Source organism: Lithobates pipiens, unplaced genomic scaffold (genome assembly GCF_037356315.1).
Source record: "Lithobates pipiens isolate NorthernLeopardFrog02 unplaced genomic scaffold, aLitPip1_a1.2 Scaffold_19, whole genome shotgun sequence".
NCBI lineage: Eukaryota > Metazoa > Chordata > Amphibia > Anura > Ranidae > Lithobates > Lithobates pipiens.
In genome coordinates, this window is record NW_027507764.1 from 579,511,207 (window position 1) to 579,583,295 (window position 72,089).

Genomic DNA, 72,089 nt, shown 5'->3' on the forward strand with positions numbered 1-72,089 from the left:
ATATTTTTTTTGAAATGGTGTTTCCTATATATATATATATATATATATATATATATATATATATATATATATATATATATATATATTTTTTATGTGTAGTATTTATCTACTAATATTTTAGTGTCGTTGTGAGCAATTTATTTATGTTAAGTTAATAAAGTTTTGAAAATGTTTACGTCTTCCATACTGTGAAGTATCTTTGATTATTCTATATCACCATTGCAATAAGTGGACTGTTCTTGATGATTGCTCCACTTTTAACTGTAATTTGTTATATATATATATTATAAAAAACAAATTAATAGATGGATACAAATCGAACTGGAATGTAGGCCACAGCGATACACTTGAGCAGGGCAATAGAAAATATGTAAGAAAATACATATATTTTCTATGACGCCATATACATACATACATACATCTCCAAACACACATATATATATATATATATATATTTATTACAGTCTGATTTATATGGATAGAAATAGATACATATAAAAATAGACATTGTTGTCCAGAGAGATTAGCTGGACTGGCACTTAGAGAGGAAAAAAAAACATATATATATATATATATATATATATATATATATATATATAATAAATGATCAATTTCACTATCCACATACACACAAAATATATATATATATATATATATATATATATATATATATATATATATATATATATATATATATATATATATATACATACATACATACATACATACATACATACATACATACACACAGTGGTGTGAAAAAGTGTTTGTAACACTTAAGTGTTTCGGAACATCAAACCAATTTAAACAATAGTCAAGGACAACACAAGTAAACACAAAATGCAATTTGTAAATGAAGGTGTTTATTATTAAAGGTGAAAAAAATTCCAAACCATCATGGCCCTGTGTGAAAAAGTGATTGCTAATAACTGGTTGGGCCACCCTTAGCAGCAACAACTGCAACCAAGCGTTTGCGATAACGTGCAATGAGGCTTTTACAGCGTCCTGGAGGAATTTTGGCCCACTCATCTTTGCAGAATTGTCCTAATTCAGTTACATTAGAGGGTTTTCGAGCATGAACGGCCTTTTTAAGGTCATACCACAACATCTCAATAGGATTCAGGTCAGGACTTTGGCTAGGCCACTCCAAAGTCTTCATTTTGTTTTTCTTCAGCCATTCGGTGGTGGACTTGCTGGTGTGTTTAGGATCATTGTCCTGCTGCAGAACCCAAGTTCGTTTCAGCTTGAGTACACGAACAGATGGTCGGACATTCTCCTTCAGGATCTCTTGGTAGACAGCAGAATTCATAGTTCCTTTTATCACGGCAAGTCTTCCAGGTCCTGAAGCAGCAAAACAGCCCCAGACCATCACACTACCACCACCATATTTTACTGTTGGTATAATGTTCTTTTTATGAAATGCAGTGTTCCTTCTACGCCAGATATACTTGGACACACACCTTCCAAAGAGTTCCACTTTTGTCTCATCGGTCCACAGAATGTTGTCCCAAAAGTCTTGGGGATCATCAAGATGTGTTGTGGAGAAATTGAGACGAGCTTTGATAGTTCTTTTTGCTCAGCAGTGGTTTTCTCCTTGGAACTCTGCCATGCAGGCCATTTTTGCCCAGTCTTTTGCTGATGGTGGAGGCATGAACGCTGACCTTAACTGAGGCAAGTGAGGCCTGCAGTTCCTTGGACGTTGTTGTGGGGTCTTTTGTGACCTCTTGGATGAGTCGTCGCTGCGCTCTTGGGGTAATTTTGGGCGGCCGGCCACTCCTGGGAAGGTTCACCACTGTTCCATGTCTTTGCCATTTGTGGATAATGGCTCTCACTGTGGTTCGCTGGATTCCCAAAGCTTTGAAAATGGCTTTATAACCCTTTCCAGACTGATAGATCTCAATTACTTTCTTTCTCAATTGTTCCTGAATTTCTTTGGGTCTCGGAATGATGTGTAGCTTTTAAGGATCTTCTGGTGGACCTTACTGTGCCAAGCAGCTCCTATTTAAGTGATGCCTTGATTGTGAACAGGTGTGGCAATAATCAGGCCTGGGTGTGGCTAGAGAAATTGAACTCAGGTGTGGACAACCACAGTTATAGTATGTTTTAACAAGGGGGGCAATCACTTTTTCACCTTTAATAATAAACACCTTCATTTACAAATTGCATTTTGTGTTTACTTGTGTTGTCCTTGACTATTGTTTAAATTGGTTTGATGTTCCGAAACACTTAAGTGTGACAAACATGCAAAGGAACAGGAAATGAGGAAGGGGGCAAACACTTTTTCACACCACTGTAGCTCTGCATGTGCTTATACAGTAGAATAAAGTTGGTGCTTCTTTATTTTGGAATATTCTGTGTAGAATCATTTGGAGGTGTGCAGCTTACAGAGGGGATATCCGTTCTTTGTGTGCAGTATTGGGGTTTTCAAATTAAATTTATCTCTAAATTTGGCAGAAGATACATATATAATTACATCATTGTTGAGGTTTAAATAAAGACACCAGTCCATCCAGTTCAACCTGTGTCAATAATAATTCCCATATCCCTGTATATTGCATTCACTAAGATACCCATCTAATATTTTTTTTTAAACTATCGACTCTCCTCAATGACACCACTGATTGTGAAAGGGAATTCCACATTGTTACCGCTCTGACAGTAAAGAATCCCTTATGCAGTTTCAGATTAAACCTCTTCTCCTCCAATTTCAATGAGTGCCTACATGTCTTCTTAACCTTCCTTAAACTCAATACTAGAAGGAGCATCAAATGAGGGAAACAGAATAGTTGGGGTTGGAGGGTTAATAAAATTATTTAAAGGAGACACATCGTACAAACACATCGGCAGCATTGTTGAAGCCCAACTTCGAGCTCCACGCTTTCCAAGGCTGTGCCCTCCCTGTAAATCCCCTTGCATGTTTTTTATTATATATTTTTTAACTTATCTTTTCTGAAGTCTTCAGGTCAGTCGAGTGCAGGGTCCTTTTCCTCTCTTCCCTGGGCTTGGTGGTCCTTACTGATGTGGAGAGGAGCACGGATGTGAATGATGACCTGAGCTAGTACATTATGAAATAGGGATACTGTGGTGACCTTCCCTAAGGGATGGGCCCATGGCGTCCATGTTCCTCCTTAGCCTCGGCATCATTCAATATGGAAGACTGAGAGCATCCTGTGGTAAAGAAGAGGTTATGAGAGAGGGCAGCCCCTGATTAAGGGTAAGTATTGCAGACAGATCTACTTTTTTTTTTTTAAACAGGATGGGGGACATTTTTCATAAATAAAAATATAGCTCAGAGATGTACTTTCATTTGAACAAATGTGTTTACCTGACATTTTTACTTTGTAGAAAATCGCAAAGTCTTCAAAAATGTAAAAGAAGAATAAAGCAGTATTTATTTAACTTTTTTCTTCACACCAAATAATATCCTTTGAAAATTGTAGGTTCCCTCTAACCCTTTTGCTGCCAGAGCGGTTTTGCATTATTTGGGCTTTGGGGAACCTGAAAAAATGGCGGGGGTGCGCACATAATCACGGGAGTGTGTGGAAGTGATCTGGTGGCTGCACAGCCAACAGTCAGTATGTCAGATTTACACTCAGAGCTTGTGCAACCCCCCTCCCCGTGCCACCACCAAAGTATAGCATACGGCGTATAGCATAAGGAGGAAAAGCACTGGGCTGTTGCTCAGTGGTCCAAAGTCCTCTTTTCGGATGAAAGTAAATTTTGCATTTCATTTGGAAATCAAGGTCCCAGAGTCTGGAGGATGAGTGGAGAGCCAAAGAATCCAAGTTGCATGACGTCCAGTGTGAAGTTTCCATGGTCAGTGATGATTTGGGGAGCCATGTCATCTGCTGGTGTTGGTCCACTGTGTTTTATCAAGTCCAAAGTCAGTGCAGCCAGGAAATTCTAGAGCACTTCATGCTTCCCTCTGCTGTCCAGCTTTATGGAGATGCTGATTTCATCTTCCAGCAGGACTTGGCACCTGCCCACACTGGCAAAACTACCAATACCTGGTTTATTGATCATGGTATCACTGTGATTGATTGGCCAACAAACTCGCCTAACCTAAACCCCATAGAAGTTAAATTTCAAAGGGAGCATCACCACAGGGTGGTTCTGTGGACGCAAAACAATTGTAATCAGCACCACGTCCTAAATTGGAGATAAGTTGGGGGATGTGAACTCTAGATGCACATTTTAGGCACCACACTATACACAATCTAAAAATATAATTGTTTATTGATACAAAAATATAAAATCAACAGACAAAGTGCATTTTAAAATTGCTAGCAACATAAGCTAAACAAACTACCACATATATACATCCCCACCATTACCCTTAGGCCACGCTGTAACGCAAATTAATAAGTATAATAAGTATAATCACAGGTAGAAAAATATGGGCCTGATTAAGGTTGACGTCAAGGGTAGAAGAGCTCAATGCTCTACATTTTTCAGGGAAAGCTTTCAGGGAAGTGCACCCAGGATTCCAGAGGGAGAGGACAGTGCTGAGGGAACACCATCAGAGAGAGAAGCCCGTTGCCCTGCGCCACCAGAGGGAAAGCCACGCAGCCCAGTGCCATCCCTGGTGAAGAAAAGAATGGAGTCATTGCCAGAATACAGATCTGGGCTCTACCCAGCCGAGTCGCCACAGGCAATTCAGAGTGAGCTGACTCCTGATCAGAGGAACTGTTGTTACGGTATCGCTGGGTCAGGTGAGAGGGCAGATCAGCCATTATCTACTAACGTCCATAGGAACTGTAGTCTCTGACCATCTCTTGTATCATGTCTGCAGTCTCTGACCATCTCTTGTATCATGTCTGCAGTCTCTGACCATCTCCTGTATCATGTCTGCAGTCTCTGACCATCTCCTGTATCATGTCTGCAGTCTCTGACCATCTCCTGTATCATGTCTGCAGTCTCTGACCATCTCCTGTATTATGTCTGCAGTCTCTGCCCATCTTCTGTATTATGTCTGCAGTCTCTGACCATCTCCTGTATTATGTCTGCAGTATTTGACCATCTCCTGTGACCCTAGGATCGGCCTTGACCTCCATGCCACTCCACACTGATGCAGTAATTCATGCAAAAGGAGCCCCGACCAAGTATTAAGTGCATACTATACTGTACATGGACAAACTTTTCAGTTTCAGCTTTTAAGCCAACATTTCTGTATTAAAATCCCTTTTTTTGATTGGTCTTATGTAATATTTTACTTTTTAAGCCCCATACACACTATCAGATTGTCTGCTGAGTTTTTCCTTCAGATTTACCAAAACCATGTAGTAGAAGGGCCTGCCTGATTGCATACACATTGAAACTCCTAAGGTTTGACCTCATATTATATGGTTTTGCTAAATCTGAAGGAAAAACTCAGCAGACAATCTGATAGTGTGTACGGGGCTTTAGAGATACTGAATTTTGGGTTTTTGTTAGCTGAAATGTTTGAAATATATCACTCTGTGTGTAATGAATCTATATTATATGAGTTTCATTTTTTTAATTGAATTACTGAAATAAATTAACTTTTTGATGATATTCTAATTTTTTTAGATGCACTTGTATATGTCTCGGGATAGGTTTCTTTTACCATTGGAAATTATTTTCTCCTAAACACAAAATACAAAAAGCATAAACATGCAAATAGCTATTCACACTACATTATATAACTTTAATTGTGTGTCTTGTCTGCAGAAGCAATTTAAAGCTAAGAATCAGTACAATGTGTATCAACATGTAGGGACATATACCTTCAAAATAAACATTTATTTGTCCACCAACTTCCTCAATATAAAAGCTGCAAGAGCAGCTCAGCCCCACCCTGTGCCGAGAAATGTGAGACGACATTTGGATTTTCAGTCTCAGAGACTTTTTAGTTTCATTTCTCTCTTCTGCTGTCAGCGATGGCGTCTGCTGATGTGAGACAAGAGCTGGACTGTTCCATCTGTCTGAACATTTATACAGATCCTGTAATGCTGAGATGTGGACACAACTTCTGCCGGGTCTGTATTGATGGTGTGTTGGATACACAGGACGGGTCTGGAGGTTATTCCTGTCCTCAGTGCAGAGAAGAGTTCCAGGATCGGCCTGTACTGCAGAGGAACATAACACTACGTAACATAGTGGAGGCTTTCCGGTCTACTCAGCTGGAAGAAGGGAAGACTGGAATCTTCTGTACTTACTGCTATCATGTTCCTGTACCTGCTGTTAAATCCTGCCTACATTGTGAAGCTTCTTTGTGTGATAATCACCTGAGAATCCACAGCACGTCACCAGAACATGTCCTAACTGATCCCACCACTTCCATGGAGAAGAGAAAATGCTCCATCCATAGAGAACTTCTTAAATATTACTGCACTGAGGACTCTGCCTGTATCTGTGTGTCCTGCCGGCTGGATGGAGAACACCGGGGACACAAGGTGGAGACTCTGGATGAGGCCTCCGAGAAGAAGAAACAGGAACTTAGAAATGTTCTGCAGAAACTGATGACAGAGAGAGAGGAGACGGAGAAAAGAGTCCAGAGTCTGCAGGATCGCAGGAGAAAAGTACAAGAAAAATCAGCCGGTCTAACAGAGAGAGTCACTGCCCTGTTCATAGAGCTCAGGAGACATCTGGAGGACCTGGAGAAGAGAGTCCTGAGGAACATCTTGTTAGGTGTGACTACTGCAAGTCACCTATTCATCAAGTTATGTTACCGTTTCCCAATTATTATTAGAGTTCTTATCTAAGCAATGAGACACGGAAAGAAGTTCTCAGTATGTCTGCTCAGAAGGTCGCACCCAACTCTGAGGTCCTTTATTAACACAGCTTTTATACACTAAAAAGACAGGCGTTAGAAATGTTGAAACAAAACAACAACTTCCATAAAAGGCAATTTCTAAGTGTCTTCTGCTTTTAGAGTTGATGTGGCAGATGACCCTTACGACATGGTTTCCTCTTATGTGTACGTGACTGCACCCATCCGGACTTAAGGATGATGTGTCTTTAAGATACTGAGAATAAAACAGACGATATAAGCATTTAGTGAAACATACTGTCAACCATCTTGGTTTCTTATACCTTGATCCTCACAATTTCCCCCTTTGACATCACCCCTCCCTCTTACCCTGGGTCCACCTGAACAAGTTCTAGTCGGCCTATGTCCAAAGTACTCTCCCTGACCGCGAGTTGTCAGAGGGGTATACACCCATCCCCCTGGATAGTACCAACATCTAAAATTCAGGAAGAGTGGCTTTTCTGAAAGATGGGTGATGTCAAGGAACCAAATCCACCTATCTTATCCAACTTATCAACTTACAAAAGTTCCATCTTTTCTACAGCATTTACCTTGGCTTTCTTGCAAAAGCACATGAGCAGTTTAAAGCATGCATAAAGAAGAAATACAAATAAAAGCACCACTATAATTGTCATCGCTGCCTTCTTAAGCCAAGAGAATAACCCTGAGAAGCTAAAAGTTCCACCAAACGGATCCCAGTCACGGCCAATATTACGGGCCTTCTCCTGTAGATCCTTTACTTCCGTGCGGTGTCGTGCAATGATGTCATAATAGTCGGGTATCTCGATGCTGGTGTTATGTATCCAAGTACAACATTCATAGTCTTCTGTAGCCTCACAGAGTCCTGTTAACCACTTAATAACCGGCCTATAGCCGATTAACGGCTATAGGTCGGTTTGCTATCTCTAAGAGGCCGTTAATTAACGGCCTCCCGGAGAATCGTTCGTGCGCGCCCCCCTGGGGCGCGCACGCCGGAACATCCGTGCTCGCCGAGTTCACGGGACCCGGCGCAACACGGATCGCGGTAAAGGACCAATGGCAGCGGTCCTTTACCACGTGATCGCTCCGTCCAATGACGGAGCGATCACAAATGTAAACAATTCGGCTTGCCGGGTCAAGCTAAGGTCATCAGTCTCCTCTCCTCACACCGATGCAGCGTGAGAGGAGAGGAGAACATCCCAGTGAAAATAAAAGATAACCGTGAGTGCCCAGCAGTGCCCAGCAGTGCCCAAATAGTGCCACAACAGTGCCAGAACAGTGCCAGACCAGTGACAGACCAGTGCCATCTATCACCTGTGCCACATCTGTGCCACCTGTGCGACCTGTGCCACCTTTGCCACCTCTGTGCCACCTCTGTGCCAGCAGAGCCACCCCAGTGCCACCCCAGTGCATACCAGTGCATACCAGTGCCACTACAGTGCATACCAGTGCCATACCAGTGCCACACCAGTGCCACACCAGTGCCACCTGTGCCCATCAGTGCCACCTGTGCCCATCAGTGCCACCTGTGCCCATCAGTGCCATCTGTGCCCATCAGTGCTCATCTGCGCCACTGCAGTGCCACATCAGTGCCGTCTGTGCCCACCAGTGCCGCCTGTGCCCACCAGTGCCGCCTGTGCCCACCAGTGCCATCTGTGTGCTAATCAGTGCCACCAGAGCCACACCAGTGCCACCAAAGTCACTATAGTGCCCATCAGTGCCACCTGTGCCCATCAGTGCCACCTGCGCCCATCAGTGCCACCTGCGCCCATCAGTGCCACCTGTGCCACTGCAGTGCCCCATCAGTGCCGCCTGTGTCCATCAGTGCCGCCTGTGTCCATCAGTGGCGCCTGTGTCCATCAGTGCCCACCTGTGCCCATCAGTGCCCACCTGGGTGTTAGCTTTCCAAAATGGGGTCACTTTGTGGGCGTTTCCATTGTCCTGGTGCTCCAGGGCCTTCATAAGTGTAATAGGTGGTTGAGGTATTAGATGTGTAATTTATGCTCCTAGAACGCCTGAAGTTGCTACTTCAATGTTGGACTTGTGTATGTGGCCAGGCTGTGTAAAAGTCTAACACATGTGGTATCACCGTACTCAGGAGGAGCAGCAGAATGTATTTTGGGGTTTCATTTGTGGAATGTATATGCCGTGTGAGAGAAATAGCCTGGTAAAATGACAATTTGGTGTGAAAAAAAATTAAAATAAAAAAAATCTTTATTTTGCAAAGAATTGTGGGAAAAAATTACAACTTCAAAAAACTAACCGTGCCACGTACTAAATACCTTGGAATGTCTACTTTCCAAAAAGGGGTCATTTGGGGGGTTTTTGTACATTACTGGCTTGTTAGGGTCTCCAGAAATTAGATAGACTGTCAGTACATCAGCTGTGATCAAATTGATACATTTTCAGTGATTGGCACCATAGCTTGTAGACCCTATAACTTTCACGCAGAATAAATAATATCCACTAATTTGGGTTATTTTTACTAAAGACATTTAGCAGTATACATTTTTGGCCAAATTTATGAAGAAAAATTACTTATTTGCAAAAAATTTTAATAGAAATGAAGAAAAATGCTTTTTTTTACAAAATTTTCGGTATTTTTTCATTAATAGCACAAAAAATAAAAAACGCAGAGGTGATCAAATACCACCAAAAGAAAGCTCTATTTGTGGGAAAAAAAGGACAAAAATTTCAGATGGGTACAGTGTTGCATGACCGAGTAATTGTCATTCAAATTGTGAGAGCACTGAAAGCTGAAAATTGGTCTGGTTATTAAGGGTGTTTAAGTGCCCAGTGGTCAAGTGGTTAATGCTGCACTCATACTTTCAATTGCTAACTCATGTAATTCTATTTGTTTTGTGATGGCTCTGGTCTCTAGATTTAACTTAGTAATGTCATCAGAGTTTTTCTCCAAAATATCATTAATTATTCCAGTATAGTTATTTAGTCGCTTCATTAAGTCTATACCCCATCCTGTCCAGGACGGGAACCAAGCCCATGCCATGTCCTGCTCTAAGAATATTTCTCTCTTGCTACGATATCTGAGGGGATATCTGGGGTGCATACTAGCTTCTAGTAGGTGATCACCTCGTTTATCACCCACTACTCCCATTACTGGTACCAAACTTGCGAGGTAGCACCATCCCTGAGCCCTTCTAGGTATCCAGGTATAACACTTATCCCCACAACAGATGTATATATTGTTTCCTAGAGCTACTGATCTTGAACTGATATTATTTCTATAACGAGAGGTGTATCCATAGAGGGATAAGTTGGATACTAACCACCTAACATTATCCACAATGTTAGTGAGGAAGTCAGATAATGTCTGGTGTGTGCTGGAATTACTGGGGTAGAAGCTTCCATTTAATACGACAATGGACAAATTAAACTTGCTGTCTTGGCATTCTCTATTTCCTCCCGTTGTGTTCCCTAAGTTGAAACACCAGGCAGGGGGAAAGGCGAGACCATTTGATTTAAACATTACTGTCTTGCTGGTATTTGTTCCAGTTATGTTAATGCTACTGTTAGCAAGGTCAGTATAATTTATAGGAACTGCCATCAGTGGTATGTTTGCTGTACTGGGGTGTAATTTACTGCAAATCCAACATTTCTCATATCCTGACTTCCGAGCATAAGCATATTTAAACTTCAGTAATAACATTTTTTTAGAAAATCCTTCATCCTTGTGAATTTCATTCTGTGAGGTAACCAAACTATTGGTCAGGATTACTGAAACAAAAAGAATAAAAAGATACATGTTGTCATTTGCCAACTGGCTCCTTTTTACAGTGTGAAGCGTGGATCCAGGCTGCTTTACCCTCCAACTTGACCGATGTGGGAGTGGTCAGCAGTACTTGATATGGTCCTTCAAACCGTGGCTCTAAAGCTTTTCTGGTATGTTTCTTTACATAGACCCAATCTCCGGGGCTCAGCGAATGAGTACCTGCTATTGAGTTAGGGTCTGGAAGAGAAGAATACACACTTTTGTGGATCTTAGATGCTGTTGTAATTGTATCACATATGCAGTCAAACTATCACATTGCAATTGCATACTCTGTGGAAAGTATAAACCTAGTCTGGGTGCATTCCCAAAAAGTATTTCATATGGGGATAACCCTGTTTTTCCCGTTGGAGTATACCTTATGGAGAACAAAGCTAAGGGTAGGCATTCAGGCCATGGTTTATTTAACTCCTGCATAGCTTTTTGTATTTTTAACTTTATTGTCCCATTTACTCTTTCTACTGATCCTGAACTCTGTGGGTGGTAAGGGGTGTGGAAACTTTGTTGAACCCCTAACATAGCCATTACATTCTGCATGATTTCTCCTGTAAAGTGTGTTCCCCTATCTGATTCTATGGTTTCAGGAAGACCAAACCTAGGTATTAACTCTGTGATCAGTTTCTTCGCTGTGGCTTTCGCTGTAGCTGATTTCACTGGATAACTTTCTGGCCAGCCTGAAAATAAGCAGATGCACACGAGACAAAATTCAAATGGGCCGCTCTTAGGCATTTGGATATAGTCAATTTGCAGTCTCTGAAAGGGATACTGGGCCCGAACCTGATGTTTACGTGGGGTTTTCACTCTCTGTCCTGGGTTATTTAACAGACAGATTTGGCATGCAGCACAGTAGTTCCTTGCAGTACTACTGAATCCAGGGGCTAGCCATCCTTGGCTTACAATCCTATACATAGAATTGGAGCTGACATGAGTGGGCAAGTGGACAGCCGCTGCCATTGCGGGGTATAGAGAGGCGGGTAGACATATTTTGTCTCCCTCTCTCCATACATTGTCAAGGCCTGGTGCAGCTCCCTCCTTAACCCAACGGTCCTTCTCAGTAGTCCCTGCTTGTTCCTGTAGTTCGATCAGCTGCTGCCATGTGGTTTCGGGCATACTCACCTGTACCGTGGCTAAGGTCTCAGGGCTTACTTCCCCTAGAGCTGCCTTCTTTGCAGCTAAATCTGCAAATGCGTTTCCTTTTGCCTCAGTTGTTTTTGCGCTCGTGTGTGCCGCTATCTTCATAATGGCTACTCTTCTAACTTTTTGAAGATTGTTCAGGACTCTTTTGATTCCTTCACCATGTTTAACAGGTGTGCCTGCTGCTGTAAGGTAACCTCTAGCTTTCCATATGTGGCCATAATCATGTGCCACACCGTAGGCGTATGCAGAATCAGTGTAAATGTTCCCTTCTTGTCCCTCTAAGTGTTCTAAGGCTTTTTCTAAAGCTGTTAGTTCCGCTTCTTGTGCAGACATGTGTGCTGGTAGTGACTTTGCCTCAATTACCTGTGTGTCCGTTACCACAGCATAACCTGTGTGATATTTACCTTTGTGATCGGCAAATCTACTACCATCTATGTACAGTGTGTGTTCTGCATTTGCAATGGGTGTGTCTGTGACATGTGGGAACCCCGTGGTCTCTTGTTCCATAAGTTGAAAACAATCGTGTTCATCAGATATTATGTCATGAAATGAAAGTGTGTCAGAATCCTGAGTTTCTTGTGCTGTGCCTTCACCATTACTCCCCCCTGTCAAATCTGTCTGTAAGGGTAGAAGTTGTGCTAAGTTAAAGGAAGTGCATCGCTGGAAGGTAACATTGGGAGGTAGGAGCAAGGTGCATTGCAGACGCAGCTGCCTCGCCATTGATATGTGCTTTGGCTGAACTTGTGACAAGATGGCGTGTATGTCATGTGTGGTATGTACCACTACAGGATTGTCTAAGACAATTTCTGAGGATTTGTCAATGATAATTGACACTGCTGCGACTGCTCGTACACAGGACGGTGATCCTCTAGAGACAGGATCGAGAGCCGCCGAGAAATATGCTACCGGCCTTTGTTTGATGTGTTGTTGTGTCAACACCCCTGTTGCGTGTCCCGTGATTTCAGCAATGTACAAATGAAATGTTTTGGTATAGTCAGGGATCCCGATCGCAGGTGCCGAAATTAGTAACTTTCTTAAGGTGCTAAAAGACTTATGACCTGCTTCTGTGAGTACATAGGGTACTATTTTCAAGCAATCTTATAATGGCTGCATCAGAGAACTGGCATGTGGTATCCATTGTCTACAATATGATACTATTCCCAGAAACATACGAAGTTGCTTAAAGTTGCGTGGGACATTCATTTGTCTTATGGCCTGGACTCGTTCTTCAGTGAGGTGTCGGGTACCCTGGGATATACAGTGGCCCAAAAAGACAACCTTTTTCTGGCATACCTGTAACTTAGTTCTATTCACTTTGCACCCTTTTTCAGCCAGGAATTGTAACAATGATAGAGTGGCTTTTAAACAAGTATCGTTATCCGGACAACATAACAATAGGTCATCTACATATTGCAACAATACACAAGTGTCAGGTGGTTGCCATTCCCCCAACACTGTCTGTAGGGCTTGCGAGTATAGAGTTGGCGAATGCGCCATCCCTTGCGGTAGGCGTGTCCAGGTCAACTGGCGGTTTTTGAGACGGAACGCAAACCACGGTTGACATTCCTCCGCCAGGGGTACAGAAAAGAAAGCATTAGCCAAGTCTATAACAGTAAATGAGGAGCTATCTGATGGTACTTCTGAAAGTAAAGTATGCGGGTTTGGTACTAGTGGCGTTATTGGGGCCAATATTTTGTTTACCGCCCTTAGGTCTTGTACCATTCTATACTTTACTGGGCCATCCCCCAATGTCTTTTTCTTGACTGGATACAATGGGGTATTGGCTGGTGACTGTATTTCTTTTAATGCTCCACTTTTGAGTAGAGCCTCCACTTGTAGTTCTATAGCTGCTTCCTGGGGCGCACTGAGTGGGTACTGTTTCTGCTGGGGGAGAACTGCTCCTGGAATCCGCTGTAGAGTAACCGGGGGTATGGGCAAAAGCCCAACGTCTGCTGGATGTGTTTCCCATAGCCCTTCCGGAAGGCTAGACAGAATTTGATCTATTTCCGGCGAGGGTGTATTGGACGGTTCTGGCTCTTCTTCCAAACATTGTATTTTATTACAGATTTCTATACCCTCTGGGTCATCTCCTATTGCTAAGGTGACCATACCATCTGGATGATAAGTAATGTTTGCTCCTATTTTCTGAAGAATATCTGCTCCTAATAAATTAGTAGGGGCTCCTCTGGAAATCAAAAAGCGTGACAAAAACATGTGATTCCCTATTTTTACTTTTAAAGGTTTAGTCAGTGGGGCATCGGACAAAAGACCGTCATAACCACTTATGGGTATGGTGTCACGGGATGTCATGTGTGGAGGGACTACTGAATCAGATAATAAGCTGCGTGATGCTCCTGTGTCAACTAAACAAGGAATATGTTTACCTTCCACCTTCATCAACATGTGGAGCATTTTATTCTCTGATTCAGCTAGGACTGGGGCAAGTCATGCGGTCGGATCGTCCCTATCGTTGGTACGCCTCTGTCTGTTGTCCCTCGTGTCTCTGTCCGTGTTTCCTTCCTGTTCGTCTTTTATTCTTTTCCTACAGTCTCTTTTTATATGTCCCACCTTGTTGCAGTAATAACAGGTAAGAGGTTTACGGGAGGAATTCCCTCCTTCATTGACCCGGGCAACAGTGTTAACTCCCGGTGTCCTTCTGGGTTTAGCTTCTGCTAAATCAGCCTCTATGCCTTGTGCTTTCTGCAACAATGTTCCTCTGTCCCGTATGGCTCTCCATTCGGGAGTACATGCCTTCAGTTTGTCACCTATTTGGGGTACTAGTCCTTCCATAAACTGTCGATTGAAAGCCCTAATGGTGACGGGTAAGGCTAAATCTAGACCTTCGTCAGCCATCATGCTTTCCATGTTGAGGTAAAATTCTGTAACAGTCTGACCTGGGGCCTGTTTTATGGGCGCTGTCGAACCCCTTTCCTGCTGTTTCCTTTGGCAAAATTCTCGTAACTGATTAATAAACAGGGGTCTAGAGTCTATATGACGGGGGTGTACTCCTGGTGGATTTGTCGCTGGATCCCCTTGTGGTCTATGTGGAGCAATTTCATTCATAAATTGATTAAACATTGTTAGTGTCATTTTATGTCTACACAAATCTTCCCCATCTTGCCAAGTTGCTTCATGTGTGTCTAGTAATTGTGTCACGAATCTACAGAATGCGGCAGGTTTTGCTACGGGATCAGGAGCATTCTGTATTAATGCCATAAGAGTGTCAGCCGACCAAGGTGCCCATGTCCTCAGAACGACTTGTTGAGTCACTGTAGGTGGCTGTCCTGCTTGACCCGCATTTGGATTATTTACTTGTATTACCCTAGTCCGACTGTGGACTGGAGCTACGGACTCTGGTCTTTGAGCTCCGCAATGTACACATTCCTGTGCCCAGTCTGTATTCTGGGTACCGCATACTCGGCATACCCATCCTCTTCCTCTTAAGGAAGGATAAAGTTTTGGTCTTTCGCTACCTGGTGTGGTAGTGGTATAAGGAGGTGGAGTACCTTCCGTTTTTACTCCATCCTCGGGAGCAGAAGGGAGACTCTTGCGTCGGACCTTCATGTCCCATCCACCCTGTTCATGACAATACTTCCATCCCTCCTCTTTAGCCCTGTTGGAAACCTTAATTAAACATTGTATTTGTGATACCCATCTGTTCTGCAGGACCTCTCCCTGTCTGTCTCTCTTTATATTCTCCCAACCTTCTACACTTAGCCCATTTTCTCCATCCATTCCAAATTTCTTGAGAACCCTATTCGTGCCCTGTGCCTTGTCCTTCCCATACAACATTGTAATTATGTCTTTAACAGCATAACATTTCTGAGATTCCTCCTGGGGTTTACCATGTGTCTGGCCCATTTTGACAGTCCTGCCTAGGTGGCGTTTGGATCACTTACTAAGTGTCTCGTTGCCTTCTCCTCCTAGGGTGCCAAAATACTAAAACTTTGTCTGGGGTACTTATTCTGAAACCGAACTACTTTTACACCCCAACCAGATAAATGCGACTACTAATACAACAGAAACAATAATCACAATCATCACTTGTAGGTGGCCAAACACATATGACTAGATCTCCGGGACTTTGTGGAGACCTTATTCTCTTCCCTTTAACATGGAATTTCTCAGCAATCGTTTCTTATTCCTGCTTTATCGAGGCAGTCAGGACTTATACTTTCAACCCGTTTTTAGGCTCATGAATCAAAAAGCGTATATCAAACTTAAGTGTCGGACCCCCAAGTACTCTTACGAGTTAAGGGCGCATTCCGTTACCCATTGGGATGATATATGTTTCAATTCACACCATACAAACAGGGCTTATCTCAGTCACAACAGACAGATGACAAGGAGACAGACAAGAAACAACGGTAACATAAGTCAAATATTAAATTCAAGACTCGCTTACTACAGAGGTTGGTTTTACCTGAAGAACAATACAGACAGATCGGGTGGGCACAAATCTAAGAAGCACAGAGTTTATAAGAAAATAAAGCTTTTCTTACCTGCGCAGGTTTTGTCTGTGGTTCCTGATGTGCCCGACCTCTTCGTTCCGTCCTTATGTTCGTTCGCCTCTTGTAGTTTCTTTAGCGAAGTCCCTTGTTCGTGCGCCAAAAATGTTAGGTGTGACTACTGCAAGTCACCTATTCATAAGTTATGTTACCGTTTCCCAATTATTATTAGAGTCTTATCTAAGCAAGGAGACACGGAAAGAAGTTCTCAGTATGTCTGCTCAGACGGTCGCACTCACTCTGAGGTCCTTTATTATCACACAGCTCTTTTTATACACTAAAAAAGACAGGCGTTAAAAATGTTGAAACAAAACAACTTCTATAAAAGGCAATTTCTAAGTGTCTTCTGCTTTTAGAGCTGATGTGGCAGATGACCCTTACGACATGGTTTCCTCTTATGTGTACGTGACTGCACCCATCCGGCCTTAAGGATGATGTGTCTTTAAAACAACTGAAAACAGACGAGATAAGCATTTAGTGAAACATGCTGTCAACCATTTTTATTCTTATACCTTGATCCTCACACTATCCTCCATTGCTCATTGCTCCAGACCCTCCAATCTTCATATCCCAGACCACTGTCCCCCTGTCCACCAGACTCTAGAGCCTCCACTCCTATGTCCTCTATACCCCAGACCCCTATCAGTTTGTCCTCCCTATCCCAGGCCCTCTGCTCCTCCTATCCGTGTACCTCTGTTGTCCATACCACAGACCCCAGTCCCTCTGTCCTCCTTTCCCCAGACCCCAGTCCCTCAGACTCTAAAAATCTCAAGCCTCTTGCCTCAGAGCCCTGTGGAGCTGTAGGATTGATATGCTAAGCACAAAGTTCTGTATCATCTTCCCTGGGAAAGGAGGAATATCTGCAGCCTTCAGGAAGCACATGAGATACCAATTTCCCATGACCAGACTGCCCAGCACTCCATAACGGTTCCCAGCGAGCACCGAGAGCATCAGAATTGACAGGATTGCTTCGGCACTGGTGAAACAAGGGGCCATCATTTGGCTTTCTTCAGTCAGGCAGCCGTAGCCCATGGATAGAAGCATCGAGGAGCCCACGACCAGGCTGAACATCAATTGATCTCCATTCAGCCAGAAGAAGGAGAAGACGAAGAAAGGCAGGCCAACAACACTGGCAATCCAAAGGCTGGAGCAGCAGACAGAGTCGGGATCCTCTTTCCATAGAAGGTCACATCCTATGGTGATGGCAGAAGCCATGGCAGGGAGCAAGAATCCAGCTGCCGCCCCTCTGTGCACCTGAAAATACAAAGGAACCTCAGAATGGAGGAATATACCAACAGGAAATGAGCAACCCCCTCCCCCACTATAACTGTTCTGCTGCTCACCTGCAGAGTGTGCAAAGCTGAGTAGAGGCAAACACCACCAAGACACAGATATGAGGCCACCAGACCCAACTCCGGGACCCCCATCACCGGGGAGGAGAGGAGAGCCACTGCCAAACAGAGAGGAGATATCACATAGAGATCGTGTATGAGGGACCCCAAAACATATCCCCTCCAGAACCCACCATTGAACAACACCCCCATATCCTCCTCTCTGCCCCCAACACCCCCCTTTCCGCCCACAACACACAGCCCGTCCCCCTCTCCACCCGCAACACCCAGCCCATCCTCCTCTCTGCCCGCAACACCCAGCCCATCCTCCTCTCCACCCACAACACCCCTCTTAGAGCTGCACAGTTAAAGGGGTTGTAAAGGTTCATTTTTTATTTTCTAAATAGGTTCCTTTAACCACTTGCTTACTGGGCACTTAAACACCTTCCTGCCCAGACCAATTTTCAGCTTTCGGTGCTCTCACACTTTGAATGACAATTACTCAGTCATGCAACACTGTACCCAAATGAATTTTGTGTCCTTTTTTTCCCACAAATAGAGCTTTCTTTTGGTGGTATTTGATCACCTCTGGGGTTTTTATTTTTTGCGCTATAAATGAAAAAAGACCGAAAATTTTGAAAAAAAACGCATATTTCTTTGTTTCTGTGACAGAATTATGCAAATTATTAATTTTTCTTCATAAATTTTGGCCACAATTTATACTGCTACATATCTTTGGTAAAAATAACCCAAATTAGTGGATATTATTTGGTCTTTGTGAAAGTTAGAGAGTCTACAAGCTGTGGTGCGAATCGCACAAAATTGATCACATCTGATGTACTGGTGACCGATCTCATTTCTTGTGACCCGAACAAGTCAGGAAAGTACAAATACCCCCCAAATGACCCCTTTTTGGAAAGTAGACATTCCAAGGTATTTAGTAAGAGGCATGGTGAGCTTTTTGATGTTGTCATTTTTTTCCCACAATTCTTTGCAAAATGAATATTTTTCATTTTTTTTATTTTTCTCCACAAAATTGTCATTGTAATAGGTTATTTCTCGCACGTGGCATGTGTATACCACAAATGACACCCCCCAAAAAATTCTGCTACTCCTGAGTATTACAATACCACATGTGTGAGACTTTTTCACAGCCTGGCCACATAGAGAGGCCCAACATGCAGGGAGCGCCATCACGTGTTCTAGAAGCATAAATTACACATCTAACTTGTTGACTACTTATTACACTTTTGAAATACCAGGACAATGACACGTGACACTGATGACAGATGGCACTGATACGTGGCAATGATGACACTTATACGTGGCACTGATGACACGTGGCACTGATGACAGATGACACTAATACGTGGCACTGATGACACGTGGCACTAATACGTGGCACTGATACGTGGCACTGATGACACGTGGCACTAATACGTGCCACCGGTGACAGATGGCACTAATACGTGGCACCAATGACGCATGACACTGATGACAGATGGCACTGATAAGTGGCATTGATGACACGTGACACTGACAACAGATGGCATGTGACACTGACAGGTGGCACTGATGACAGATGGCACTACGTGGCACTAATAACACGTGGCACTGATGACAGATGCCACTTATACATGGCACTGATGACAGATGGCACTGGGGACAAATGGCACTGACAACAGGTGGCACTGGGGACAGATAGCACTGCGGGCAGGTGGCACTGGGGTGGGGTGGATGGCACTGGGGTAGATGGCACTGGGGCGGATGGCACTGGGGGAGGATGGCTCTGGGGGGAGGATGGCACTGGGGGAGGATGGCTCTGGGGGGAGGATGGCACTTTTTTTTAAACTTTTTTTTTTAACTTTTTTTTTCTTTTGTACACTGACGGCTGCTACAGCCGTTCTTCTCTCCCCTCTCACATGCTGTCTGTGTGAGGAGGGAGAGCGGCGCTGAGAGATGATCTCATATGTTTACATATGAGATCATCTCCCATTGGACACGCCGATCACGCTGTAAACGGCCGCTGTGATTGGCCGTTTACAGCGATCTGTGTTTGCCTGTCCCCGGGGGACACGGCAAACACAGAACTTCCGCGATGCGTGCCCGCGGCGGCGCGCATTGCGGAAGTAAACACCAGGCCGTCCAGGGACGGCCAGGCGAGGCAAGCCGCCCGCTCTAAGGCCGTAATTCGGCTATAGGGCGGGCGGGAAGCGGTTAAGCTAGTGCATTGTTGGTTCACTTACCTTTTCCTTCGATTTCCCTTATAAATGTTTTTTTTTCTTTGTCTGAATTTCTCACTTCCTGTTCCTCTACAACCCCTTTAATCGTCAAGAATCGTTATTGCGATCTTGACTAAAGTGTTTCACAATTCTTTCTATGCAGAGAATTCTCTCTGCTCTTCTGAAGCCATCAAAAGAAAGGAAGAGAAAAACTGGGCAGTCTGACAACAATCACAACAACAAGCAGAACAAACCTTTTTCTGACATTTGTTGGCTTCAAGTTAAAATCTTTTTTTTTGCTAGAAAATTACTTTGAAACCCCCAAACATTATATATATTTAATAGACACCCTAGAGAATAAAATGGTGGTCGTTGCAATATTTTATGCCACACTGTATTTGCGCAGCTGTCTTCCAAATGCAATTTTTTTTTTAAATAAATACTTTAAGGAATAAAAAACTAACCAGTAACATTAGCCCCCTTTTTTTTTGTTTAATGTGAAAGATTTTACATTGAGAGAACCGTGATCTTATTATTCTAAGCAAAAAAAAAGGCGATTCTCATTTTGGTCAGAATCGTGCAGCTCTACCCCCTCCCCCGCCCTTCTCTACCCCACACAACACCCCGCCATCCTCCTCCTCTCTCCCCCCCACACATACAATACCCCGCCGTCCTCCTCCTCTCTCTCCCCCCCCCACACGCACACACAATACCCCGCCGTCCTCCACCTCCCCCCCCCCCCCCCCACACACATACAACACCCCGCCATCCTCCTCCCCCCCCCCACACACACAAACACCCCGCCGTCCTCCTCCCCCCCCACACACACATACAGCACCCCGCCGTCCTCTTCCTCCCCCCCCATACAACACCCCACCGTCCTCTTCCTCCCCCCCATACAAAACCCCGCCGTCCTCTTCCTCCCCCCCACACAACACCCCGCCGTCCTCTTCCTCCCCCCCCATACAACACCCCGCCGTCCTCTTCCTCCCCCCCATACAACACCCCGCCGTCCTCTTCCTCCCCCATACAACACCCCGCCGTCCTCTTCCTCCCCCCCATACAACACCCCGCCGTCCTCTTCCTCCCCCCCATACAACACCCCGCGTCCTCTTCCCCCCATACAACACCCCGCCGTCCTCTTCCCCCCCCCATACAACACCCCGCCGTCCTCTTCCCCCCCCATACAACACAACACCCCACCGTCCTCTCCCCCCGCCACCCTCCTCTCTCCCCCCCACACACACAACACCCCGCCACCCTCCTCTCCCCCCCCACACCCAGCCATCCTCCTCTCCCCCCCACACCCAGCCATCCTCCTCCTCTACAACACCCCGCCGTCCTCTTCCCCCCCCCATAGAAACACAACACCCCACCGTCCTCTCTCCCCCCACACACAACACCCCGCCACCCGCCCCCCCCCCCCCCCACCCCACACACACATACATACATACATACATACATACATACAACACCCTGCCATACTCCTCTCCCCCCCACACACATACATACAACACCCCGCCATCCTCCTTTCCCCCCACACATACATACATACAACACCCCGCCATCCTCCTCTCCCCCCCACCCCACACATACATACAACACCCCGCCGTCCTCCTCCTCACACACACACACAAACACACAACACCCCGCCGTCCTCCTCCTCCTACACACACACACACACACAACACCCTGCCATCCTCCTCCTACACACACACACACACAACACCCGCCGCCGTCCTCCTCCTCCACACACAACAACCCCGCCGTCCTCCTCCTCCTCCCACACCACACACCACAACACCCCACCGTCCTCCTCCTCCTACACACACACACACAAACACCCCGCCATCCTCCTCCTCACACACAACACCCCGCCGTCCTCCTCCTCCTCACACACACACAACACCCCCCCCCCCCCCGCCGTCCTCCTCCTCCTCACACACACACACACACAACACCCTGCCGTCCTCCTCCTCCTACACACACACACAACACCCAGCCGTCCTCCTCCTACACACACACACAACACCCCACCGTCCTCCTCCTCCTACACACACACACACACACACCCTGCCGTCCTCCTCCTCCTACATACACACACACACACACACACACACAAACACCCCGCCGTCCTCCTCCTCCTACACACACACACACATACACCCCGCTGTCCTCCTCCTCCTACACACACACACACACACACACCCCCGCCGTCCTCCTCCACCTACACACACACACACACACAAACACCCCGCCGTCCTCCTCCTCCAACACACACACACAAACACCCCGCCGTCCTCCTCTCCCCCCCACATACAACACCCCGCAGTCCTCCTCCTCCTCCTCCTCCCCCCCCCCCCCACACACACACAACACCCAGCCATCCTCCTCTCCCCCCCACCCACACATATACAACACCCCGCAGTCCTCCTCTTCCCCCCCCCCCACAACACCCCGCCACCCTCCTCCCTCCCCCCCCACACAACACCCCGCCACCCTCCTCCCTCTCCCCCCACACAACACCCCGCCACCCTCCTCCCTCCCCCCCCCACACAACACCCCACCACCCTCCTCTCCCCCCCCCACCCACACATATACAACACCCCGCAGTCCTCCTCTTCCCCCCCCACAACACCCCGCCTCCCTCCCCCCCCCACACAACACCCCGCCACCCTCCTCCCTCCCCCCACACAACACCCCGCCACCCTCCTCCCCCCCCCCACACAACGCCCCGCCACCCTCCTCCCTCCCCCCCCACACAACACCCCGCCACCCTCCTCTCTCCCCCCCCACACAACACCCCGCCGTCCTCTCTCCCCCCCCAACATACAACACCCCGTCGTCCTCCTCTCCCCCCCCCACATACATACATACATACAACACCCTGCCGTCCTCCTCTCCCCCCCACCCCATACATACATACATACAACACCCTGCCGTCCTCCTCTCCCCCCCACATACAACACCCCGCCGTCCTCCTCTCCCCCCCCCACATACAACACCCCGCCGTCCTCCTCTCCCCCCCACATACAACACCCCGCCGTCCTCCTCTCCCCCCCCCACATACATACATACATACAACACCCTGCCGTCCTCCTCTCCCCCCACCCCATACATACATACATACATACAACACCCCTGCCGTCCTCCTCTCCCCCCCACATACAACACCCCGCCGTCCTCCTCTCCCCCCCACATACAACACCCCGCCGTCCTCCTCTCCCCCCCCACATACAACACCCCGCCGTCCTCCTCTCCCCCCCCACATACAACACCCCGCCGTCCTCCTCTCCCCCCCCACATACAACACCCGCCGTCCTCCTCTCCCCCCACATACAACACCCCGCCGTCCTCCTCTCCCCCCCCACATACAACACCCCGCCGTCCTCCTCCCCCCCCCCCCACATACAACACCCCGCCGTCCTCCTCCCCCCCCCCCCCACATACAACACCCCGCCGTCCTCCTCTCCCCCCCCACATACAACACCCCGCCGTCCTCCTCTCCCCCCCCCCCCACATACAACACCCCGCCGTCCTCCTCTCCCCCCCCACATACAACACCCCGCCGTCCTCCTCTCCCCCCCCCCCACATACAACACCCCGCCGTCCTCCTCTCCCCCCCCTACATACAACACCCCGCCGTCCTCCTCTCCCCCCCCCACATACAACACCCCGCCGTCCTCCTCCCCCCCCCCACATACAACACCCCGCCGTCCTCCTCTCCCCCCCCACATACAACACCCCGCCGTCCTCCTCTCCCCCCCACATACAACACCCCGCCGTCCTCCTCCCCCCCCACCCACACATATACAACACCCACGCCGTCCTCCTCTCCCCCCCACATACAACACCCACGCCGTCCTCCTCTCCCCCCCCACATACAACACCCACGCCGTCCTCCTCTCACCCCCCACATACAACACCCCACCGTCCTCCTCTCCCCCCCACATACAACACGCCGCCGTCCTCCTCTCCCCCCACATACAACACCCCGCCGTCCTCCTCTCCCCCCCCACATACAACACCCCGCCGTCCTCCTCTCCCCCACATACAACACCCCGCCGTCCTCCTCTCCCCCCCACATACAACACCCCGCCGTCCTCCCCCCCCCCCCACATACAACACCCCGCCGTCCTCCTCTCCCCCCCCAACATACAACACCCCGTCGTCCTCCTCTCCCCCCCCCACATACATACATACATACATACAACACCCTGCCGTCCTCCTCTCCCCCCCACCCCATACATACATACATACAACACCCTGCCGTCCTCCTCTCCCCCCCCCCCACATACAACACCCCGCCGTCCTCCTCTCCCCCCCCACATACAACACCCCGCCATCCTTCTCTCCCCCCCACATACAACACCCCGCCGTCCTCCTCTCCCCCCCCACATACAACACCCCGCCGTCCTCCTCTCCCCCCCACATACAACACCCGCCGTCCTCCTCTCCCCCCACATACAACACCCCGCCGTCCTCCTCTCCCCCACATACAACACCCCGCCGTCCTCTCCCCCCACATACAACACCCCGCCGTCCTCCTCTCCCCCCCACATACAACACCCCGCCGTCCTCCTCTCCCCCCCCCCATACAACACCCCGCCGTCCTCTTCCCCCCCCCATACAACACAACACCCCACCGTCCTCTCCCCCCGCCACCCTCCTCTCTCCCCCCCACACACACAACACCCCGCCACCCTCCTCTCCCCCCCCACACCCAGCCATCCTCCTCTCCCCCCACACCCAGCCATCCTCCTCCTCTACAACCACCCCGCCGTCCTCTTCCCCCCCCATAGAACACAACACCCCACCGTCCTCTCTCCCCCCACACACACACCCCGCACCCGCCCCCCCCCCCCCACCCCACACACACATACATACATACATACATACATACATACAACACCCTGCCATACTCCTCTCCCCCCCACACACATACATACAACACCCCGCCATCCTCCTTTCCCCCCCACACATACATACATACAACACCCCGCCATCCTCCTCTCCCCCCACCCCACACATACATACAACACCCCGCCGTCCTCCTCCTCACACACACACACAAACACACAACACCCCGCCGTCCTCCTCCTCCTACACACACACACACACACAACACCCTGCCATCCTCCTCCTACACACACACACACACAACACCCCGCCGCCGTCCTCCTCCTCCACACACAACACCCCGCGTCCTCCTCCTCCTCCCACACACACACACACAACACCCCACCGTCCTCCTCCTCCTACACACACACACACAAACACCCCGCCATCCTCCTCCTCACACACAACACCCCGCCGTCCTCCTCCTCCTCACACACACACACAACACCCCCCCCCCCCCCGCCGTCCTCCTCCTCCTCACACACACACACACACAACACCCTGCCGTCCTCCTCCTCCTACACACACACACAACACCCAGCCGTCCTCCTCCTACACACACACACAACACCCCACCGTCCTCCTCCTCCTACACACACACACACACAACACCCTGCCGTCCTCCTCCTCCCTACATACACACACACACACACACACACACAAACACCCCGCCGTCCTCCTCCTCCTACACACACACACACATACACCCCGCTGTCCTCCTCCTCCTACACACACACACACACACAACACCCCGCCGTCCTCCTCCTCCTACACACACACACAAACACCCCGCCGTCCTCCTCCTCCTACACACACACACACAAACACCCCGCCGTCCTCCTCTCCCCCCCACATACAACACCCCGCAGTCCTCCTCCTCCTCCTCCTCCCCCCCCCCCACACACACACACAACACCCAGCCATCCTCCTCTCCCCCCCCACCCCACACATATACAACACCCCGCAGTCCTCCTCTTCCCCCCCCCCCACAACACCCCGCCACCCTCCTCCCTCCCCCCCCACACAACACCCCGCCACCCTCCTCCCTCTCCCCCCACACAACACCCCGCCACCCTCCTCCCTCCCCCCCCACACAACACCCCACCACCCTCCTCTCCCCCCCCACCCACACATATACAACACCCCGCAGTCCTCCTCTTCCCCCCCCACAACACCCCGCCTCCCTCCCCCCCCCACACAACACCCCGCCACCCTCCTCCCTCCCCCCCACACAACACCCCGCCACCCTCCTCCCCCCCCCCACACAACGCCCCGCCACCCTCCTCCCTCCCCCCCCCACACAACACCCCGCCACCCTCCTCTCTCCCCCCCCACACAACACCCCGCCGTCCTCCTCTCCCCCCCAACATACAACACCCCGTCGTCCTCCTCTCCCCCCCCCACATACATACATACATACAACACCCTGCCGTCCTCCTCTCCCCCCCACCCCATACATACATACATACAACACCCTGCCGTCCTCCTCTCCCCCCCCACATACAACACCCCGCCGTCCTCCTCTCCCCCCCCCACATACAACACCCCGCCGTCCTCCTCTCCCCCCACATACAACACCCCGCCGTCCTCCTCTCCCCCCCCCACATACATACATACATACAACACCCTGCCGTCCTCCTCTCCCCCCACCCCATACATACATACATACATACAACACCCTGCCGTCCTCCTCTCCCCCCCACATACAACACCCCGCCGTCCTCCTCTCCCCCCCCACATACAACACCCCCGCCGTCCTCCTCTCCCCCCCACATACAAACACCCCGCCGTCCTCCTCTCCCCCCCCACATACAACACCCCGCCGTCCTCCTCTCCCCCCCCACATACAACACCCCGCCGTCCTCCTCTCCCCCCCACATACAACACCCCGCCGTCCTCCTCTCCCCCCCCACATACAACACCCCGCCGTCCTCCTCCCCCCCCCCCACATACAACACCCCGCCGTCCTCCCTCCCCCCCCCCCCCACATACAACACCCCGCCGTCCTCCTCTCCCCCCCCCCACATACAACACCCCGCCGTCCTCCTCTCCCCCCCCCCCCCCCACATACAACACCCCGCCGTCCTCCTCTCCCCCCCCCACATACAACACCCGCCGTCCTCCTCTCCCCCCCCCCCCCACATACAACACCCAACACCCCGCCGTCCTCCTCTCCCCCCCCCTACATACAACACCCCGCCGTCCTCCTCTCCCCCCCCCACATACAACACCCCGCCGTCCTCCTCCCCCCCCCCACATACAACACCCCGCCGTCCTCCTCTCCCCCCCCACATACAACACCCCGCCGTCCTCCTCTCCCCCCCACATACAACACCCCGCCGTCCTCCTCCCCCCCACCCACACATATACAACACCCACGCCGTCCTCCTCTCCCCCCCCCACATACAACACCCACGCCGTCCTCCTCTCCCCCCCCACATACAACACCCACGCCGTCCTCCTCTCACCCCCCACATACAACACCCCACCGTCCTCCTCTCCCCCCCACATACAACACGCCGCCGTCCTCCTCTCCCCCCACATACAACACCCCGCCGTCCTCCTCTCCCCCCCACATACAACACCCCGCCGTCCTCCTCTCCCCCACATACAACACCCCGCCGTCCTCCTCTCCCCCCACATACAACACCCCGCCGTCCTCCCCCCCCCCCACATACAACACCCCGCCGTCCTCCTCTCCCCCCCCAACATACAACACCCCGTCGTCCTCCTCTCCCCCCCCCACATACATACATACATACATACAACACCCTGCCGTCCCCTCTCCCCCCACCCCATACATACATACATACAACACCCTGCCGTCCTCCTCTCCCCCCCCCCCACATACAACACCCCGCCGTCCTCCTCTCCCCCCCCCACATACAACACCCCGCCATCCTTCTCTCCCCCCACATACAACACCCCGCCGTCCTCCTCTCCCCCCCCACATACAACACCCCGCCGTCCTCCTCTCCCCCCCACATACAACACCCGCCGTCCTCCTCTCCCCCCACATACAACACCCCGCCGTCCTCCTCTCCCCCCACATACAACACCCCGCCGTCCTCTCCCCCCCACATACAACACCCCGCCGTCCTCCTCTCCCCCCCCACATACAACACCCCGCCGTCCTCCTCTCCCCCCCCCACATACAACACCCCGCCGTCCTCCTCTCCCCCCCCCACATATAACACCCCGCCGTCCTCCTCTCCCCCCCCACATACAACACCCCGCCGTCCTCCTCTCCCCCCCCACATACAACACCCGCCGTCCTCCTCCCCCCCACCCACACATATACAACACCCTGCCGTCCTCCTCTCCCCCCCACATACAACACCCACGCCGTCCTCCTCTCCCCCCCCACATACAACACCCACGCCGTCCTCTTCTCCCCCCCCACATACAACACCCCGCCGTCCTCCTCTCCCCCCCACATACAAACACGCCGCCGTCCTCCTCTCCCCCCACATACAACACCCCGCCGTCCTCCTCTCCCCCCACATACAACACCCCGCCGTCCTCCTCTCCCCCCCCACATACAACACCCCGCCGTCCTCCTCTCCCCCCCCAACATACAACACCCCGTCGTCCTCCTCTCCCCCCCCCACATACAACACCCCGCCGTCCTCCTCTCCCCCCCCCCCACATACAACACCCCACCGTCCTCATCTCCCCCCCCACATACAACACCCTGCCGTCCTCCTCCCCCCCCCCCACCCACACATATACAACACCCCGCAGTCCTCCTCTTCCCCCCCCCCACAACACCCCGCCACCCTCCTCTCTCCCCCCACACAACACCCCGCCACCCTCCTCTCTCCCCCCCACACCCAGCCATCCTCCTCCTCCTCTATCCCCCCACACCCAGGCATCCTCCTCTCCCCCCCCAGCCATCCTCCTCTCCCCCTCCCCCACACATATTACACCCCACCGTTCTCCTCTCCCCCCCACCCACACACATACAACACCCTGCTGTACTCCTCGCCCCCCCCACCCACATACATACAACACCCCGCCATCCTCCTCTTCCCCCCCCACACATACATACAACACCCTGCCGTCCTCCTCTCCCCCCCACCCCATACATACATACATACATACAACACCCTGCCGTCCTCCTCTCCCCCCCACATACAACACCCCGCCGTCCTCCTCTCCCCCCCCACATACAACACCCCGCCGTCCTCCTCTCCCCCCCCCCCACATATAACACCCCGCCGTCCTCTCCCCCCACATACAACACCCGCCGTCCTCCTCTCCCCCCCCCCAACATACAACACCCCGTCGTCCTCCTCTCCCCCCCCCACATACAACACCCCGCCGTCCTCCTCTCCCCCCCCCACATACAACACCCCACCGTCCTCATCTCCCCCCCCCCCCACATACAACACCCCGCCGTCCTCCTCTCTCCCCCCCTAACATACAACACCCCGTCGTCCTCCTCTCCCCCCCCACATACAACACCCCGCCGTCCTCCTCTCCCCCCCCCAACATACAACACCCCGTCGTCCTCCTCTCCCCCCCCACATACAACACCCCGCCGTCCTCCTCTCCCCCCCCACATACAACACCCCACCGTCCTCATCTCCCCCCCCCCCCCCACATACAACACCCCGCCGTCCTCCTCTCTCCCCCCCTAACATACAACACCCCGTCGTCCTCCTCTCCCCCCCCACATACAACACCCCACCGTCCTCATCTCCCCCCCCCCACATACAACACCCTGCCGTTCTCCTCTCCCCCCCCACATACAACACCCACGCCGTCCTCCTCTCCCCCCCCACATACAACACCCACGCCGTCCTCCTCTCCCCCCCCACATACAACACCCCGCCGTCCTCCTCTCCCCCCCCAACATACAACACCCCGTCGTCCTCCTCTCCCCCCCACATACAACACCCCGCCGTCCTCCTCTCCCCCCCCCCCCCCCACATACAACACCCCACCGTCCTCATCTCCCCCCCCACACAACACCCCGCCACCCTCCTCTCTCCCCCCCACACAACACCCCGCCACCCTCCTCTCTCCCCCCCACACCCAGCCATCCTCCTCCTCCTCTATCCCCCCACACCCAGGCATCCTCCTCTCCCCCCCCAGCCATCCTCCTCTCCCCCTCCCCCACACATATTACACCCCACCGTTCTCCTCTCCCCCCCACCCACACACATACATACAACACCCTGCTGTACTCCTCGCCCCCCCACCCACATACATACAACACCCCGCCATCCTCCTCTTCCCCCCCCCACACATACATACAACACCCTGCCGTCCTCCTCTCCCCCCCACCCCATACATACATACATACATACATACATACAACACCCTGCCGTCCTCCTCTCCCCCCCCCCACATACAACACCCCGCCGTCCTCCTCTCCCCCCCCCCCACATACAACACCCCGCCGTCCTCCTCTCCCCCCCCCCACATACAACACCCCGCCGTCCTCCTCTCCCCCCCACATACAACACCCACGCCGTCCTCCTCTCCCCCCCCCCACATACAACACCCACGCCGTCCTCCTCTCCCCCCCCACATACAACACCCCGCCGTCCTCCTCTCCCCCCCACATACAACACCCCGCCGTCCGCCTCTCCCCCCACATACAACACCCCGCCGTCCTCCTCCCCCCCACCCACACATATACAACACCCTGCCGTCCTCCTCTCCCCCCCACCACATACAACACCCACGCCGTCCTCCTCTCCCCCCCACATACAACACCCCGCCGTCCTCCTCTCCCCCCCCCCCACATACAACACCCTGCCGTCCTCCTCTCCCCCCCCACATACAACACCCCGCCGTCCTCCTCTCCCCCCCCCACATACAACACCCCGCCGTCCTCCTCTCCCCCCCCACATACAACACCCCGCCGTCCTCCTCTCCCCCCCCACATACAACACCCCGCCGTCCTCTCCCCCCCACATACAACACCCCGCCGTCCTCCTCTCCCCCCCCACATACAACACCCCGCCGTCCTCCTCCCCCCCACCCACACATATACAACACCCTGCCGTCCTCCTCTCCCCCCCACATACAACACCCACGCCGTCCTCCTCTCCCCCCCCACATACAACACCCACGCCGTCCTCCTCTCCCCCCCCCCACATACAACACGCCGCCGTCCTCCTCTCCCCCCCACATACAACACCCCGCCGTCCTCCTCTCCCCCCACATACAACACCCCGCCGTCCTCCTCTCCCCCCCACATACAACACCCCGCCGTCCTCCTCTCCCCCCCACATACAACACCCCGCCGTCCTCCTCTCCCCCCCCCAACATACAACACCCCGCCGTCCTCCTCTCCCCCCCCCCACATACAACACCCCGCCGTCCTCCTCTCCCCCCCCACATACAACACCCCACCGTCCTCATCTCCCCCCCCCCCCACATACAACACCCTGCCGTCCTCCTCCCCCCCCACCCACACATATACAACACCCCGCAGTCCTCCTCTTCCCCCCCACAACACCCCGCCACCCTCCTCTCTCCCCCCCACACAACACCCCGCCACCCTTCTCTCTCCCCCCCCACACCCAGCCATCCTCCTCCTCCTCTATCCCCCCACACCCAGGCATCCTCCTCTCCCCCCCCAGCCATCCTCCTCTCCCCCTCCCCCACACATATTACACCCCGCCGTTCTCCTCTCCCCCCCACCCACACACATACATACATCACCCTGCTGTACTCCTCTCCCCCCCCACCCACATACATACAACACCCCGCCATCCTCCTCTTCCCCCCCACACATACATACAACACCCTGCCGTCCTCCTCTCCCCCCCACCCCATACATACATACATACATACATACAACACCTTGCCGTCCTCCTCTCCCCCCCCACATACAACACCCCGCCGTCCTCCTCTCCCCCCACATACAACAACCCGCCGTCCTCCTCCCCCCCACCCACACATATACAACACCCTGCCATCCTCCTCTCCCCCCCACATACAACACCCACGCCGTCCTCCTCTCCCCCCCCACATACAACACCCACGCCGTCCTCCTCTCCCCCCCCACATACAACACCCACGCCGTCCTCCTCTCCCCCCCCACATACAACACCCCGCCGTCCTCCTCTCCCCCCCCACATACAACACCCCGCCGTCCTCCTCTCCCCCCCCACATACAACACCCCGCCGTCCTCCTCTCCCCCCCACATACAACACCCCGCCGTCCTCCTCTCCCCCCCACATACAACACCCCGCCGTCCTCCTCTCCCCCCCCAACATACAACACCCCGCCGTCCTCCTCTCCCCCCCCACATACAACACCCCGCCGTCCTCCTCTCCCCCCCCACATACAACACCCCACCGTCCTCATCTCCCCCCCCCCCCCACATACAACACCCTGCCGTCCTCCTCCCCCCCCACCCACACATATACAACACCCCGCCACCCTCCTCTCTCCCCCCCACACAACACCCCGCCACCCTCCTCTCTCCCCCCCACACCCAGCCATCCTCCTCCTCCTCTATCCCCCCACACCCAGGCATCCTCCTCCTCCTCTATCCCCCCACACCCAGGCATCCTCCTCTCCCCCCCAGCCATCCTCCTCTCCCCCTCCCCCACACATATTACACCCCGCCGTTCTCCTCTCCCCCCCACCCACACACATACATACATCACCCTGCTGTACTCCTCTCCCCCCCACCCACATACATACAACACCCCGCCATCCTCCTCTTCCCCCCCACACATACATACAACACCCTGCCGTCCTCCTCTCCCCCCCACCCCATACATACATACATACATACAACACCCTGCCGTCCTCCTCTCCCCCCCCCCACATACAACACCCCACCGTCCTCCTCTCCCCCCCACATACAACAACCCGCCGTCCTCCTCTCCCCCCCCACATACAACACCCTGCCGTCCTCCTCTCCCCCCCCCACATACAACACCCTGCCGTCCTCCTCTCCCCCCCCCTACATACAACACCCCGCCGTCCTCCTCTCCCCCCCCACATACAACACCCCGCCGTCCTCCTCTCCCCCCCCACATACAACACCCCGCCGTCCTCCTCTCCCCCCCACATACAACACCCCGCCGTCCTCCTCTCCCCCCCCCCCACATACAACACCCCGCCGTCCTCCTCTCCCCCCCCCACATACAACACCCCGCCGTCCTCCTCTCCCCCCCCACATACAACACCCCGCCGTCCTCCTCTCCCCTCCCCACATACAACACCCCGCCGTCCTCCTCTCCCCCCCCACATACAACACCCCGCCGTCCTCCTCTCCCCCCCCACATACAACACCCCGCCGTCCTCCTCTCCCCCCACCACATACAACACCCCGCCGTCCTCCTCTCCCCCCCCCACATACAACACCCCACCGTCCTCATCCCCCCCCACATACAACACCCTGCCGTCCTCCTCCCCCCCCCACCCACACATATACAACACCCCGCAGTCCTCCTCTTTCCCCCCCCCCCCCACAACACCCCGCCACCCTCCTCTCCCCCCCCCCCCCCCACACAACACCCCGCCACCCTCCTCTCTCCCCCCACACAACACCCCGCCACCCTCCTCTCTCCCCCCACACCCAGCCATCCTCCTCTATCCCCCCACACCCAGGCATCCTCCTCTCCCCCCCCCCAGCCATCCTCCTCTCCCCCTCCCCCACACATATTACACCCCGCCGTTCTCCTCTCCCCCCCACCCACACACATACAACACCCTGCTGTACTCCTCGCCCCCCCACCCACATACATACAACACCCCGCCATCCTCCTCTTCCCCCCCCACACATACATACAACACCCTGCCGTCCTCCTCTCCCCCCCACCCCATACATACATACATACAACACCCTGCCGTCCTCCTCACCCCCCCCACATACAACATCCCGCCGTCCTCCTCTCCCCCCCCCCACATATAACACCCCGCCGTCCTCCTCTCCCCCCCTAACATACAACACCCCGCCGTCCTCCTCTCCCCTCCCCACATACAACACCCCGCCGTCCTCCTCTCCCCTCCCCCACATACAACACCCCGCCGTCCTCCTCTCCCCCCCCCACATACAACACCCCGCCGTCCTCCCTCTCCCCCCCCACACATACAACACCCCGCCGTCCTCCTCTCCCCTCCCCACATACAAAACCCCGCCGTCCTCCTCTCCCCCCCCCCCACATACAACACCCCGCCGTCCTCCCTCCCCCCACCCACACATATACAACACCCCGCCGTCATCCTCTCCCCCCCACATACAACACCCCGCAGTCCTCCTCCTCCCCCCCACATACAACACCCCGCAGTCCTCCTCCTCCCCCCCCCCCCACACACACACAACACCCAGCCATCCTCCTCTCCCCCCCACCAACACATATACAACACCCCGCAGTCCTCCTCTTCCCCCCCCCCCCACAACACCCCGCCACCCTCCTCTCTCCCCCCCACACAACACCCCGCCACCCTCCTCTCTCCCCCCCACACAACACCCCACCACCCTCCTCTCTCCCCCACACAACACCCCACCACCCTCCTCTCTCCCCCCCCCACACAACACCCCACCACCCTCCTCTCTCCCCCCCCACACAACACCCCGCCATCCTCCTCTCTCCCCCCACACAACACCCCGCCACCCTCCTTTCTCCCCCCCACACCCAGCCATCCTCCTCCTCCTCTATCCCCCCACACCCAGGCATCCTCTCCCCCCAGCCATCCTCCTCTCCCCCTCCCCCACACATATTACACCCCGCCGTTCTCCTCTCCCCCCCACCCACACACATACATACAACACCCTGCCGTACTCCTCTCCCCCCCACCCACATACATACAACACCCCGCCATCCTCCTCTTCCCCCCCACACATACATACAACACCCTGCCGTCCTCCTCTCCCCCCACCCCATACATACATACATACAACACCCTGCCGTCCTCCTCTCCCCCCCCCACATACAACACCCCGCCGTCCTCCTCTCCCCCCCACATACAACACCCCGCCGTCCTCCTCTCCCCCCCCCCACACAACACCCCGCCGTCCTCCTCTCCCCCCCCCCCCCACACAACACCCCGCCGTCCTCCTCTCCCCCCCCCCACACAACACCCCGCCGTCCTCCTCTCCCCACCCCACATACAACACCCCGCCGTCCTCCTCTCCCCCCCACATACACACCCCGCCGTCCTCCTCTCCCCCCCACATACAACACCCCGCCGTCCTCCTCTCCCCCCCCACATACAACACCCCGCCGTCCTCCTCTCCCCCCCCACATACAACACCCCGCCGTCCTCCTCTCCCCCCCCACATACAACACCCCGCCGTCCTCCTCTCCCCCCACATACAACACCCCGCCGTCCTCCTCTCCCCCCCACATACAACACCCCGCCGTCCTCCTCTCCCCCCCCCCACACAACACCCCGCCGTCCTCCTCTCCCCCCCCCCCACACAACACCCCGCCGTCCTCCTCTCCCCCCCACATACAACACCCCGCCGTCCTCCTCTCCCCCCCACATACAACACCCCGCCGTCCTCCTCTCCCCCCCCCACATACAACACCCCGCCGTCCTCCTCTCCCCCCCCCACATACAACACCCCGCCGTCCTCTCCCCCCCCCCCCACATACAACACCCCGCCGTCCTCCCTCCCCCCACCCACACATATACAACACCCCGCCGTCCTCCTCTCCCCCCCCACATACAACACCCCGCAGTCCTCCTCCTCCTCCCCCCCCCCCACACACACACACACACAACACCCAGCCATCCTCCTCTCCCCCCCACCAACACATATACAACACCCCGCAGTCCTCCTCCTCCTCTTCCCCCCCACAACACCCCGCCACCCTCCTCTCTCCCCCCCACACCCAGCCATCCTCCTCCTCCTCTATCCCCCCCACACCCAGCCATCCTCCTCTCCCTCCCTCCCAGCCATCCTCCTCTCCCCCTCCCCCACACATATAACACCCCGCCGTTCTCCTCTCCCCCCCCCCCACCCACACACATACATACAACACCCTGCCGTACTCCTCTCCCCCCACACACACATACATACATACAACACCCCGCCATCCTCCTCTCCCCCCCCACCCACACACATACATACAACACCCCGCCGTACTCCTCTCCCCCCCCCCCCCACACATACATACAACACCCCGCCATCCTCCTCCCCCCCCACACATACATACAACACCCCGCCATCCTCCTCCCCCCCCACACATACATACAACACCCGCCGTCCTCCTCTCCCTCCCCCCCACATACATACAACACCCCGCCGTCCTCCTCTCCCTCCCCCCCACATACATACAACACCCCGCCGTCCTCCTCTCCCTCCCCCCCACATACATACAACACCCCGCCGTCCTCCTCTTCCTCCCCCCCACATACATACAACACCCCGCCGTCCTCCTCTCCCTCCCCCCCACATACATACAACACCCCGCCGTCCTCCTCTCCCTCCCCCCCACATACATACAACACCCCGCCGTCCTCCTCTCCCTCCCCCCCACATACATACAACACCCTGCCGTCCTCCTCTCCCTCCCCCCCCACATACATACAACACCCCGCCGTCCTCCTCTCCCTCCCCCCCACATACAACACCCCGCCGTCCTCCTCTCCCTCCCCCCCACATACAACACCCCGCCGTCCTCCTCTCCCTCCCCCCCACATACAACACCCCGCCGTCCTCCTCTCCCTCCCCCCACATACAACACCCCGCCGTCCTCCTCTCCCTCCCCCCACATACAACACCCCGCCGTCCTCCTCTCCCCCCTCCCCCACACACACACACACACAACACCCCGCCGTCCTCCTCTCCCCCCCACATACAACACCCTGCCGTCCTCCTCTCCCCCCCACATACAACACCCCGCCGTTCTCCTCTCCCCCCCCACATACAACAGCCCGCCGTCCTCCTCTCCCCCCCACATACAACACCCCGCCGTCCTCCTCTCCCCCCCCACATACAACACCCCGCCGTCCTCCTCTCCCCCCCCACATACAACACCCCGCCGTCCTCTCCCCCCCCACATACAACACCCCGCCACCCTCCTCTCCCCCCCACCCACACATATACAACACCCCGCCGTCCTCCTCCCCCCAACCACATACACCACCCCGCTGTCCTCCTCTCCCCCCCACCCACCTACACATATACAACACCCCGCCATCCTCCTCTCCCCCCCCCCACATACAACACCCCGCAGTCCTCCTCTCCCCCCCCACATACAACACCCCGCCATCCTCCTCTCCCCCCCACATACAACACCCCGCCATCCTCCTCTCCCCCCCCACCCACACATATACAACACCCCGCCATCCTCCTCTCCCCCCCACCCACATACACCACCCCGCTGTCCTCCTCTCCCTCCCACCCACCCACACATATACAACACCCTGACATCCTCCTCTCCCCCCCACATACAACACCCCGCCGTCCTCCTCTCTAGTGATGTCCAGTTCATGAACGAATCGTTCTTTTGAATCGATTCTTTTTCAGTGAACTGATTCATCAGCTGCCTCGAAGCACAGTGACACTCAGGAACTGGATACAAACTTAAAACAAGAGCCAGGAGTACACAGTACACCGAGTTAAAGAGGAAGTAAACCCCTTCAAACCACTTTGACCTACAGGTAAGCCTAGATTAAGGCTTACCTGTAGGTCCAAGCAATATCTCCTAAACCTATATGGTTTAGGAGATATTTGCCCGAAAATGGGCACCGCTGTCTACGGCGCATGCGCCATAGACAGCGGCGCGCAGGCGCACTAAATGCGGCAAGTCCAAGAATGGATTTGCCTAATTTGTCGACTCCCGTGCGCATGCGCGGGAGTGACGTCATCGCGGCTTCGCCGAATGGCAGAGTCAGAGCTGCGAGAAGCGACTCCCGTGCGCATGCGCGGGAGTGACGTCATCGCGGCTTCGCCGCTGTCATTAGTCGGAGCTGCGAGACGCCACCAGCAAGATGGACGCGGCGGACTACAGGGATCAGCGGCGACTTCGCTGGCTCCTGTGTCAGGTAAGTGACACATAATGAGCTACTATGCGATGCATAGTAGTCCATTATGCTTTACCTTTGCAGGGAAAAAAAGAGGAAGTAAACCCATTAGGGTTTACTTCCTCTTTAAAGAATCATATCCGTTTTTAGAACACAGTACACTGAAAGAACCATCAGTCACCACCAGTAGTTATAACACATTTCCCTATGATCCAATTGATTATAACTCTGATCATACTGATCAAAAAGGAAGGAAAGTGTTAAATTCTCAATGGATGACAATTTAAAAGCCTGTACAGTACATTCATTAACCATGAATTATATTTCTAGAATGATTGCAGTCACTCCAGCATTTGTGGTGACACCTAACGTGTGAAGCAATCATGGTCTATGTACACATGTATGCCCTACGCACATTTATTCACATGCAGATATCAGGGTTGGTGGGGATGGTTTTAGTTTTTATTTTATTAATTTTTTCACTTAACAAGCCCCTATGTGATCGTTTGTTGAAGTGACAGGTTCTCTTTATTGCATATGGGGTCTGGTATATGATTATATGAGTATAGGATTGTGCTCAGTAACCTGGGTAGCAGGTGTTCTGTCAGATCAAGCAATCTATAGGAGCAGCCAATATTGCGACTTTCGGTGTTGCACAAACAGTTGTGTAAACGAAAAGCATGTTTTTGTGTGTGTTTTCTGCATTCTGATGGGCCAACTTCACAGGTAAGATTGCCAGCCATCAGATTTGTCCGTAGTCTTTACAGTGCATAATGAGGCTCCTTTTACACTTGTGTGACTTATCATGCAACTTGGGACTACAAAGTCGCATTACAAGTCGTATCCCCAAGATTTCCAATGAGTACCATTCATATCTGTGGGTCTTCCAGTCACAGCCACTTCAAAGTAGTTACTGCACTACTTTGGTCCGATTTTGATGCGACTTGAGGCAGAGACCTCAAGATTACATAAGTATTCCTTCAAGTCACATCAAAAGCGCATCAAAGTCACGGTAAAAATCGTGGCAAAAATTGCATGACTTTCAAGTTGCACAAGTGTGAAAGGAGCCTAACGATTGGATTTTACTACAGTGGATACTTCGCCTGCACGCGGAAGTAAAATACAATCATTTGCATTCACTGTAAAGAGAACGGAAAGATCTGATGTCCAGCAATGTTAACTGTGTAGCTGGCCCATCACATGCACAAAAATCCGCTTTTCATTTTCACAGCTTTATGTGTCACCAACATTGATGACGCGGCTGATCTGACAAACTGCGGTCTGACAGAATAATAGGATTGTGATTGTAGCAAGGAACTAAATGCAAGTAAACCTCCCCAGGACCTGCCAGCCTTCTGAGAAGAATCATTCTTTTCATTCTAATCATTTAAAGAGGGATTCCACCTAAAAAAAAAAATATTAAAAGCCAGCAGCTATAAATACTACAGCTGCTGACTTTTAATAAATGGACACTCACCTGTCCCGGGTTCCAGCGATGCCGGCAGCCGAGGCCGATCGATCGCTTGGCTCTCGGCTGCTGCCGCCACCATTCTAGGTGAGGGAATCAGGAAGTGAAGCGAATCGGCTTCACTTCCCGGTTCCCTGCCGCGCAGCGCAATAGGAATTGTCCGCGCGGTCACTGGGACCCGTGTGTGTCCCAGCAGACAGCGCGGCAGGGCAGGAAATGACATAGACTCCCACGGGAGTCTATGCCCGGAAGTGGGTGTAAATATCTGTCTTTGACAGGTATCTCCACCCCCCTCCCCCCCTGTAAGGTGCCAATTGTGACACCGGAGGGGGGGAGGGTTCCGATCAGCGGAGGTTCCACTTTAGGGTGGAACCCCGCTTTAAGAAGGTTGAGTCAGAGCTTCGGTTCACTTGCTTCTCAGTAGACTCAGCAAGTGAACCGAAGAATCGGTTCATTGAATCGGTTCATTTCACTGTGTAGTTTGAAATGAACCGATTCAGTTAAAATATCCGGACTTCCCATCACTACTCCTCCCCCCCCCCCACACATATATACAACACCCTGCCATCCTCTCCTCCCCCCACACCACCCCGCCGTCCTCCTCTCCCCCCCAACACCCCGCCGTCCTCCTCCTCCCCCCCCCCCCCCAACACCCCGCCGCCCTCCTCCTCCTCCTCCTCTCCCCCCACCTCAGTACTCCGTACTCCATACCCCACAAGGGTTCTTGTCACTGTCCTGCACCTTGTAGTATTCTGCCTCCCTCTACACCCCCCATCCCCCTCCTCCACCACCCGGATCATCTCCTTGTCCTCCTCTATGTCTCCGGTCAGTTTGAATCTCCCGCTCCCCGGCTCCCTCCCGGCTCTCCCCGCACTTCCTCCTCCGGTATGGGGATCGCACACCTCGCCGATCTTCTCCGCGATGAGACCCCGGATGCCATCCAATCCCAACCCCCCCCCCGACCACTACCGAGGTGAGTGACGTCACCTTATAAACGTCCCGCGCAACTGGAGGGGCGGAACTGAGCTGACAGGTCGTTGCGAGGGACTCCGGAGTCCGGACACTTCCGGGTGGGACACACACTGACTTCCTGTGTACATAATGGGGGGCGGGGGATAAAGAGGACCTGTCACCGCTGATTATAAAGTCTCAATATCTCCCCTACAGGAATAAACTATGTGATCATTAGAGGAGTGATAGTGTCATCATTGTCCTCCTCACCACACCACCCCCAACATGATGTCTGAGATACCCCCCCTCCTAATGGTTCAAATGGCCCACATACCACCCTCTACCCCCCTTACTCCCCACCCAACTCTCCTTGTCACTGCCCCGCACCTTGTAGTATTCTACCAGTAATACATACACCCCAAAAGGTTCTGTCACCCCCCCCCCAATATTTATTGTTCCTATGACACCCCAATATTGTCCCTCAAGTGTCCCTATCACCCTCTATAACGCCCTCTTCACCCCACTATCCCCCTGTTTGGCCCTGTCATTAGGGTTGCCACCTTTTCTTCAAGTCAAACCCGAACACTTTAGCGGCGCACGGCAATTTCGCACCCTCTTTCCTCTCCTGTGTGTGTGTTTGGGGGGATTGTTAGTGTTGGCTTTGGGCAGTGTTAAAGAGTGTAACAGACACACTCAGCTTAGACAACTGCATGCAGCAATCCTGCTGGGAGGCCATAGTCCAGTTTAAATATTGTGTCCGGGTTTCAGGCAGTCTGAAACCCGAACTCATGATTCCAAACCCGAACTGTCCGGGTGAAACCTGGACAGGTGGCAACCCTACCTGTCATCCTCCAGCACCCCCTAGAACCCTCCCACACCCCAATATGCCCCCATTTATGTGTCTCTGTCACCCTGCAGTGCCCCCAGTACCCTCCCTACACCCCAGTATTCCCCTTTCTACAAGCAGTCCTATCACCCTCTAACACCATGGAGTGTCCTCAGCACCCCAATACTGCACCTCCCAGCTTCCCCCCCCCCAGGGTTTTCACGTGTCCGAGATTCACCCGGACAGTTCAGGTTTTGAATCATGTGTCTGGGTTTCAGTCCGCCTGAAACCCGGACACAACATTCAGATAAGAATGTGGCTTGGTACAGGGCCTGACAGGAGGGTGAGGGGGCACTATGTGTGCCGCATTACTATTTTCTTTGGGGCGCCCAAAGGTGTCTCCGGTCTGTTACAATCCTTTAATGTATACTAAAAAATATTTTTCTTTCTATGTACCGCTAAAGTGTTCAGGTTTGGCTTGAAGAAAAAGTGGTAACCCTAACCCCCCCTATGGCCCTCTTACCCCCAGTACCCTTCCTACACCCCATTCTTCCACCTGCCACATGGCCTGGATACCCCAGTACCCCGCAATCCTTCCACCTGCCACATGGCCCTGATACCCCAGTACCCCACAATCCTTATTGGCCCTATAACACCCCAGGACCCCCCCCCCCAAAGTGTGTCTGTCACCCTCCACCCCAGTATCCCCCCCCCAAGTGTGTCTGTCACCCTCCACCCCAGTATCCCCCCCATTTGTCCCTGTTATACTCCAGCACATCCCCCTATATTTGATGTCCCTATAACACCCCAATATTGTCCCCCAAGTGTCCCTGTCACCCTCTCTTACACTCCCTTTACCCCACCACCCCCTATTCTGGCCCTGTCATGCTCCAGCACACCCTAGAACCCTCCCACACCCCAATATGCCCCAATTCAAGTGTCTCTGTCACCCTCTAGCACCCCTAGTAGTCTCCCTTCACCCCAGTATTCCCCTTTCCACAAGTACTGTCAACCTCTAACACACTGTAGTTTCCTCCCAGCACCCCAGTACTGCACCTCCTATGTGGCCCTGGCACCCTGTAGTACCCTCCCTACACCCCAGTGTCCTCCACAAATGTCACCGTCCTGCACCTGTAATGTTCTCCCAGCACACATACCTCCAAGTGGCCCTGCCACCCTCTAGTACCCTCCCTACACCCCAGTGTCACCCACAAGTGTCACCATCCTGTACCCTGTAAAATTCTCCCAGCACACATACCCCCAAGTGGCCCTGCCACCATCTAGTACCCTTCCTACACCCCAGTGTTTCACCTGTCAAGTGGCACTGACACCCCAGTACCCCAGCCCCTCCCCCCTAAGTGTGCCTGTCACCCTCTAGCACTCCCCCTCTACCCTAGTACCCTTCCCCCCCAGGCCCTGTCACCCTCCATCATCTCACAGTTCTGTCCATACACCCTAACCCCCCCCCCCCCCGCCCACAAGGGCTACATCACCCTCCATCATCTCACAGTTCTGTCCATATACCCCAGTGCCCCCCCCCCGTTACCTTCCAGAACTCCATAGTGCTCTCACTATGCCCCATCATACACCACCCCTTAATTAATATGCATTTACAATGCGTTGGCTCCATATTCACACTGATCTGTAGGAATGAAGGAAATAAATAATAATACTGACCTCTGCTGATCTCCGATGCCCATACACACAACTGACCTCACCTGATCTCAGATGCCCATACACACAACTGACCTCACCTGATCTCAGATGCCCATACACACAACTCACCTCACCTGATCTCAGATGCCCATACACACAACTGACCTCACCTAATCTAAGATGCCCATACACACAACTGACCTCACCTGATCTCAGATGCCCATACACACAACTGACCTCACCTGATCTCAGATGCCCATACACACAACTGACCTCACCTAATCTAAGATGCCCATACACACAACTGACCTCACCTGATCACAGATGCCCATACACACAACTGACCTCACCTAATCTAAGATGCCCATACACACAACTGACCTCTCCTGATCACAGATGCCCATACACCCAACTGACCTCACCTGATCTCAGATGCCCATACACCCAACTGACCTCACCTAATCTAAGATGCCCATACACACAACTGGCCTCTCCTGATCACAGATGCCCATACACACAACTGACCTCTCCTGATCTCAGATGCCCATACGCACAACTGACCTCACCTGTTCTCAGATGCCCATACACACAACTGACCTCACCTGATCTCAGATGCCCATACACACAACTGACCTCTCCTGATCTTAGATGCCCATACGCACAACTGACCTCACCTGATCTCAGATGCCCATACGCACAACTGACCTCACCTGATCTCAGATGCCCATACACACAACTGACCTCTCCTGATCTCAGATGCCCATACACACAACTGACCTCTCCTGATCTAAGATGCCCATACACACAACTGACCTCTCCTGATCACAGATGCCCATACACACAACTGACCTCTCCTGATCACAGATGCCCATACACACAACTGACCTCACCTGATCTCAGATGCCCATACACACAACTGACCTCACCTGATCTCAGATGCCCATACACACAACTGACCTCTCCTGATCTCAGATGCCCATATGCACAACTGACCTCACCAGATCTCAGATGCCCATACACACAACTGACCTCACCTAATCTCAGATGCCCATACTCACAACTGACCTCTCCTGATCACAGATGCCCATACACACAACTGACCTCTCCTGATCACAGATGCCCATACACACAACTGACCTCACCTGATCTCAGATGCCCATACACACAACTGACCTCACCTGATCTCAGATGCCCATACACACAACTGACCTCTCCTGATCTCAGATGCCCATACGCACAACTGACCTCACCAGATCTTAGATGCCCATACACACAACTGACCTCACCTGATCTCATATGCCCATACTCACAACTGACCTCACCTGATCTAAGATGCCCATACACACAACTGACCTCTCCTGATCACAGATGCCCATACACACAACTGATCTCACCTGATCACAGATGCCCATACACACAACTGACCTCACCTGATCTCAGATGCCCATACACACAACTGACCTCACCTGATCTCAGATGCCCATACACACAACTGACCTCACCTGATCTCAGATGCCCATACACACAACTGACCTAACCTAATCTCAGATGCCCATACACACAACTGACCTCTCCTGATCTCAGATGCCGATACACACAACTGACCTCACCTGATCTCAGATGCCCATACACACAACTTTATTGGCCCTATAACACCCCAGGATCCCCTCCCAAAGTGTGTCTGTCACCCTCCACCCCAGTATCCTCCCCCCAAGTGTGTCTGTCACCCTCCACCCCAGTATCCCCCCCATTTGTCCCTGTTATACTCCAGCACATCCCCCCTATATTTGATGTCCCTATAACACCCCAATATTGTCCCCCAAGTGTCCCTGTCACCCTCTCTTACACTCCCTTTACCCCACCACCCCCTATTCTGGCCCTGTCATGCTCCAGCACACCCTAGAACCCTCCCACACCCCAATATGCCCCAATTCAAGTGTCTCTGTCACCCTCTAGCACCCCCAGTAGTCTCCCTTCACCCCAGTATTCCCCTTTCCACAAGTACTGTCAACCTCTAACACACTGTAGTTTCCTCCCAGCACCCCAGTACTGCACCTCCTATGTGGCCCTGGCACCCTGTAGTACCCTCCCTACACCCCAGTGTCCTCCACAAGTGTCACTGTCCTGCACCTGTAATGTTCTCCCAGCACACATACCTCCAAGTGGCCCTGCCACCCTCTAGTACCCTCCCTACACCCCAGTGTCACCCACAAGTGTCACCATCCTGTACCCTGTAAAATTCTCCCAGCACACATACCCCCAAGTGGCCCTGCCACCATCTAGTACCCTTCCTACACCCCAGTGTTTCACCTGTCAAGTGGCACTGACACCCCAGTACCCCAGCCCCTCCCCCTAAGTGTGCCTGTCACCCTCTAGCACTCCCCCTCTACCCTAGTACCCTTCCCCCCCCAGGCCCTGTCACCCTCCATCATCTCACAGTTCTGTCCATACACCCTAACCCCCCCCGCCCACAAGGGCTACATCACCCTCCATCATCTCACAATTCTGTCCATATACCCCAGTGCCCCCCCCCCCCCCCCGTTACCTTCCAGAACTCCATAGTGCTCTCACTATGCCCCATCATACACCACCCCTTAATTAATATGCATTTACAATGCGTTGGCTCCATATTCACACTGATCTGTAGGAATGAAGGAAATAAATAATAATACTGACCTCTCCTGATCTCAGATGCCCATACGCACAACTGACCTCACCTGATCTCAGATGCCCATACACACAACTGACCTCACCTGATCTCAGATGCCCATACACACAACTGACCTCACCTGATCTCAGATGCCCATACACACAACTGACCTCACCTAATCTCAGATGCCCATACACACAACTGACCTCACCTGATCTCAGATGCCCATACACACAACTGACCTCACCTAATCTCAGATGCCCATACACACAACTGACCTCACCTGATCTCAGATGCCCATACACACAACTCACCTCACCTGATCTCAGATGCCCATACACACAACTGACCTCACCTGATCTCAGATGCCCATACACACAACTGACCTCACCTGATCTCAGATGCCCATACACACAACTGACCTCACCTAATCTCAGATGCCCATACACACAACTGACCTCACCTGATCTCAGATGCCCATACATACAACTGACCTCACCTAATCTAAGATGCCCATACACACAACTGACCTCTCCTGATCACAGATGCCCATACGCACAGCTGACCTCACCTGATCTCAGATGCCCATACACACAACTGACCTCACCTGATCTAAGATGCCCATACACACAACTGACCTCTCCTGATCACAGATGCCCATACGCACAACTGACCTCACCTGATCTCAGATGCCCATACACACAACTGACCTCACCTGATCTCAGATGCCCATACACACAACTGACCTCTCCTGATCTCAGATGCCCATACGCACAACTGACCTCTCCTGATCTCAGATGCCCATACGCACAACTGACCTCTCCTGATCTCAGATGCCCATACGCACAACTGACCTCTCCTGATCACAGATGCCCATACACACAACTGACCTCACCTGATCTCAGATGCCCATACACACAACTGACCTCACCTGATCTCAGATGCCCATACACACAACTGACCTAACCTAATCTCAGATGCCCATACACACAACTGACCTCTCCTGATCTCAGATGCCGATACACACAACTGACCTCTCCTGATCACAGATGCCCATACACACAACTGACCTCACCTGATCTCAGATGCCCATACACACAACTGACCTCACCTGATCTCAGATGCCCATACACACAACTGACCTAACCTAATCTCAGATGCCCATACACACAACTGACCTCTCCTGATCTCAGATGCCGATACACACAACTGACCTCTCCTGATCTCAGATGCCCATACACACAACTGACCTCACCTAATCTCAGATGCCCATACACACAACTGACCTCACCTGATCTCAGATGCCCATACACACAACTGACCTCTCCTGATCTCAGATGCCCATACACACAAATGACTTCACCTAATCTCAGATGCCCATACACACAACTGATCTCTCCTGATCTCAGATGCCCATACACACAACTGATCTCAGATGCCCATACACACAACTGACCTCACCTGATCTCAGATGCCCATACACACAACTGACCTAACCTAATCTCAGATGCCCATACACACAACTGACCTCTCCTGATCTCAGATGCCCATACACACAACTGACCTCACCTAATCTAAGATGCCCATACACACATACCCGGGGCTGGCTGGTCCTTCTTGCTCTCAGTATGAAGGTTGCTGTGCTTTGTATGAGACTATTGGGTGGGCCGGAGACTGGAGAAAATGGCCGACCTCCCCTCACCTGTCACACTCAAAGACATCTAAATCTTTAGGGGTATCCTGAGTATTCCAGGACCCATACATACAATCAGTGTTCACCCCATCGGACTCTGACAAGTACCTCTAATGCAGGGCTGCTACACTAAATTATCTATATCCTTGGTTCCTAACCTGCGGTCTAGGGGACATATGCGGCCCTTTGGCACTTTGTCCGCAGTCTCTGACCATCTCCTGTACTATGTCTGCAGTCTCTGACCATCTCCTGTATAATGTCCGCAGTCTCTGACCATCTCTTGTATCATGTCCACAGTCTCTGACCATCTCTTGTACCATGTCTGCAGTCTCTGACCATCTCTTGTATCATGTCTGCAGTCTCTGACCATCTCTTATATCATGTCTGCAATCTCTGACAATCTCTTGTATCATGTCCGCAGTCTCTGACTATCTCTTGTACCATGTCTGCAGTCTCTTACCATCTCTTGTATCATGTCTGCAGTCTCTGACCATCTCTTGTATCATGTCTGCAGTCTCTGACCATCTCTTGTACCATGTCCGCAGTCTCTGACCCTCTCCTGTATCATGTCTGCAGTCTCTGACCATCTCTTGTACCATGTCTGCAATCTCTGACCATCTCTCGTATCATGCTCATAGTCTCTGGCTGTCTCTTGTACCGACAAGAGATTGGTCCTTTGATGATGTTGGGGGGCATACGAGGCCTCCATATCAGGAAATGTGGCCACCGCTTATCTATATTCTTGGAATCACAGACAGAAATCTGTAAGAAGATTAGCAATCCAGTGAGAACAGATAAAAGGGATGTAATAGCAGGTGTGTGAGTCCATGGAGAGTGTTGGAAATCCGGGGAGATCAGTGATGTTTTGCTGTGATTGTCTCTTCCAGGGAAAATCCTTGCGGTGGACGCCTCCATTCTTATCTGTCAGTTCCAGTCGGCGATGCCTGCGCTTTCCAACCGGGACGGCGATAACATCAGGTGAGTGCGTACCGGGGAGGACAGACACCATTCTCACACCTCTTCTATCACAACTGCTGTTATGGACCCCAACCAATCACATTCACTAGAGCCCAAATCTGACCTCCGGCCCTCTTGCACAGTTGTACCGGCTCCTCTCCTGGACTGAAATACCATCCTCTGATTTCACTGCACACTGTGAACTTCTCACAATGTGCATTAGAAGCTGCTAGACATTAGCTAGAGCCCACATCTGGAAGACATCCAGCATAATAAGCCCTTTCCTTCCCATCTTGACTGTCTCTGGCCCGCCCCTTTCATTCACTGGATGTAATTTCTTCAGTCATGGAGGCTCAGTGTCACATGTGGGGGGTCTGCATGCAATTGCTGCCTGCATAAGAGCGCCCACTCCTCCAGACTGACACCCACCCATCAAGACGTTTTCATATTTGCATAACTCCTCCCACTGCGTGTATCAGGATTGAGGACTCTGGAGTGGAGTACTGATGCTGGGTGCTGTGATGTTATCAGGAAGTTATGTACAGCCCCCTGCCGGCCCCTCCCACCAGCTATGATCTGCCTGCATTGCATAGAGAATTGCATAGAGAATATGCATTGCATAGAGAAGCACAGACATCACTAAAGTGATTGTAAAGTCTTATTTAAAAAAAAAAAAAAAATAACAAACATGTTATACTTCCCTCCTCTGTGCAGTTGTTTTTTTTACAGAGCAGCCCCGATCCTCCTCCTCTGGGGTCCCACGGCAGCTCTCCTGGCTCCTCCTCTTCTTGGGTTCCTCTTTACTGCTCCTGGCCCCTCCCTCCCATCGAGTGCCCCCACAGCCAGCAGCTTGCTATGGGGGGCACTGGAGCCGAGTCAAAGCTCTGTGTGTCCATTCAGACATGGAGCCCGCCCCCCCCTCTCTCCCCTGATTGGCTGACTGACTTTGACAGGCAGCCGCAGGAGCCAATGGCGCCGCTGCTGTGTCTCAGCCAATCAGGAGGAGTGTCCCGGGTGGCTTATACATTTGTGGACATCGCTGGAGAGAGATGTAAGTATTAGGGGGGCTGAGGGTGGGGGGGGAGGGGGGATGCTACACACAGAAGTTTATTTTTATCTTAATGCATAGAATGCACTTTCTGCCTTTACAACTCCCTAAGTCTAAAATAATGTAACGAATGTAAAATAATATAATGGAAAAGAAAAGGGTTTTATTTAAGCATTTCATTATCATGAGGGGGGGCAGGAAATGCAAAATAATATAAGCAAACATCAGCTTTAACCTGATTGGTGGCTGTGGGGAAATGCGCAGAGTTCTGTGTGCGGATACATTCATACACCAGGTGCTGTGCGAAAGAGAATTAAAATTAGACCTGTGTGATAGACTTGTGCACAATGGAAAATTTTGTTTAGTTTCGGTTCGTTGTCATTCGTAAAATACATAATTTCATTCTGTTATATTCGTTATGTTACGTTAATACGTTTTCTGATAATTCGTTATTTCTGTATTCGTTATACTGAATCTCGAATCCTGTCGAATTCATTTGGTATATGCACTATAATTTTGTTCGTATTCATTGAAATTCGATATTTATGTATGTATAGACATTCGTGATAATGATTTGTGGTTTGGAAAGTCGTTTGTTTATTGAATCCATTAACACACACAATACAACACTCTTCTCACTCAGTTCTCAGGAATGCACTTTGCCAGTAATCCAACCTCCGGCACAAAATGAATCAGCTGATTGGACTGTAATACCGCGTACACACGATCGGAAATCTCGTCGGAAAAAGCTCTGATGGTTTTCCCGACGGAATTCTGCTCAAGCTGTCTTGCCTACACACGGTCACACCAAATTCCGATCGTTTAGAACACGGTGACGTACAACACGTACAACGGGACTAGAAAAAGGCATTTCAATAGCCAGTAGCCAATAGCTTCCATCTCGTAGTTGAACCACTTACAGACCGGACCATTTTGCTGGTCAAAGACCAGACCCCTTTTTGCGATTCGGCACTGCGTCGCTTTAACTGACAATTGCGCGATCGTGCGACGTGGCTCCCAAACAAAATTGACGTCCTTTTTTTCCCACAAATAGAGCTTTCTTTTGGTGGTATTTGATCACCTCTGTGGTTTTTATTTTTTGTGCTATAAACAAAAATAGAGCGACAATTTTGAAAAAAACGCATTATTTTTTACTTTTTGTTATAATAAATATCCCCCAAAAATAAATAAAAAAACATTTTTTTCTCTCTGTTTAGGCCGATACGTATTCTCTACATATTTTTGGTAAAAAAAAATCGCAATAAGCGATTATTGATTGGTTTGCGCAAAAGTTATAGCGTTTACAAAATAGGGATAGTTTTATGGCATTTTTATTAATAATTTTTTATTATTTATTTTTTTACTAGTAATGGCGGTGATCAGCGATTTTTATTGTGACTGCGACATTGTGGCGGACACATCGGACATTTTTGACACATTTTTGTCATTTCTACAGTAATCACTGCTATATAAATGCAGTGATTCCTGTGTAAATGACACTGGCAGTGAAAGGGTTAACCAGTGAGTGGCAGTGTAGGGGTTAAGTGTTCCTAGGGGTGTGTTGCTAATTGTGGGGGGGTTGGGCTTTCATTTAGTGAACACTGATCTCTGCTCCAATCACATGGAGCAGAGATCAGCGTCACTAGTTGCTAGGCAGAATGGAGAAATGCTGTTTACACGGCATTTCCTCCATTCAGCCATTCCGTAAGACGGTTGCGGGTATCCCCACGGCGATCATGTGGTAATCGGCCGCGATGAGCGTCCGTTTACCGTAATCCGTGATGCGCCGGGTCCAGTGGATGCTCTCGTGTGCGCACCCCAGGGGGCGCGTGAGAGCAGAATTCTGGGAGGCCGTTAATTAACGGCCTCTCAGAGTTAAACAACCGCCCTGAAGCCGTTAATCGGTAATGGACGGTTGTTAAGTGGTTAAACAATGTTCATTGTGTATGTATTAGGCTTGGATATGCAATGTGGGATTTATATCAGATCATGAATTGGCTATTGTAATGCTTCGTACACCATGGTCGGATTTTCCAACGGAAAATGTTCGATGGGAGCTTGTCGTCGGAAATTCCGACCGTGTGTAGGCTACGTCGGACATTTTCCATCGGAATTTCCGACACACAAAATTTGAGATCTGGATCTCAAATTTTCCGACAACAAGATCCGTTGTGGGAAATTCTGATCGTGTGTACACAATTCCGACGCACAAAAGCGCTGGTCGGGAACCGGTGAATCTGAGCATGCGTGATTTTTGTCGTGTCGGAATTGCATGCACACGATCGGAATTTCCGATAGAAAGTTTTTTCCGTCTGGAAAATTGAGAACATGCTATCAATCTTTGGCTGGCAGAAATTCGGACAGCTAAAAATTAAAAATTAAAAATTAGATCTGTGTGATAGACTTGTGCACAATGGAAAATTTTGTTTAGTTTCGGTTCGTTGTCATTCGTAAAATACATAATTTCGTTCTGTTATATTCGTTATGTTACGTTAATACGTTTTCTGATAATTCGTTATTTCTGTATTCGTTATACTGAATCTCGAATCCTGTCGAATTCATTTGGTATATGCACTATAATTTTGTTCGTATTCATTGAAATTCGATATTTATGTATATATAGACATTCGTGATAATGATTCGTAGTTTGGAAAGTCGTTTGTTTATTGAATCCATTAACACACACAATGACAATCTTTCTTCTCCTCGGCTCAAATACAATACAACACTCTTCTCACTCAGTTCTCAGGAATGCACTTTGCCAGTAATCCATCCTCCGGCACAAAATGAATAAGCTGATTGGACTGTAATACCGCGTACACACGATCGGAATTCTCGTCGGAAAAAGCTCTGATGGTTTTCCCGACGGAATTCCGCTCAAGCTGTCTTGCCTACACACGGTCACACCAAATTCCGATCGTTTAGAACACAGTGACGTACAACGGGACTAGAAAAAGGCATTTCAATAGCCAGTAGCCGATAGCTTCCATCTCGTAGTTGAACCACTTACAGACCGGACCATTTTGCTGGTCAAAGACCAGACCCCTTTTTGCGATTCAGCACTGCGTCGCTTTAACTGACAATTGCGCGGTCGTGCGACGTGGCTCCCAAACACAATTGACGTCCTTTTTTTCCCACAAATAGAGCTTTCTTTTGGTGGTATTTGATCACCTCTGTGGTTTTTATTTTTTGCGCTATAAACAAAAATAGAGCGACAATTTTGAAAAAAACGCATTATTTTTTACTTTTTGTTATAATAAATATCCCCCAAAAATATATAAAAAAACATTTTTTTCTCTCTGTTTAGGCCGATACGTATTCTTCTACATATTTTTGGTAAAAGAAAATCGCAATAAGCGATTATTGATTGGTTTGCGCAAAAGTTATAGCGTTTACAAAATAGGGATAGTTTTATGGCATTTTTATTAATAATTTTTTATTATTTATTTTTTTACTAGTAATGGCGGTGATCAGCGATTTTTATTGTGACTGCGACATTGTGGCGGACACATCGGACATTTTTGACACATTTTTGTCATTTCTACAGTAATCACTGCTATATAAATGCAGTGATTCCTGTGTAAATGACACTGGCAGTGAAAGGGTTAACCAGTGAGTGGCAGTGTAGGGGTTAAGTGTTCCTAGGGGTGTGTTGCTAACTGTGGGGGGGTTGGGCTTTCATTTAGTGAACACTGATCTCTGCTCCAATCACATGGAGCAGAGATCAGCGTCACTAGTTGCTAGGCAGAATGGAGAAATGCTGTTTACACGGCATTTCCTCCATTCAGCCATTCCGTAAGACGGTCGCGGGTATGCCCGCGGCGATCGAGTCCGCGGGACCCGCGACCGGACTCACGGGGGTCCCGACCGGCACGAGAGCGCGCCGCCGGCAGCGCGCTCGCGATGGCAGGGCGGTATTGAAGATTGGACGTACCTGTACGCCAATATGCCTGCCCGTGCCATTCTGCCAACGTACATCGGCGTGCGCTGGTCGGGAACCGGTAAATCTGAGCATGCGTGATTTTTGGCGTGTCGGAATTGCATACACGCGATCGGAATTTCCGTCTGGAAAATTAAGAACATGCTATCAATCTTTGGCTGGCGGAAATTCGGACAGCTAAATTCCGATGGAGCATACACATGGTCGCATTTTCCGATGAAAAGCTCTCATCGGTCTTTTTCTGGCCGGAATTCCGATCGTGTGTACGCGGCATAAGATTTACTTTGAGTTGACCTTTTGTTTCATTAGATCATTAACGAATTACCGAATCATGTCGAATTCATTCGTGATATATCCGCTATAATTTTTTATTACCAAAAATATGTAGAAGAATACATATCGGCCTAAACTGAGAAAAAAATTGCCTTTTTTTAAAAAAAAATTGGGATATATATTACAGCAAAAAGTACAAAATATTGTGTTTTGTTTTTTAATTGTCGCTCTTTTTTTGTTTATAGCGGAAAAAAAAGGACATCAATTTTGTTTGGGTTCAGCGTTGCACAACTGCGTAATTGTCAGTTAAAGTGATGCAGTGCCGAATCGCACAAAAAAATGCTTCGGTCATTGAGCAGTGTTGGTTTAAGCAGAGTTCCACCCACAAATGGAACTTCCGCTGATCCGGTTCCTCCTCTGGTGTCACATTTGGCACCTTTCAGGCTGGTGGTGGGGGGTGGAGCAGATACCTGTCTAATCCAGGTATTTCCTCCCACTTCCTGGCTGGTCTCCTCTTCCGATGTGATAGCTGCAGGGAGGGAGGTGCTGAGAAACCCACCGCCGACGTCAGCCAAGCAGAGGAGGGGAGGAGACCAGCGGGCAGTCACGTGAGCGCCCACAGCATATTATGGCATACTTACCTGTCAAACTGAGCCGTCCAGCGCTGAGCTGTGATCGATCCGCCGGGTTCTGCATGACTTCCATCTTTGCCCGGTCCTCTTTCCGGGTTCTGTGCTTTCTGTCACTTGAATGGGCGGACCGTGATGATGTCATGGGAGTCACATCGCAGCGGCACAGATCAGGGGGGTGTAAATGTTCATTGAGCTACGCATGCGTGGCTCAGTGTACATAACAGCTGACAGGCAGGAGGAAGCATTTATGACATAAGAGAATTATAGGGTTCCTTCTGTCAATCATACCCTGCCTGTCAGCAAATTTTAATAGCACTAAGTTTACTACCAATTTAAAACAGCTTAAAAATTAATCCTTATGCCCTGTACACACGATCGGACATTCCGACAACAAAATCCATGGATTTTTTTCCGACGAATGTTGGCTCAAACTTGTCTTGCACACACACGGTCACACAAATGTTATGAGAAATTCCGAACGTCAAGAACACGGTAACGTACAACACGTACGACGAGCCGAAAAAAATGAAGTTCAATAGCCAGTGCGGCTCCTTCTGCTTGAGCATGCGTGGAATTTTGTGCGTCGGAATTGTGTACACACGATCAGAATTTCTCACAACGGATTTTGTTGTCGGAAAATTTGAGATCCAGATCTCAAATTTTGTGTGTCGGAAATTCCGATGGAAAATGTCCGATGTAGCCTACACACGGTCGGAATTTCCGACAACAAGCTCCCATCGAACATTTTCCGTTGGAAAATCCGACCATGGTGTACGAAGCATTACAATAGCCAATTCATGATCTGATATAAACCCCACATTACATATCCAAGCCTAATACATACACAATAAACATTGTTTAACCACTTAACAACCGCCCATTGCCGATTAACGGCTTCAGAGCGGTTGTTTAACTCTGAGAGGCCGTTAATTAACGGCCTCCCAGAATTCTGCTCTCGCACGCCCCCTGGGGTGCGCACACGAGAGCATCCGTGACCGCCGGGTCCAGTGGACCCGGCGCATCACGGATTACGGTAAACGGACGCTCATCGCGGCCGATTACCACATGATCTCTCCGTCAAATGACGGAGTGATCACTTGTAAACAAACCGGCGTCATGTTATGACGCCGGTTCCTCCCTCCCCCTCTCTGTACCGATCGGTACAGCGGAGGGGGAAGAGGTCGGCGTCTGCAGTGCCCACATCGCTGCTCACCGAAATGTAACCCCTCAATTCCCTGCCATTACTCTGCAATACTCTGCAATGCTCTGCAACACCAGCCAATACCCTGCAACACTCTGCAACACCTAAATAAATAGAGTAAAGAGTCCTGCGCAAATCGTGCCACTGAAAAAATATTATGAGTTAAATATGAAAAAATAAAAATAAAAGTCAATAAAAAAATCAATCAAAAATTCAGAAATAACACACCGTTGAGTGAAAATATAAAGTGAAGAGCAGGAGAAAAAACGGGACCAAGTGTTCCAAAATAGATAAATCCAGGCTCTCGGAACTCTCACCTCAAGATGAAATAATCAGACAAAATGAAAATAACCCCAAAAGCTTCTCCTTTGCTTCTCTGTATACAATGACCAAGGAATTGTAGATAAAGCATGTAGTATACACTTCTGCCACTAGAGGGCCATTTCCAGCTCTTGAATATAACACTGCAGCTTATGGACTTGTAATTCCGTGGTATAAAACTTAAAAAGAACACAGAGGAGAGGGGAAAAGTGAGAGAGAGAGGGGACTCCAATCGTGTAGTGGTTTCGATGAATGGACAAATTTATTAAGCAATAAAAATAGACTCTCACATTTGCAAGAAAAAATTCAAACAGATAGAGTAAAATGGAGATCTGGCATTTTCTGCCAGTCTTACGCTGCTTCCGGTTTGTCCTACGGCCACTCCCTACGCGTTACGTCACGTCATGTGACTTCTTCATGGGGATAACGATAGGCCATTCAAGATTTCCTTATATATAGAAAAAACGGAACCGGAAGTGTCCGAACGGCCATTTTGGAAGAGGTAAGCAGGATGTAAACAACTGTGGACTGGATATAGTAACTCCGCCATCTTGCTCCTCTTAGATGGTAAAAGGGAAGTGTATATGCCACCATTTAGACCGGAAATAGTTATTCGGCCATCTTACTCCTCTTAAATGGTGCAGGGGAAATACACCTTATACCATCTTAAAAAGTAATAGACCCGAACGGAAAAAAAAAGAGGGGGGTATTAAATACCAGTGTTATAAAAACAGGGCATAAGAATGAGAGAGCTATATGCATCTAGCAATTTAGCTTACAAAAATAAACAAAAAATCGCAAAATGACAACTAGCACCAGAATATGAATATCATTGTAAACAATAGAGATATAATGGCAACAAGGATACAAACTGTAAATATTATCCTGGCCATTTAAAGTGCTGAGTCACTATACTAAAAATTAAAAATATAAATAAAAATATATATAGCGACAGTGCCAACTCAAAAATTATCTTAAATGTATAAAAAATATTATAATAATATTGTATAAAAATATTTAATTAAAATGGTAGATATAATAAAAAATAAAAACAACTAAATTTTCACCCAAAAAAGATAAAAATTGACATACCGGAAATAGAGTAGGACTTTACATAAATATGTCCTAACATAATAATTCCCACAAGGGGATCAGATATGTACACATAATAAACAGCATAGTGAAATAAAAATATTAAATAATAAAAAAATATGCTGTTTATTATGTGTACATAATGGCGGAGTTACTATATCCGGTCCACAGTTGTTTACATCCTGCTTACCGCTTCCAAAATGGCCGTTCGGACACTTCCGGTTCCGTTTTTTCTATATATAAGGAAATCTTGAATGGCCTATCGTTATCCCCATGAAGAAGTCGCATGACGTGACGTAACGCGTAGGGAGTGGCCGTAGGACAAACCGGAAGCAGCGTAAGACTGGCAGAAAACGCCAGATCTCCATTTTACTCTATCTGTTTGAATTTTTTCTTGCAAATGTGAGAGTCTATTTTTATTGCTTAATAAATTTGTCCATTCATCGAAACCACTACACGATTGGAGTCCCCTCTCTCTCTCCCTTTCCCCCTCTCCTCTGTGTTCTTTTTAAGTTTTATACCACGGAATTACAAGTCCATAAGCTGCAGTGTTATATTCAAGAGCTGGAAATGGCCCTCTAGTGGCAGAAGTGTATACTACATGCTTTATCTACAATTCCTTGGTCATTGTATACAGAGAAGCAAAGGAGAAGCTTTTGGGGTTATTTTCATTTTGTCTGATTATTTCATCTTGAGGTGAGAGTTCCGAGAGCCTGGATTTATCTATTTTGGAACACTTGGTCCCGTTTTTTTCTCCTGCTCTTCCCTTTATATTTTCACTCAACGGTGTGTTATTTATGAATTTTTGATTGATTTTTTTTATTGACTTTTATTTTTATTTTTTCATATTTAACTCATAATATTTTTTCAGTGGCACGATTTGCGCAGGACTCTTTACTCTATTTATTTTGATGCGATAGTTTGTGTTAAATATTTTGTCCCGCTGCATTTTATATTTAGTAACACTTGCACTTTTGTATCACTCCACTGTTTATCGTATATTGGTACATTTTCTATTTTTCCATTTCTTACACATACCTAGCTATATTTTCACGTTTAGCACTCAGTAGCGCGAGGGTCCATTTTTTAAATATTTTTTTTATACTCTGCAACACCTGCCAAAACCCTGCAATGCTCTGCAACACCCGCCAATACCCTGCAACACTCTGCAATGCTCTGCAACACCCGCTAATACCCTGCAACACTCTGCAATGCTCTGCAACACCCGCTAATACCCTGCAACACCTACCAATACCCTGCAACACCTACCAATACCCTGCAACACTCTGCAATGCTCTGCAACACCCGCTAATACCCTGCAACACTCTGCAATGCTCTGCAACACCCGCTAATACCCTGCAACACCTACCAATACCCTGCAACACTCTGCAACACCTGCCAATACCCTGCAACACTCTGCAATGCTCTGCAACACCCGCCAATACCCTGCAATGCTCTGCAACACCCGCCAATACCCTACAACACTCTGCAACACCTGCCAATACCCTGCAACACCTGCCAATACCCTGCAACACTCTGCAACACCTGCCAATACCCTGCAACACTCTGCAATGCTCTGCAACACCCGCCAATACTCTGCAATGCTCTGCAACACCCGACAATACTCTGCAATGCTCTGCAACACCCGCCAATGCTCTGCAACACCCGCCGATGCCCTGCAATGCTCTGCCACGCAATACTCTGAGATACCCAGCCATACTCTGAGATACCCAGCCATAGTCGGTGATACCCTGCAATGCCCAGCCATAGACATCCCCCCCCTCCCGCCGCCCTCGCGTGCTTCTACCGACTCGCCAATACGATCAAAGCCAGAATCTTTTTTTTTTTTCAGACTTCCCAGCTTAGAGGTGAGATGTGGGGTCTTATTGACCCCATATCTCACTGTAAAGAGGACCTGTCATGCCATATTCCTATTACAAGGGATATTTACATTCCTTGTAATAGGAATAAAAGTGATCAAAAAATTTATTTTTGGGGAAAAAAATGTCAAACTAAAATAAATAAAGTAAAATGAACAATACATTTTTTTATTTTTTTTTAAAGTGCCCCTGTCCCCATGTGCTCGCATGCAGAAGCGAACGCATACGTAAGTCCCGCCCACATATGAAAACGGTGTTCAAACCACACATGTGAGGTATCGCTGCGAACGTTAGAGCGAGAGCAATAATTCTAGCCCTAGACCTCCTCTGTAACTCAAAACTTATAACCAGTAAAAAAAATTGAAATAGTCGCCTATGGGGATTTTTAAGTAGCGACGTTTGGCGCCATTCCACGAGCGTGTGCAATTTTGAAGAGTGACATGTTAGGTATCTATTTACTCAGCGTAACTTCATCTTTCACATTATGCAAAAATTGGGCTAACTTTACTGTGTTTTTTTTTTTAAGCACAAAACAGTTTTTTTTCCAAAAAAAAGCATTCCAAAAATTGCTGCGCAAATACCGTGCGAGATAAAAAGTTGCAACGACCACCATTGTATTCTCCAGGGTGTTTGCTAAAAAAACATATATAATGTTTTGGGATTCTATGTAATTTTCTACCAAATAAATGATGATTTTTACATGTAGGAGAGAAATGTCAGAATTGTCCTGGGTGCTCCAGAACGCCTGATGGCGCTCCCTGCATGTTGGGCCTCTGTATGTGGCCACACTGTGTAAAAGTCTCACACATGTAGTATCGCCGTACTCGGGAGTAATAGCAGAATGTGTTTTGGGGTGTAATTTGTGGTATGCATATGCTGTGTGTAAGAAATAAACTGATAATATGACAATTTTGTGAAAAAAAAAAAAAAAAGTTAAAAAAATCTTGATTTTGCAAAGAATTGTGGGAAAAAATGACAACTTCAAAAAACTCATCATGCCTCTTACTAAATACCTTGGAATGTCTTCTTTCCAAAAAGGGGTCATTTGGGGGGTATTTGTACTTTTCTGGCATGTTAGGGTCTCAAGAATTGAAATAGGCCGTCAGTACTTCAGGTGTGATCAATTTTCAGATATTGGCACCATAGCTTGTGGACTCTATAACCAGGGGCGGGCTGGGCTGGGGGGCAGAGTGGCAATTTCCCCCCAGGCTGCTCTGATTCCCTGTAAAAGGGCCGCTATGCGGCCAGCTCAGAAATGCGCATGTGCAGTTTCTGGACCCGGCCAAGTGCTACTGCTTGGGCAGCTCCAGCGGGGGGGCGGTGAACAGGGCTGGATCCTGAACTAGCAGCCAAATTGCAGCGATCCCTCCATGATCTCCATCCCATGCTGCGGCTGCGATATGTCCTGTGGCAGGGACGTTGGCTGCACCTGTCACAGGGCTGAGAGTGTGTGTGTTCCGTCTTGCAGAGTACACAGTACAGCCCTCTTCTAGTCTACACTAATGGGAGAACGATCAGCTCTGCCTCTTCCCGAACCTCTCTCCCTGTGCCCGCTCCTCTCTTCCTGTGCCCGCCCCTCTCTCCCTGTGCCCGCCCCTCTCTCCCTGTGCCCGCCCCTCTCTCCCTGTGCCTGCCCACACTCAATGCAGCCATCTGCTGTGTAAAGGGGATATGCGGGCGGGAAACTTTAAAGTCGGCAGCCACAAAGTCCCATCCTAAACATGAAGACACTGACTGAGCCAGTGAGTCTTCTGCTGGGACTGTGCAAGTGAGTGAGCTGTGACCAGACTCCCCCCTCCTCTAGGGTTGCCACCTTTTCTTCAAGCCAAACCCGAACATTTTAGTGGTGCACGGCCCTGCGCTTGCTTAACTCAACCCATTCACCTGAATGGGGCTGCGCTATAACCGTGTGCAATGCACATGGCTACAGCACAATGGCAAGGGTTTTTAGGGATTTAAAACGGGTGATGAGGAGGCAACATAACTCTTCTTCACCACCTGTCAAATACCTTCAAAACACGATCCGCTATGGATCACTCTTCAGAGTGCTTTATGACTCCGTTTACACTTGTGGTTGGGGGTAAAATTTAGAGGTTGAGCTGTGTTTTAACTGCTACCAACCATTCCCCTTAAGCTGAAAAGGCAGCAGAGGGGGATATATACCCGCCACAGCCAAAATGTTTTGCATCAAAGTGCGGCAAAACATGTCTGCACTGTTGGGATCAGTGAGCAGTATTGCCTGCCAAATGAGGACCATTCAAGTGAATTGGTGACTTCCCGCTTCCATGTGCAATGCATTAAATTGTGGGGCGATGCTGTGGGGTTTAAACAGGTGGCGAGGAGGTGATATAATGCCTCCTCCCTGCCTGCCAAATGCCATCTGAAGAACAATACAAATGTGGATTGCTCTTCAGAGGGCACCACATATGCAAATGAGCCATAAGGCTGTTCAGCCATTCCAGTATATTCTGTGGAATGAGCTGGCGGCCAGGGGAAGGAACAGGACCGTTTAACCCCTGGGCTTAAGCACTTACCTTCTGTTTCTCTGCACTGTTCCATGTTTATCAGGCGCCAGTGGTCTAATGCTTGTGAAGCGGTTCAGACACCCCAAATCAAAGCCCAAACACACATGGGTGTATATATATATATATATATATATATATATATATATATATATATATATAGCTAGCAGAGTGACAGGGTGGAGGGGGGCAGGCAGAGTGACATGGAGGGGGCAGGTAGAGTGACATGGAGAGGGCAGGTAGAGTGACATTGAGGGGGCAGGTAGAGTGACATGGAGGGGGCAGGTAGAGTGACATGGAGAGGGCAGGTAGAGTGACATGGAGGGGGCAGGTAGAGTGACATGGAGAGGGGCAGGTAGAGGGGGCAGGTAGAGTGACATGGAGGGGGCAGGTGGAGGGGGCAGGTAGAGTGACATGGAGGGGGCAGGTAGAGTGTCATGGAGAGGGGCAGGTAGAGTGACATGGAGAGGGGCAGGTAGAGTGACATGGAGAGGGGCAGGTAGAGTGACATGGAAAGGGGCAGGCAGAGTGACATGGAGAGGGACAGGCAGAGTGACATGGAGGGGGACAGGCAGAGTGACAGGGAGGGCGACAGGCAGAGTGACATGGAGAGGGACAGGCAGAGTGACATGGAGAGGGACAGGCAGAGTGACATTGAGAGGGCAGGTAGAGTGACATGGAGGGGGCAGGTAGAGTGACATGGAGGGGGACAGGCAGAGTGACATGGAGGGGGACAGGCAGAGTGACATTGAGAGGGCAGGTAGAGTGACATGGAGGGGTCAGGTAGAGTGACATGGAGGGGGCAGGTAGAGCGACATGGAGAGGGCAGGTAGAGTGACATGGAGGGGGCAGGTAGAGTGACATGGAGAGGGGCAGGTAGAGTGACATGGAGAGGGGCAGGTAGAGTGACATGGAGAGGGACAGGCAGAGTGACATGGAGAGGGACAGGCAGAGTGGCATGGAGAGAGACAGGCAGAGTGGCATGGAGAGGGACAGGCAGAGTGACATTGAGAGGGCAGGTAGAGTGACATTGAGGTGGCAGGTAGAGTGACATGGAGGGGGCAGGTAGAGTGACATGGAGAGGGCAGGTAGAGTGACATGGAGAGGGGCAGGCAGAGTGACAGGGAGGGGGACAAGCAGAGTGACATTGAGAGGGCAGGTAGAGTGACATGGAGGGGGCAGGTAGAGTGACATGGAGGGGGACAGGCAGAGTGACTTTGAGAGGGCAGGTAGAGTGACATGGAGGGGGCAGGTAGAGTGACATGGAGGGGGCAGGTAGAGTGACATGGAGAGGGCAGGTAGAGTGACATGGAGGGGGCAGGTAGAGTGACATGGAGAGGGGCAGGTAGAGTGACATGGAGAGGGGCAGGTAGAGTGACATGGAGAGGGGCAGGTAGAGTGACATGGAGAGGGGCAGGTAGAGTGACATGGAGAGGGACAGGCAGAGTGACATGGAGAGGGACAGGCAGAGTGACATGGAGAGGGACAGGCAGAGTGACATTGAGAGGGCAGGTAGAGTGACATTGAGGTGGCAGGTAGAGTGACATGGAGAGGGCAGGCAGAGTGACATGGAGAGGGACAGGCAGAGTGACAGGGAGAGGGCAGGTAGAGTGACAGGGAGGGGGACAGGCAGAGTGACATGGAGAGGGACAGGCAGAGTGACATGGAGAGGGCAGGTAGAGTGACAAGGAGGGGGACAGGCAGAGTGACATGGAGAGGGACAGGCAGAGTGACATGGAGAGGGACAGGCAGAGTGACAGGGAGGGGGCAGGCAGAGTGACAAGGAGGGGGGCAGGCAGAGTGACATGGAGAGGGGCAGGCAGAGTGACAGGGAGGGGGACAGGCAGAGTGACAGGGAGGGGGGCAGGCAGAGTGACATGGAGAGGGCAGGTAGAGTGACATGGAGAGGGGCAGGCAGAGTGACAGGGAGGGGGCAGGCAGAGTGACAAGGAGGGGGACAGGCAGAGTGACATGAAGAGGGATAGGTAGAGTGACGTGGAGAGAGACAGACAGAGTGACAGGGAGAGGGCAGGCAGAGTGACAGGGAGGGGGGCAGGCAGAGTGACAGGGAGAGGGACAGGCAGAGTGACATGGAGAGGGACAGGCAGAGTGACAGGGAGGGGGACAGGCAGAGTGACATGGAGGGGGGCAGGCAGAGTGACAGGGAGAGGGACAGGGAGGGGGGCAGGCAGAGTGACAGGGAGGGGGGCAGGCAGAGTGACAGGGAGAGGGACAGGCAGAGTGACAGGGAGGGGGACAGGCAGAGTGACATGGAGAGGGACAGGCAGAGTGACAGGGAGGGGGACAGGCAGAGTGACATGGAGAGGGACAGGCAGAGTGACAGGGAGGGGGACAGGCAGAGTGACAGGGAAGGGGGCAGGCAGAGTGACATGGAGGGGGCAGGGAGTGGGACAGGGAGAGGGACAGGTAGAGTGTCCCCATAGTGTTTGAGGGCACAGTGGTATAGTTTGAGGGCACAGAGGGCAAAGATTTTGAGCCACTGAGCATTACAGACCTTCCCCGGGTGACGCCCCACCCTGTTAGCTCTAAAATCCTATCATACAGTGCTTACCTCCACCACCCACAGAGCAAGAAACCACCCCCCCTACCTTTCAGGAGCCGCTGTAAAGATGTGTATGCAAAGTGGGGGCGGAGTCTATCACCATGCTCTCTCTGTCATCGCGTCCCAGGTTGCTAGGAGACCAGACAGTTCCATGCACTGTCTATGGCTGGCATCGGCGCTGGCCGGTGGGAGAGAGAGCGCAGGCACAGAGCCACAGACAGTGCAGTGTATGACCCGGGCGGCTGTTGCAGGACATTGGCCACTGGAGCGGGGAAGAAGGGGGGCCGTGCGGGTGCCGTGCGAGAGAGAGGAGTTCTGCAGCTGCCCGAAATGTACACTGCGGGGGATATCTTCTTCTTCTTCTTCTGGAGAGGGGGGGGCTGGGGAGTCTGCTGGCGGGAGAGGAAATCTGTTCATACACTGACAGTCTGACACACGGGGGTGGTGATCTCACTGGAGCCTGGGACTGGTCTAGAGAGCGGAGCTACTGCATTTCTAATGTGTCCGGGTATCGGGAGAGCACAAACCCGGGCACAGCTGTCAAAACCCAGACTCCGCAGCAGAATCGGATCGCATTGGGTGTTCACACCATGCGATCCGATTCCTGTCCGAGTTTGCAAATCGCACTGCGATATGCAAACTGATCTGGGGGTGTCATTAACTTTTCACGGACACTCCCAGCAGTTCGCATAGGGCAGTGTGATCTGCCGCCGGGAGGTATGCGATGCGGGAACCCACAGTATATTCGCAGCGTTCCCGCATCACTGCAATGTGAACCCAGCCTAAACCCAGGTTCTCATTGGAGTGATTTGGCATGCAATCGGCGCAACGATTCCACTTGCAGTGTCAAACCGATTCCCAAAAGTAGTTTCTGTACTACTTTTGGCAACTTCGGAATGCGATTTCAATAGACATTTGTATAGGAACACGCACAGATGTCTCTGAAATCGCACCCCAAAGTCGGGATTGACATGCGAATATGAAATCGCTCAATAGTTCATCTGTACTCGCTTGATTTATTTCCTGATGTCAGTGTGAACCTGGGCTCTGAATGATAATAGCGCTGTCAAGGAACACTGTACCCATGTTACATTGTTGTCCTTTTTTCACACAAATGGAGTTTTTGTTTTGGTGGTATTTAATCACCACGGGGGGGGGGTTTATTTTTTGCTAAAATATGAAAAAAGCCAAATAAAAAAAAAAAAAAATGTAAATACATTGTCTTGAAAAGTATTCATACCCCTTGACATTCCCCACATGCTGTCATGTTACAACCAAAATTTTAAATGTATTTTATTGATGATTTTATGTGATAGACCAACACAAAGAGTCACATAATTGTGAAGTGGAAGGAAAATCATAAATGATACAAATAAATATGTGAAAAGTGTGGGGGAGGGGCATTTGTATTCAGCCCCCTTTACTCTGATACCCCTAAATAAAATCTAGTGGAACCAATTGCCTTCAGAAGTCACCTAATTAATAAATAGAGTCCACCTGTGTGTAATGTAATCTCAGTATAAATACAGCTGTTCTGTGAAGCCCTCAGAGGTTTGTTGGAGAACCTTAGTGAACAAACACAAGCATCATGAAGGCCAAGGAACACACCAGACAGGTCAGGGATAAAGTTGTGGAGAAATATAAAGCAGGGTTATGTTATAAAAAAAATCTCCCAAGCTTTGAAACCTCACGGAGCTCTGTACAATCCATCATCAGAAAATGGAAAGAGCATGGCACAACTGCAAACCTACCAAGACATGGCCGTCCACCTAAACTGACCGGCCGGGCAAGGAGAGCATTCATCAGAGAAGATATGGAAGAAGGTGCTCTGGTCAGATGAGACCAAAATTCAACTTTTTGCCCCCCCCCGTGAGACATGGTGGTGGCAGCATCATGTGATGGGGATGGTTTTCTTCAGCAGGGACAGGGAAGCTGGTCAGAGTTGATGGGAAGATGGATGGAGACAAATACAGGACAATCTTAGAGGAAAACCTGTTAGAGTCTGTAAAAGACTTGAGACTGGGGTGGAGGTTCACCTTCCAGCAGGACAACGACCCGAAACATCCAGCCAGAGCTACAATGGAATGGTTTAGATCAAAGCATATTCATGTGTTAGAATGGCCCAGTCACAGTCCAGACCTAAATCCAATTGAGAATCTGTGGCAAGACATGAAAATTGCTGATCACAGACGCTCTCCATCCAATCTGACAGAGCTTGATATATTTTACAAAGAAGAATGGGCAAAAATGTCCCTCTCTAGATGACATCCTCAAAAAGACTTGTAGAGAAAGGGGGTTCTACAAAGTATTGACTCTGGGGGACGCCATACAAATTCCCCCCCACATTTTTCACAGATTTATTTGTATCATTTATCATTTCCCTTTCACTTCACAATTATGTGCCACTCTGTGTTGGTCCATCACATAAAATCCCAATAAAATACATTTATGTTTTTGGCTGTAACATGACAAAATGTGGAACATTTGAAGGGGTATGAATACTTTTTCAAGGTATTGTAAGTAATTTTTCTCCTTCACTAAAGTTCACTGATAGGTGATGGCACTGATAGGTGGCACCGATAGGTGGAACTTATGGGCGGTATAATTGGGCACTGGGTGGCAATGATGGGCATTAATGGGTGGCACTGAAAGGCAGTACTGATTGGTGTCACTGATGGGCACTACTAGGGCAGCACTGACAACATGTTGCACTGACAACATCAGTACCCTAATTTTCTGTACAGTCTCCCCTGCGAGGAGATGCCCCTGATTGGCTCTCTTTACATGCTGTCATTTACATGTGATTGGCTGTTATTGGACACTCACATGGCCAATCACATGGGTAAAGAGCTGCGTCATCGGCTCTTTACCAAGACCGGGGTCATGCTGTCATTGCTGTGTCATATTTGTCTTGCTTCATAATATCAATACATGTTATAAAACCCGGTGGGCATGGATGGTGGGCTGATTCGGTGGTACAATGGGCCACTCGACTGGACTTGCCCCCCAGGCTTAACGCTGCCAGCCCTCCCCTGTCTATAACTTTAACAAAGACCAAATAATATCCACCAATTTGTACTTATTTTTACCAAAGATATGTAGTAGTATAAATTTTGTCCAAAATTTATGAAGAAAAAATTACTAATCTGCTAAATTTTATAACGGAAACAAAGAAAAATTCATTTTTTTTACAGAATTTTCTGTATGTTTTCTTTTATAGCACAAAAAATAAAAAAATCCAGCGGTGATTAAATACCACCAAAAGAAAGCTCCATTTGTGTGAAAAAAAGGACAAAAATTTCATATAGGTCCAGTGTTGCATGACTGAGTAATTGTCATTCAAAATGAGAGAGCACTGAAAGCTGAAAATTGGTCTGGTTATTAAGGGTGTTTAACCACTTCAGCCCCGGACCAATAAACAACTTAAAGCGGGAGTCCACCGGGACTCCGCGTTTTTTTTTTTTTTTTTAAAGCCAGCAGCTACAAATGCTGCAGCTGCTGACTTTTAAAATAGTGACACTTACCTGTCCAGCGCGCCCGCGATGTCGGCACCCGAAGCCGATCTCTAGGTCGCCTGTCGGGTCCTGCCGCCGCCATCTTGGGTATGGGAATCAGGAAATGGAGCCTTTCGGCTTCATTTCCCGATTCCCTACTGTGCATGCGCGAATCGCGCTGCGCAACAAGGACGCTCCCCGCTGCTTCTGGGATCTGTGTGTTTCCCAGCAGGCAGCGGGGCACTTGCGGGAAGGGGTGGGCACTTGCGGAAAGGGGCGTAAGTTACGCCCCTTTCCGCAGAGAGCTATCCCGGAAGTGGGTGCAGTTACCTGGATTATCCAGGTAACTGCACCCCCCTCCCCCCTGAAAGTTGCCGATTGTGGCACCGGAGGGGGGGAGGGTTCCGATGAGCGGAAGGTCCACTTTAGGTTGGACCTCCGCTTTAAGGACCAGAGGTCTTTTTCCAATTTCGCACTGCGCTGCTTTAACTGGTAATTGCGCGGTCATGCAATATTGCACCCAAACGAAATTTGCGTCCTTTTCTTCCCACAAATAGAGCTTTCTTTTGATGGTATTTGATTGCCTCTGCGATTTTTATTTTTTGCGATATAAATGGAAAAAGAGCGAACATTTTGAAAAAAAAATATATTTTCTTCTTTTTGTTCGAAATCGAATAAACTAAATTTTAGTCATACATTGAGGGCAAAATTTATTCAGCCACATATCTTTAGTAAAAAAAAATGTCAATAAGTGTATATTTTTTGGTTTGCGCAAAAGTTATAGCGTCTACAAACTAGAGTACATTTTCTGGAATTTACACAGCTTTTAATTTATGACTGCCTATCTCATTTCTTGAGGTGCTAAAATGGCAGGGCAGTACAAACCCCCCCCAAATGACCCCATTTTGGAAAGTAGACACCCCAAGGAAATTGCTGAGGGGCATGTTGAGCCCATTGAATATTTATTTTTTTGTCCTAAGGGATTGAAAAATGACAAAAAATAAATAAATTTTTTACAAAAGTTGTCACTAAATGATATATTGCTCACACATGCCATAGTTATATGTGGAATTGCACCCCAAAATATATTCCGCTACTTCTCCCGAGTATGGGGATACCACATGTGTAGGACTTTTTGGGAGTCTAGTCGCGCACGGCACCCCGAAAACCAATCACCACCTTCAGGATTTCTAAGGGTGCAAATTTTTGATTTAACTCCTCACTACCTATCACAGTTTCGAAGGCCATAAAATTCCAAAATAGCACAAAACCCCCCCAAAATGACCCCATTTTGGAAAGAAGACACTCCTACCTATTTACTGAGAGGCATGTTAAGTCCATGGAATATTTTATATTTTGCCACAAGTTGCGGGAATATTACAAACCTTTTTTTTGTTGCACAAAGTTGTCACTAAATGATATATTGCTCACACATGCTATGGGCATAAGTCAAATTACACCCCAAAATAAATTCTGCTGCTTCTCCTGAGTACCACATGTGTGGGACTTTTTGGGAGCCTAGCCGCGTACGGGACCCCGAAATCCAAGCACCGCCTTCAGGATTTCTAAGGGCATACATTTTTTATTTTACTCCTCACTACCTATCACTACCTATCACTTCCTATCACAGTTTCGAAGGCCATAAAATGCCAAAATAGCACAAAACCCCCCAAAATGACCCCATTTTGGAAAGTAGACACCCCAAGCGATTTCTAAGGGCATACATTTTTTATTTTACTCCTCACTACCTATCACTACCTATCACAGTTTTGAAGGCCATAAAATGCCAAGATGGCACAAAACCCCCCCAAATGACCCCATTTTGGAAAGTAGACACCCCAAGCTATTTGCTGAGGGCCATGTTGAGACCGTTGAATATTTTTTTTGTCCCAAGGGATTGAATAATGACAAAAAATGCTCACACATGCCATGGTTATATGTGGAATTGCACCCCAAAATATATTCCGCTACTTCTCCCGAGTATGGGGATACCACATGTGTAGGACTTTTTGGGAGTCTAGTCGCGTACGGCACCCCGAAAACCAATCACCACCTTCAGGATTTCTAAGGGTGCAAATTTTTGATTTAACTCCTCACTACCTATCACAGTTTCGAAGGCCAAAAAATGCCAAAATAGCACAAAACCCCCCAAAATGACCCCATTTTGGAAAGTAGACACCCCAAGCTATTTACTGAGAGGCATGTTGAGTCCATGGAATATTTTATATTTTGCCACAAGTTGCGGGAATATTACAAACTTTTTTTTTTGCACAAAGTTGTCACTAAATGATAAATTGCTCACACATGCTATGGGCATATGTGAAATGACACCCCAAAATACATTCTGCTGCTTCTCCTGAGTACCACATGTGTGGGACTTTTTGGGAGCCTAGCCGCGTACGGGACCCCGAAATCCAAGCACCGCCTTCAGGATTTCTAAGGGCATACATTTTTTATTTTACTCCTCACTACCTATCACTTCCTATCACAGTTTCGAAGGCCATAAAATGCCAAAATAGCACAAAACCCCCCAAAATGACCCCATTTTGGAAAGTAGACACCCCAAGCGATTTCTAAGGGCATACATTTTTTATTTTACTCCTCACTACCTATCACTACCTATCACAGTTTTGAAGGCCATAAAATGCCAAGATGGCACAAAACCCCCCCAAATGACCCCATTTTGGAAAGTAGACACCCCAAGCTATTTGCTGAGGGCCATGTTGAGACCGTTGAATATTTTTTTTTGTCCCAAGGGATTAAATAATGACAAAAAATGCTCACAAATGCTCCCAAAATATATTCCGCTACTTCTCCCGAGTATGGTGATACCACATGTGTGGGACTTTTTGGGAGTCTAGTCGCGTACGGCACCCCGAAAACCAATCACCACCTTCAGGATTTCTAAGGGTGCAAATTTTTGATTTAACTCCTCACTACCTATCACAGTTTCGAAGGCCATAAAATGCCAAAATAGCACAAAACCCCCCAAAATGACCCCATTTTGGAAAGTAGACACCCCAAGCTATTTACTGAGAGGCATGTTGAGTCCATGGAATATTTTATATTTTGCCAAAAGTTGCGGGAATATTACAAACTTTTTTTTTTTTTGCACAAAGTTGTCACTAAATGATATATTGCTCACACATGCTATGGGCAGAAGTCAAATTACACCCCAAAATAAATTCTGCTGCTTCTCTCGAGTACGGGGATACCACATGTGGGGGACTTTTTGGGAGCCTAGCCACGTACGGGACCCCGAAAACCAAGCACTGCCTTCCGGATTTAAATATAAAATGCTACCAAAAAAACTGTTAGCGATCGCAAGGATCAGGCCTGACTCTGCGATCGCTGCAGTTATGTGTTTAGTGTTTTGTAAGTGACAGTGATCGATTGATACTGCACTTGGGTGGGCTGGGCAGAGGGGCAAAACGCAGGTGCTAGCAGGTATCTGGGCTGATCCCGCTAACAATGCGTTTTTTTGGAACCCTAAACTGCTGGGGATGCTAGTATAGATCTGATCAGATATTGATCTGTTCAGATTCTATACCACTACGGGAGGTTTATGCTTTGCGCGTGGGTGTTAGCGGTACTGGCACTAACCTAGCGCTGCCTGGGGCGACGCAGACCCTGACCCTAAAACCTAATTGATATCACCCGCCGGGTGATCAGGGGGTTAAACCTTTATTGGGTAATAAATGGTGGGTGCCCTGATGCTATAAAAAGCAAACTAACCAGAGTCACCCGTAACACTTATACGGTGATCAGTGGTGAAAGGGTTAACTAGGGGCAATCAGGGGGTTCAAATTTTTATTAGGTAGTATATGGGGGTCCCTGGCGCTATATAAAAACCTGACGGGGAACCTAAATAACTAACTGGCTAATCAGCGTCACCAGTGACACTTATACTGTGATCGCTGGTGAAAGGGTTAACTAGGGGCAATCAGGGGGTTAAAACCATTATTGGGTAGTATATCGGGGTACCTAACGCTATAAAAACCTGGCGGTGAACCTAAAAAAATAACTAGCTACCTAGCGACAGTAGCGACACTGATGCAGCGATCAGAAAAATGATCGCTTAGTGACACTGGCAAAAGGGGGTGAAAGGGTTAACTAGGGGCAATCAGGATGTTAAAACCATTATTGGGTAGTATATCGGGGTACCTAGCGCTATAAAAACCTAGCGGTGAACCTAAAAAAATAACTAGCTACCTAGCGACAGTAGCGACACTGATGCAGCGATCAGAAAAATGATCGCTTAGTGACACTGGCAAAAGGGGGTGAAAGGGTTAACTAGGGGCAATCAGGATGTTAAAACCATTATTGGGTAGTATATCGGGGTACCTAGCGCTATAAAAACCTGGCGGTGAACCTAAAAAAATAACTAGCTACCTAGCGACAGTAGCGACACTGATGCAGCGATCAGAAAAATGATCGCTTAGTGACAGTGGCAAAAGGGGGTGAAAGGGTTAACTAGGGGCAATCAGGATGTTAAAACCATTATTGGGTAGTACATCGGGGTACCTAGTGATATAAAAACCTGGCGGTGAACCTAAAAAAATAACTAGCTACCTAGCGACACTGATGCAGCGATCAGAAAAATGATCGCTTAGTGACACTGGCAAAAGGGGGTGAAAGGGTTAACTCTAGGGGCAATCAGGGGGTTAAATCTTTATTGGGGGGTGATAGGGGGCTACCCTGGACCTAACACTAACTGCCCTGACAGTTTTTATCGAGGGATCGAGGGGGGGGGGTTTGTGTACCTATGTGTACCTATGTGTCAGTGTAGTGTTTTGGTGCACTTACTTTTAGTCTTCTCCTCGTAGTCCGGTCAAAAAGACCGCCCCGAGGAGAATGACATCACTTCTTCCTTCCTGTGTAAACAATACACAGTGGGAGGAAGTTCGTCATTGGCCAGGAGCGATCGAGAGGGGGTGGCCAGAAACCAACGGCCATCCCCTCATCACGGATCGCTCCCGGAGGGAAACGGACCGCCGTATCCAGCGGGAGGGGGTCCGATCGGACCCCCCACCCGCTGGAAGGCAGGCAGGGGCGGGCTGGGCTGGGGGGCAGAGTGGCAATTTCCCCCCAGGCTGCTCTGATTCCCTGTAAAAGGGCCGCTATGCGGCCAGCTCAGAAATGCGCATGTGCAGTTTCTGGACCCGGCCAAGTGCTACTGCTTGGGCAGCTCCAGTGGGGGGTCGGTGAACAGGGCTGGATCCTGAACTAGCAGCCAAATTGCAGCGATCCCTCCATGATCTCCATCCCATGCTGCGGCTGCGATATGTCCTGTGGCAGGGACGTTGGCTGCACCTGTCACAGGGCTGAGAGT

General features: G+C 50.3%; 1 protein-coding gene across 1 annotated transcript; it reads right to left on the bottom strand.

Annotated features, from left to right (window-relative positions):
* Positions 1-16,951: 16,951 nt before the first annotated feature.
* LOC143998118 (transmembrane protein 276-like) lies at positions 16,952-53,757 on the bottom strand. Its single transcript, XM_077493862.1, has 3 exons — positions 53,694-53,757; positions 17,527-17,633; positions 16,952-17,437 (listed from the first exon to the last, which is right to left on the bottom strand). The coding sequence occupies exons 1-3, from the start codon at positions 53,755-53,757 to the stop codon at positions 16,952-16,954; spliced, it is 657 nt and encodes a 218-aa protein (XP_077349988.1).
* Positions 53,758-72,089: the final 18,332 nt, after the last annotated feature.

Bases quoted from the DNA above. Each gene is read 5' to 3' on its own strand.
- LOC143998118 (XM_077493862.1), bottom strand. From the start codon at position 53,757: ATGGAAGTCATGCAGAACCCGGCGGATCGATCACAGCTCAGCGCTGGA. The intron at 17,634-53,693 runs GTAAGTATGCCA...TCTGTTTGGCAG, and splicing joins TGGACGGCTCAGTTTGACAG to TGGCTCTCCTCTCCTCCCCG. The intron at 17,438-17,526 runs GTGAGCAGCAGA...TTGTATTTTCAG, and splicing joins CAGCTTTGCACACTCTGCAG to GTGCACAGAGGGGCGGCAGC.